The sequence below is a fragment of the Pinus tabuliformis genome, chromosome 4_2, assembly GCF_031772625.1.
Source record: "Pinus tabuliformis cultivar Carrire ecotype Pingquan chromosome 4_2, CPIR1, whole genome shotgun sequence".
Taxonomy (NCBI): domain Eukaryota; kingdom Viridiplantae; phylum Streptophyta; class Pinopsida; order Pinales; family Pinaceae; genus Pinus; species Pinus tabuliformis.
Genome location: NC_142304.1, coordinates 844,678,838 through 844,750,926, shown reverse-complemented (window position 1 = coordinate 844,750,926; position 72,089 = coordinate 844,678,838). Strand labels below are relative to the sequence as shown.

Here is a 72,089-nt window from a genome sequence, read left to right as displayed (position 1 = left end):
GCTACATCTCCTTGGTCCAGCGTCTAATGCTTGGGGCTCTCTATTATGATCAAAATTACAACAAAAGTGTGTTTACAACGCTAAAATTCCTATGAAACTTGTATCAATGAGTTCAAAATCCTAAAAAATGCCCATCTAGCCTCTTTTTGCATCCAATTTGGATAAGAACTGAAGAAATTATGACTTCTCCTAGTTCTCTCACTATTTGTTCCACAAATTGCTCCAAAACCGACATAATCCTATAAATTTGCTCCAAAATCCGCTAACTGAGCGATAATTTGGCCGTGCTGCGAGCCATAACCTATCAACCATATCGAAAATCACAATTTGACGTAAAAACCCGACAGATGGTGTTGTAAACAAAGCGGAATGTTGCGATAGTGATATCGCGAACCCGACGGGAGTATAAACTCCAACATATAAAATATCATGTCTGGGGTCTTATCGCTATCATAACTCATCGCATTTTGCTATCAGCGGATAATCCCTGTATCATATGTATATATCAGTGGGTACTATGTGCAATATGTGATTGCGATATATCGCATCGCAACCCTGACTGTGCCGGGGGCCGATTCTATAACTCCTCCTTTCCTGCGATTGCGATATACGATATCGCAAATCGCAATCGGCACTGCCTCGGGGTCAACTCTTAACTCGATTCACTTGCAACTTGTGATATGCGAGGGCCACTGGAATCCTGCCCTTGGCGCCCCCTCATTCGCTGGGACCTTTGCCACGTCATCCAATCCTACCATGTAGACAAGTCAAACTTGAACTTTGACTTGCTCTAACTTTTGCATACGAGCTCGGATTTGAGTGTTGTTCGCACCATTGGATTTAGAATGATGAGATCTTCAATCTGAAGCTAATTTTAAAAAGATTATGAAACTTTGATTTTTGAGCATAAACTTTAGCACCTGATCAGCGTTGAATCTTGAAATATTTACAGCAAGTGTTGAGTTATTAGCTTTAATATATGAAACCAACTTGAAAATATTGAGTTCGGTATTGCCAATCATTGTGTGGGAGTATGGAGCTCCGCACTCCCACATAATGAGCTTCCCTCACATTTGTCCGATATGTATTGTTAAAAAATCATTTTGAACGAGTGATGGGTGAAGAAATCAAATACTAATACCACTAACATTTATTTAATTAGACTAACGATGTTTTTAGAGACATCTATGATTATGTGCCCAATCTTGAAATATTTACAACGTGTTGAATTCTTATAGCTTTAATGTTAGTGCTATGACAATGATTGGATAGCGTGTATATATGGTGATTGACCATGAGAATAACATGTCTTCCATATCAATTTTATCACCATTTGTAGATGCTTGATAAGCAACTTGCAAGTTAAGCTCCCATTTATTCACTTGTCGTGCCTTGATTTCCAAACTGTTCCCATTAATTATGCCATTGATTCGATGGGTTTCAGTATCTGTACCTTGAATAACGTGAAGGTATTTTTTATTTTAAGTGTTTTTATTTTAGAAACACTTTATAATTTTTTATTTTAATTCACCTCGACACATAAATACCATTATCATTGTCTGGGTGGAGGAAGCACATTATCATTGTGTGGAGCGTAGAGGAAGCTTTCATTGCGTTTCCTCCACACCCCTGCACCTTCACACTCCTGTAATACATTTAGAAAGTACCGGTTATATATCAACTCCGCAAAACACTTATTTCGCACAATTATTGCCTCTAATCAGATGGCCAACCCTGTACACCCAGTTGCTGGTGAAGTCTCCCCTCACAATGGCTAGTGAGAATTATTGACTTAATGGCATAGTGCAACAACTTTGGTAATTCAAAAATAAGATTTATCTGTAAATACTTAGATCGTCATTGCTATAGTGAAAGTAGACATTCATGTCATTATCTTCCCTTCCAATGGGATCAACTTTAGAAAAATATTTTAAATATAAATTTGGTCGGCAATTTCCTGGAAGATGATTAAAGAGGCAAAATTGGGTTGATGGAATAGTGCAACAACTTCGACAATTCATGAATAATCCTTATTCTAAATGTTTATAAATTATTACTCAAAGATGACTTGATCAAGAGGGTTGTCATGTCGGCTTAAGTATGGGGAGGAACCCACAGTTCCAAGAGGCTTCATGTGTGTGTCCAACTCTCTCTGTTGTCATATCAACACAACATTATTGATATACCGAATGTGAGAATTCAGACCGCAAATTTCTTGGTGTGGTTGGAGAGTAATCTTCTTAATAGTGGGTTTCATAGGTGGGTGGCGGGAAAAAAAGGAATAGTGATGTTAAGGAATATCAAGTCAGTAAAAATATGGCTTCTCTATAGAATTGTTCTCTTAGTTCTTTTGCATCAAATATAACGACGACTAGTGATTTTCTTTTTTTCATGGAGTTTTGACTCATTGTGCCAGATTAAATTTGTAGATGTTAATGTCCTACAATGCATTCCGCACCAATCATGTGCTTCAATGTTCAATGAGAATTTTTGACCACTCTCTCTCCTGTCGCTATTTATGATTTATATTTAATGCTATGCATTTTATGTTTTATTCATTTGTTGAGGAAATGAAAGCGAAGGAAAAGCATTCGCATTTTCATTCCATGGGTTTCAAAAATAGAATTCAGTGTTAGTTTTTATTATTATTAGATTTATTATCTCCCCTAATTTATCAACATAAACAAAATGTTTCCCTTACCATCTTTATTATTCGGTATTCCCTCTTATAATAAAAATTGCATGCTTACATACACAACAAAACCAATGAAATAAATAAGCCACTTTAAAAAAAAAGAAAGTTGTGTTGATCACCGTATGGTCTAGATGCCATTGATTCTCTCCACCATGATGATAATGGAAAATGAGCGTCATTGAAATCATTGGCCTAGCCAAATCCCAGTCAGTACCAATGAAGGTGTGTATGCCTTGTTTTCATGGTTAAATTATGTGGATAGAGTTGAATTTGTATATTTTGAGATGGAGCATGCAAATTTTGGTAATTTCAAGGAGATATAGAATAAGTAGATAGTGATAATAGTTTGGAGTATCGTCACTTCCAAAGTTCACTTCTTGGCCTAAATTGATGTATGCATACATCTGCCAGCTCCTCTGAATTCCATGTATTTGTACATCTGTTAGATCGAAATCGTAGATGCATTTAATTAAGGTAGGCCTCTAGCGGTAGCAAGCAGGATGGTGTGGTGCATGAAAAATACGACATGTGATGTAGGGAAGCATAGTCTAAAGGTTTGAGTTGTTATAACCCGTTGTTCCTGTTAGAGAAACCTAGTTTCATACCCATTAGCAATCTTGGCTACAACATACCATAGTATTGTCAAACCTTGATTTGAATTCAATCCTAGGTTGAATTGTAAAGGACCACGCTAAGGAATTTGTATGGCTTAACTTGATCAAAATTAAAGGAGGGTCAGAGTATTCTAAAACAATGTAAAGGCTATTAACTTTCATATTGTTGAGACTAGACCAAGAGCCGTCAAGACTTGAAGAGTTTCCCAAGGCTGTAGACTGTAATACTAAATTGGATATTAGAACTTTTGTGCTCACAGTCCAAGTCCTAGGGTTTCTCTCTCTGAGGTCAATACACTCAACAATGACCTCTGTCCTATTCATATGCGATCATCACTATATTTCCTCAGACCTATGAGATTGATATAGATCTGATGCAAATTTTTGAGCAGTTGTATGATATGATCTTATTTACAAATTTATCTGAATTATAGGATAGTTTTTCAGTTGATTCATAATATTTGTAAGAATATTATACATACTATAAATTGTTGAGAATGCAATTATGTGTAGGCCTATGATTGCAAGTGTTGTGTGTGCAATTTGTTGAACATTGGTTCTTTTGAGTGCAAGCTCTAGTGCGAATAAATCTTTGGAAACCTAAAAACGTGATGTAGTCTTGTATATCTCTTTTGAATCTATTGAAAAAGTAAATTATTATTGGTAGAGTTTTGTATATGCCATTGCTTGGATCTATGACTAAACTAATCGATGGCATTGGTATGCTACCTTGATGAATTGATTGAGATCTTATTATAAACACATTGTTGATGAGTGAATGTATGATGATGTATGACACAACAGTAGTATGACCATGATGACAAGCAGAGGTAGTGGATTGACGTTGCAACCTTAGTATTTGGCAGTGAGGTATGGTGATTACGGTTTGACCTTGATTCATTTGAAACATTGAACAATGCTAATACACTCATCCTCAACAGATTTTCTTGCCACTGATCTAGTCAAGCAATTGCAGAAAATTCAATAACAAGGCAAGTTTCATAGAGCTAAAACGTCTTCTTCTAGAAGGGCCAAGGGTAGAGTCATCTCAAGGACAAGAGGTTTGTATCATCTTTAGATCGGATGCATATTGGAAGAAGATCAGTAATAGTGCATCATCATGTCAAGGTGAATATATGTTTCAGCATCTTCCAATAGTTGAGTTTGGACATGGGCATTGTTATTCTTCAGGTTGACTAATTCCTGGGATTATTATTTAATATAATGCTCAGTGATGTGTTTCCCTATGTGTTAGGGTTTCTTTTCTAACAAATGTTATAAGGGATAGATATATTTGATAGTACATTGCAGTGATAGTATGAGGAGTTAAGTTCTATTAATAAAACTTTCCATGGTTGATATATCATGATGACGTCAGTTGAAGAAGGTGATTTGTTGAAAGGTATCTACTATCTATTGAATTGAATGAGTAATTGAAATAAATGAATAACAGTAGAGACCCTGCCTCTGTTTGTAGAGGAGGTTAGGGTTTCCCACTAAAAATATCCTAACCCTAAGACTAGAGTACCTAGCTTATATGCATAATTCATGCTCCAGACTCCCAGAGAACTAAACTAGAGTAGGCTACAGATGAACCTCACCTTCACCCTATTATTGAGATCAATGCCCTATCTCTCTAAAACTAGAAGTCCATGTATCTAGTGCTCTTCTTCTACAACTAAAAAAGTAAATCATAAATAGAAAAGAAACTCAAAAATAGAGGATAGGTGATTACAATGGACTAGAGTAGTCTCATACTATCAACACGGTAGACTATAGATAGATTCACTATTTACATCTCTCTCCTAGATCGTCTTTTCATCTTTGTAGTTGGCTTTCTAGTGTTTAGATTAAACTTCTATTCTATATTTATTTCTTACTTCTTGCTTTTATATACGAGACACTTTAATGTTGTCACTTTGTATGAACATCATTGTACCTAACAGTCCCATTGACCCACTTCAGTGGTCATTAGTTGGATATTAATATATTTATGTTATCTTATCATGTCTTTACTTCCTTATTTTATAAGGGAGAGTTATGGCATACCACTGTGTTGGTTGGTGAGTTTTACTTTTGAGCCGTAGAAATGTAAATTTTATTCCTTCCATAAATATTAGATTCAGCTTTGAGTTTTTTGTGTTGTGTATTTCATCATTCCTAATTTCATGTTGTATGTGTTTGTAAATTAACATATTTAGAGATTGTTGTTTTGATTGAGGATTTCAGTTTTTAAGCCACTAAGGTTTAGGTTAATTTAGTTTAGTGCAAAATGTACTTAACATAGCTTATAATTTAAAATTTTTGTCAAATTATAGTGGAAATAAAATGTGCATGAATTTCAAGGAATGGGCGGTGTTATTTCCACTTGTGATGTAGGATCAAATCTATTTTTCTAGAATATATGAGAATAGATAAATTCTCAAAATATTAAATCTACTCGTATGCCTTCCAATTTTGGAATGTATATACTGTGAGCAAATGGGTGTGTAAGTATCCCAATCCATTTGAACAATTTCATTGCACTGAGAGGCACTCTACAACCCACTATAGGAGTGATGTGTAGGAGTAATGCAAGAAAGTTTGTCAACATTTTTTAAATGTGGAAAATGAAACAAAAAAAACATAAAAAAATTAAATGTTGGCTTGATATGTTCCATTTAAAACATATATAATATAAAAATTAAAATATAAACAAATTTCAAATAATTCCACCTTATAATGATCTATCTCAACCATCTTAATTTATAAAATAAAATTTAACAAACAAAAATCAATAAATTGGATAAATAAAAAGTACAAAACCATGGGAAAAAACTAATATCTCTCGGTCATTTTAATTTAATAAAACAAACTTAATGAAAAATAATAATAAATTAAATAAATGTCCATGGGGTCTTAGATAGACAGTGATAGGGTTCTCTGTTAAGGCACTCCTTAATGTCAAGTCACTAGTTCAATTCCCTACCATGATCAGTGAACATGACGAAGATGTAGTCCTTCCAAGCATACAAAAAAATAAAAATAAAAAAACAAATAAATATAAAATACAAAACCATGTTCTATAACAAAACTATTGGAAAAAACTAATAAATTAAATAATTATAAATTACAAAACTATGCACTATAATCAAACCATACCATGGGTGATAACATTTTTCTCAAAAGCTACTTTAACACAATCAAATCCAGCAAGAAAAAATAAATGGTTTGGTAAGTTATAAACTAAAGTGATATTCATATATAATATTTAATTTAATAAAAAATAAAAAAAAATTCATAATTTATTAATATGTTTAAAATCAATTAAAATTAATAAAAAATAACTAATATTAAAATAGAGTAATTAAATTTGACCATAAAAATTTAACATAGTAATAAATTTATTATATAAATTATGTGTATCGTACATTAAAATAATTGACATCAAATATAACTATATATTAATGATTTAGTAAATCCAAATACAAACTCCATATGGCTTGCAGAATAGGTACGTTTAGATGAGACTGCACACCATACAATTTGTCAATGACACGTGTATCTCATCCATTGGCTCTGTCAGCCCGTGCTCCTGTGACTATTGGATCACGTTCCTATCCAGTCATTCGATAGAAAATGGACCATAGGTCCCTGCTGGTGACAACAGTATTTCGTACACAAATGGTGGTAATGGCGGTGGTAAATTGACATATTGGAAAAGCACATGGGTTGGGAAAACTTGCTTGGATTTTTTATTTTTGTTTTTAGCCAGTTAAATTGAAGTTTAACTGTATAAGGTACGTACTTACACGAAAGTCAAGTGAAAGCACATGCTTTGCATCAATTGTGGGGAAAATTTTCCACGTGAACTCACAATTGTATGGCAAGAAATAGTTACCATGTTATAGGCTATTTAATACATTGTAAGGACCATGATAATACCCACCCATTGTCTCCTTTTGATATTGATGGCCATCTAAATGCAGCCGCATGCATCAGTCGTCATACCGAAGCACCATGGATGGGTAGACGATACAAGATATACAAAATACGACATTTAATGGGACGCTCATTTAAATTTGAATTTTGTGTTTCAACTTGAAAACCCACCAAAACGAAGTTTCTATAATAGTAACTGCTCAGCCCGATGTCTGAGGGGAAGAGACACCATTCTTCAATTGCTACGGCTGGTGAGCACCAGTATTGCAGCAATAATGCTGCAACCCCTTGGCTGCCTACTTCACTCTTATCAACCCGGTAGTTCGTAACAAACTTGTAAGCATCGGTGCTGTATGCACAAGTACTAGTTCTTACTGCTAGTTGTCACTTGGTCAGTCGGCGCAATATCACTAGGAGCTCAAGCCAACTTCTATGGATTCCAGAAGAAGCTTTATATGTGATGAAAGGAGAGAAAGATTACTTTATAGATGCTACTCTAACTGCAGAAAGGAGAAAGACTGAAATGTAAAGCGAACCTAGTAAACCCTACTTAACCAACTAATCATACTTTTGCAGAAAGCATTATGAAAACCATGAAAGGAATGCCATTACCTACTCAAGGAAGTAAACAACATCTAACTAAGCTATTTCTGGAAGTAAGCAAAAAACATCTTTTTGGATTTTTATGTATTTTTATGTGAATTTGACATGCACATAATTTATTGTGTGTGAATGTGGCAGCGAATAGGTGGCGTTGGAGGGTGGTTTTGGGACTCGAGAGGATGTAAGATGGTGTGGATGGGTCCTATAAGGTCTCAGGTGGCCTTCTGGAGGCTTTTCCCACACTCGGCCTTCAAAAGAAAGCCTATAGGAAAATCTACAGGAGGACACAGGAAATCTACAGGAGGAAAACGGGGAACTACAGGAGGCCTACAGGAGGGGGCCGAGAGTAGTTTTCATTGTTTTGAGGGTGTGAGAGAGGGTGGAAAAGGTGTATGAAGGTTGGAATGAGGTGTTAGGGCACCTAAGGTATACCAAGAATCACCAGGACAGAGAAAGATGATTGGGTTTGCTTAAGGAGAGAGGGAGAAGTTTTATGGAAAATGCAGGAAACTAAGGCAAAATTAAGGTGAGACTTGGGCGACCTGTACGGCATGCACCAGGTGAAGGATGGGATGGCTGATAAGATAGCCTACTGCAAGAAGAGATCTGCTACAAAGGAACTGACAATCAACTAATAAGATCAAGCAAGTAATGAAATAAGTGCATCTAGAAAAATAGAGTTTTGCATCAAAGTAGTCCAAACTATGATCTATGAAAGGAAATGCTGAGAAGTGCTGCAAGAAAGGAAAGCATGAAAGAAGACTACTACAAATAAAGAAGTGAGCATGATGAAGAAGATCTGAAGCAAAACAGAACTAGACTATTAACCTACTAAAAAGCTGCAAACACTAGAAGTCCTATGAATGAGGAAAATCTGTGTTTTTGGGGTAGCAAGAGGGTCTTTGCCTCAAATCATGGTCCCAAAGGGAGGAAGAGAGACCAAGGCATTGTTTCTAGCCTTTTGAATCTTCTTTTTATCACTGCTTAACCTGTTATAGAGAGCATAAATGGAAGCAAACTACTGAATCATCAAAAGCAACCTTTTCTTAACCATAAAAGAAATACATTTAACAGTGACCTAATCTACAAACTGAAATAAACATACAAATACAAGTAAAGAGGAGCTTGGCTGCTTGGATTGGGCCCTAACCCAAGAGCTTCAGCCCTCTGAGGTAACTCAGTGCTAGCTCAAAAAGGATTCCATCTTTATTTTCAAAACAATAGCAAGATTACATGAAACTATCACAAAAGTAATAAGCTCGAAGTTGAGCTGAGTTTACATAAGCAAAAATCCAACAAAAATCAGACCCTAGTGACGCCATAGGCCTCTCTACTTATACAAATGAAGCTACCAACAACTTCCTTAAAATCAAGGAGGCTTCGTTCCCAAAACTCGAGATAATCATCAGTCATCCTCCACTTGCTCGGCTACCTTCTAGTGAATGATTTGGCTGCTTGTACTCCGAGCTGAATGAAGGGAAATTCGAAGTAAGGAGTAATAAATGAGGGGTATTCCCTCCTATAAGTCCTCTCCTTTGTCCACTTCGAGTTCTTGTCAGGCCAGGGTAACTCCTCATTGAACGAGAGAAAACACTGATTGATTTATTCATTAGCTAGTACTTTATTTATACAAATACAAAACGGATCAGTTCATCTTCTAGATGACTGTCCGGCTTCACCTCATCCGTTTCGGATTAGGTGTCAACATTCCCCCCCTTAATCTGAAGGGATGTTGGTGAGTCCAAGCATCATTCTGAATCTTTCAAGCTTTTCTCTTCCAAGCGCTTTGGTGAAGATGTCTGCAATTTGCTCGTTTGTGGAACAATGACGGAGATGGATTGTTTTGGCCTCAACATGATGTCGGATCAGATGATATTTAGTATTGATGTGCTTAGTACGATCATGGAACTTTGGGTTCTTGGCCAACTTTATTGCAGATGTGTTATCAATCATGAGTGGAGTTGATTGTATTTGTTTTACTTGCAAATCTTCAAGAATTTTCCTGAGCCACACAATTTCTTTCGTTGCTTCAGCTGCTGCCACGTATTCTGCTTCTGTTGTGGAATCTGATGGTACTGATTGTTTGCGTGATCTCCAGGAGACAGCTCCTGATCCAAGACTCATAGCATATCCTGAAGTAGATACCCCAGTTTCTTTGTCTCCATCGAAGTCTGAATCAGAGTATCCAATCAAGTTGAAGTCGTCCACCTGTGTATACTTGATTCCAAGGTCTTGAGTTCCCTTCAAGTACCTTAGAACTCTTTTTGCAGCAGACCAATGTCCCTCAGAAGGCTTTTGCATAAACCTGGAGAGGATTCCAACAGCAAATGAAATGTCTGGTCTGGTAGTAGTGAGGTAGATGAGACTTCCTACAAGCTGTCTATACTTTGTTGCATCCTCAAATTCTTTTCCTTCAGTAGATGTGAGCTTCAAGTTTTGTTCCATTGGAGTAGAAAGGGGATTGCACTCTGTCATGCCAAATCTGTATAACAAATCTCCAATGTATTTCTTTTGAGAAAGAAATATGGACTTTGGATGTTGGGTTACTTCAATGCCAAGATAGTAATGAACATAGCCCAAATCAGTCATTTCAAAAAATTTTCCTAATTCTTTCTTTATGGATGCAATATAGCTTTCATTGTTCCCTGTCATTAAAAGATCATCTACATATACCACAAGATATACAACTGTTTTTCCAACTTTCTTGACAAATAAAGTTGCATCATCAAGATCAAAATGTTTGAAGTTGAGTTTCAGAAGATGCTCAGTTAGTTTTTCATACCAGGCTCGTGGTGCTTGTTTGAGGCCATACAAGGACTTCACAAGTTTGCATACTTTGTGTTCATGTCCTTTCACAGCAAATCCTTCAGGCTGGGACATAAAAACATTCTCTTTTAGATCTCCATTCAAGAATGCAGTTTTTACATCCATTTGATGGACTTTCCAACCGTTCTGCGCAGCTAGTGCAAAGAGTGTCCAGATGGTGGCCCATTTTGCTATGGGAGCAAAATTTTCCTCATAATCGACCCCTTCCTTCTGTGCAAATCCTTTTGCCACAAGCCTAGCTTTGTGCTTGTCAAGTGAGCCATCAGCTTTGTACTTGTTCTTGTAGACCCACTTGCAGCCAATTGGTTTGGTTCCAAATGGAGGATCAACCAGCTTCCAAGTGCCATTCTTTATGAGGGCATCATACTCCTTCTGCATCGCTTCTTTCCATTCATCATGAGAAGCAGCTTCTTTGAAGGAAGTTGGTTCAAAATCTGTAGACAAGTTCAGTTCACAAACATAAGTAACATCCATATCAACAGGTGAATTAGAGTTATCTACATCACCTCCATCTTGTCGGTTTGAATTTCTGGTTCCTGTTTTTCCAATTTCATCAGGATGAACACTTTCAAGTGTCTTTGTCAGCCACTTTGGGGGACCTTTCTGAGATGGTCCAGGCTGTTCTGTTGATTGAGTTGGGTCTGAATCAAGATTGAGTCTCCCAATTCTATCAATTACATCACTTAAAGCATCATCCGTTGTTGAAGTGTCATGCAGGGGAGATTGTTCTTCAGAAGAAGATTCCACATGTTGATCTAGTATAGGAATCCCCCCTTCAAGATGTGGAATCTGATTATCAAACTCTTGAAATGATTTCGGTTTTGTAAATCTATCCAAGTGATCAAGTTGCCGCTCAACAACACTGTCAGATTTGGATGATTCAAGAAAAATGACATCTCTAGATAAAACAAACTTTTTATTTACTTCATCATAAAGGCGGTATGCTTTAGATGTGTTTGAATACCCCAGGAAGATACACTTACGACTTCTAGCACCAAGTTTGTTTCTATGTACCTTTGGTATTAAAGCATAACAGGTGGAACCAAATATCCTGAGATGTTTTACCGAAGGAACATGTCCATACCACAATTCATAAGGAGTCTTGTTTCTTATAGCACTAGATGGACATCTATTCTTTATATATGCAGCACATAGAACAGCATCATCCCAAAACATTGTCTTTACATTTTTGAAGAAAAGCATGGATTGTACCATATTCAAAATTGTTCTGTTCATTCTTTCAGCTACACCATTCTGTTGAGGATTATAAGGCACAGTTGTTTGATGTTTAATCCCATGTTGGCGAAGATATTGTTCAAATTCATTTGATGTATATTCTTTTCCATTATCAGTGCGAATAGACCCAATATGAGATTGTGCATCATTTTCAATCCACTTATGAAAATTCTTGAATGTTGGAAAAGCATCAGATTTGTTCTTCAATAAATAAACCCAACACATTCTGGTGTAATCATCAATAAATGTCATGATATACTTATTTCCATTTGCAGAAGGAACAGGCATTGGACCACATAAATCTGAATGAATAAGTTCAAGCTTCCTATGTGCTCTTGAATGTGAATCATGAAAAGACTGTTTGCTATGCTTTCCTAGAATGCAAGCATCACATTGTTTATGTTTTCTAGGAATTGTAGGCAAACCAGCAACACCATTTTTCTTCAACAAGCGGAGACTATCATAGTTTAAATGTCCAAATCTAGCATGCCATAATAAACTTGATGGAAGTGTACCTTCATCATGATGAGAAATATATGAAAAATGCTGTGCATGAGCAGAGGTTCCTTGCAGTTTAAGAAGTCTTTCTTCTTCTATACCCCTCATGACAAGTGAATGGTCAGATGCCTTTCTTACCTCAAGCTTGCCATCAAACATGTGAATGGAGTGACCTTGCTGGCGGATGTGGACCAGGGACAGCAAGTTTCTCTTCAGCTGTGGGAGATATAGAACATGATCCAGAAGAAAGTCTGGAAGACCAGGCAGTTTAAGCCTGATTGTGCCAAGCCCTGATGGCTTGATTTTTGACTGATTTGCAAAGTATACTGCTCCATCAACATTATCAGTGAAATCTTCAAAAAAATCTTTCCTATGAGTCATATGACAGGTTGCTCCTGAATCAAGCAACCAGTCATTTTTCGAAGAAGTAAGTGAAGCATTAAACAGATCTTCATTTACTCCAATGTTACATTGTGCCTCAATATAGTGAGCGTATTCAGGTGCTTTACCTTTGTCTGAGTCATCAGTTTTACCTTTCTGCTGATTTCTTCTCTGCTCAATCTTTTCCCATGGTAGCTTGCATGTAGAAGCATCATGAGATCCTTTTTGTTTGCAGTGAATGCAATGTAAGTCTGCCTTTTCTTCTTGAGGGTGTCTGCCCCCCCTGCCTCTGAAGTATCTTCTTCTTTCTCTTGAATGCATATTGTAACAAAATATCTCTGCCAAAAACTTCTGTAAACAAAATCCTTCTGAAAAAATATCTCTGCCAAAAACTTCTGTAAAAATATCCTTATATGATTGCCTTATGCATTATATATTTTCCTTCTAACATTCCAACAGTATATATATATCACTGCTCACATATATATATCATTGTTCAACAAAACTAGGGCGCTCACTGCTTACATATATCAATATCTCAACAAAAAACCAAGGGCGCTCACTGCTTTACATATATCAATATATCACAAACGAGGGCGCTCACTGCTTCACATACATCAATATATCACTGTTTTGAAAAAAAAAGAGGGCGCTCACTGCTTCACATACATCAATATATCACTGTTTTGAAAAAAAAAAAGAGGGCGCTCACTGCTTCACATACATCAATATATCACTGTTTTGAAAAAAGAGGGCGCTCACATGACTTGACTATCAGTTTTCAAATCCCGTAATCTCAAAAATGATGCACAGATTACAAAAAAAATATATTGCAGGTACCACACCACCTCTTCGTTGCCACAAGTGTCTGGCAATGAATTGTTAGAATGAACGCTGGATTGCTGGAAGTTTACAGTCCTTTATACGTGATGTGCAATGAGATCGACCCTTGTGGGCTCGCACCAACATCCGGTTTCACGGTTTCAAGCGCTCTGATGCCACACTTAGACCAGAGCCTCGAATATTAGGTCATTTTGTTGTCACGGGATGACTAATCCCTTGCCTTTTAGATGGGGATAGAACGCACACCGCACTGGATACAATACTCACTGCAACAGGGAGAACTTGAACCCACTTATTGATTCTGCTTTGGGCTGACGGATACAAACACTGAACCACTGCGCAACTCAGTTCTTACCACAGTTTACAAATAATGCAGCATCAAATACATTAAACGCAGGCAAAAAAAACGATACCACTGTTTAGAACTGTATGCAATATTGTTTGGTTTACAAGTATCTTCCCAACATTATTTTGTGTCAGTCCATCAAATAAAAAACGCAGTCGCATACCACCATTAACAAAACAATACCAACAACGCAGTTTCACCAAAACAATACCGCAGTTTTCACCAAAACGATACCTCAGGCTTCAATATTAACGCAGTAAGGTGGTCATTCTGGGCGACTCCACATCTGGCAAAACAAGCCTTGTTTTGCGATTCATATACGATGAATTCGTGGAGGGGCGGCCTTCCTCGGTGGGAGCTTCGCTGTTGATCCGCAGCCTGTTCGTGAAGGAGGCGATGGTGGACGTAGAATTGGAGATATGGGACACCGCGGGACAGAAAAAAATATCCGAGCATCACACCATTGCATTATCGCGGAGCCGATGTCCCCATTGTCAGTGTACTCAAGAAAACTGATGCACAGATGCGTTGTCAGAGGGGCAGCTCAGACAAACGTTTATAAAAAATTAATGCGCAGTCTCTGGCAGTCTCAGGCCAGGCAGAGGCAGAGCAGCGCAGGACAGACAGGACAGAGGGGCGCAGGACAGAGCAGCACAGTGCTCACGGCAGGAGTTACAACCTATTTTGGGACCTGTGCTCTGATACCATGTCAGGCCAGGGTAACTCCTCATTGAACGAGAGAAAACACTGATTGATTTATTCATTAGCTAGTACTTTATTTATACAAATACAAAATGGATCAGTTCATCTTCTAGATGACTGTCCGGCTTCACCTCACCCGTTTCGGATTAGGTGTCAACAGTTATTGCTGCCATTTGTCCATTGGATCCTTGACTTTGACCTCGAAACTCATCAATAATTTGCATTAAATACATGTTAGACCACATGGCATAATAACTAACTCAACTCACTCTGTAAGCATAAATATAATCAGAAAATCATCTAATAAACTAAGAGAATGGTTGGTTTGACTAAGTTAGGAGGTAAAATGAGCCCATATAATTACCCATTTATGAGGCTCATCATCACCCCCCTACTGAAAGTGTTGCTCATCCTCTGAGCAACTTAGTCAATCTCCTCATCTTTTATGGCCCTGGTGGCCTCCCTAGCATCCCAAGCTTCTGATGTGATCTGTTCTTCTTTGCCATAGAATCCTGCCTTCTTGTCTATCTCCTTCCACTGCTCTTCCTTTTCTTCTTCCCTTCTGCCTTCCAGCAAGCCTAACAGTAGTGGGGGACTCAGTTTGAGGCCAATCCCATGATGTGGCAAAGTTTTGCATCTGCTTCACTCTTGGTGAAGCCCAACGCGGTGAAATAGTTGTTGATCTTGGTGTACTAAGCACGAGGTGCTTGCTTCAGCCCGTACAAAGCCCTCTTGAGTCGGAACACATGTGACTCATGATCAAAGGTCTCAAAACCTTTCGGCTGCTCAAGGTACACCTCTTCCTCAATCTTCCCATTAAGGAACGCAGTCTTTACATCCATATGATGGATCTTCCAACCCATTTGAGGTGATAGTGCCAACATTGATCTGATAGATGAGTACCTTGCTATAGGAGCAAAAGTCTCATCGTAGTCGATCCCCTCAACCTGTGAGAAACCATGGGCAACAAACCTTGCCTTATGTTTCTCAACACTTCCATTAGCTGCCTGCTTTTCCTTGTAAAGCCATCGCGAACTCACCACTGACTTGTCCCGAGTTCTTGGGACAACATCCCAAACACAATTCTGAACGATGGATTCGTACTCCTCCACGATAGCATCAACCCAAACTGGTTGCTGCACTGCTTCCTCGAATGAAGAAGGTTCGAACTCTACACACTCCGCAACCAGCGCCATGTAACCAGTGCACCACTTGGGTGACATCCTTTGTCTGTGCTAAGAAGATGGCTATCCCACAGTCTCTCGCACATCCAGCATCAACCTGTCAGCTTCCCTTGAGCGTTTCCGCCCATCTCTGGAAGACTTTGCATGAGTGGATGTCTCCACTCTCGGATCCTCTGCATGCGGCTACTCTGCATCAGTTTGAGATTCCTCCTCCTTAGGAACTGAAAGTTCCTCCTCCGCATGCAACTTGAGCTCCCTCTCAAGTGATACTTGCATGGCTTTCTGCTCATCGAACTTCAAATCTCTACGTACCACTGTCCTCTGACTGGTAGGCAGGAACACCTGATAGTTGTGGGGTGTATCAGTGTACCCCACAAGTATCCCCAACTCAGTTGTTGGATCTAGCTTCTTCCAGGGATATTTGGTCACATGGCAATAAACCGATGAATCAAAGATCCTGAAGTTGCTCACATTTGGTCTCTTCCTAGAAAAGGCTTCCATTGGTGTCTTCATTCCCAGTATACGGTGTAGGCTTCTGTTCTGCAAGTATACTGTTGTATTGCATGCCTCAACCCACAAATGAAGTGGTAGGCTTTGGTCATGCAACATCGCTCGAGCTGCTCCCACAATCGATATGTTCTTCCTTTCGGCCACCCCATTCTGTTGTGGGTTATGGGGTGTTGTCAACTGCCATTTAATTCCTTCTACAACGCAGAAATCCTTAAACTGTTGGGAGACATACTCTCCACCATTGTCGCTACGCAAGGCCCTTATTTTCTTTCCAGGTTCTTTCTCTACCAAGGCTTTAAACTCACAAAACATTGAGAAGGTCTGATCCTTCTTCTACATAAAGTAGATCCAACATCTACGAGAAAAATCATCAATAAAAATAACATAGTACCTTTGTTTAGCAGTGGAGGCTGTAGAGAATGGTCCACACACATCTGTGTGAACTCGCTCCAGGATTGCTCCAGCTCTACTGTCTCGATCCTGAAAGGAAGATTTCACATACTTACCCAAGGTACAACCTTTGCATGTATCCATCTGCTCCAGTTTTCCCTTGGGAAGTACGGTAGAAATCTGTTGCATGATCTTCAAGGCCCCATGGTGCAAGTGGCTCAATCTTCTATGCTATAGCTCGCCAACATCTTGGCTCTGCACCAACTCTGCTTTGGAACTTAATGAAGCACAGTCGTCTACCTCCATCTTGTAGAGATTCTTAACTCGAATCCCAATCCTCTTGGTCTGTCCAGAGCCGATATGCCTCAGGAATACCTTTCCTTTACTAAAGACTACAGCATAGCCTTTGTCTTCTAGCATAGCGACAGACACAAGATTCTTCTTCAAACCTGGTACATACTTTACATCAGTCATGGTGAGAGGAGCTCCATGCTCCCTCTGAAACACAACCGTACCTTCACCTGAAAAATGATACTTTCCATCATCGCCCATCTAGATCCGCATCTGGAGATCCTTCTCCTCCAAGGTACTGAAAAGATTCTTGTCGCCAATCATGTGGAATGAAGCTCCACTGTCTAGGTACCAAACACATCCCACCATGGATGAAACCATGCATGTGATGAGGGAGAAATCCAATTCCAATTGTGAGGCCAGTGCCTCACCATCTAATCCCTTCGAGGATCCCTTCTTGGATTTCTTCTGTGGACAATTCGTAGTATAATGGTCCACCTCATGACAATGAAAGCATCTCACTTTCGATTTGTCAATCTTCTTCCCACCATGGGAAGAATTGGATTTGGAATGGGATGCCTTCCCTTTCCCTTTCCTCGCCTTACTCGCTAAGGCTAGATTTTCTTCATCATATTTTTTTGATGAAGATCCATCTCTGGTGCTTCTTCTTATCTCCTCCTAAATCAGATCCGACCAAAGTGGTTCCCAATCTGGCAGTTTCTCTCTTCCATTTACCGAGTCTTGGTAGCTATGCCAGCTCTTAGGAAGACTGAGGAGAGAAAGACTCATAATGTCATCATTGGCTGTCGTGATCCCTACACTTCCAAGCTCATCCCTCCAGGTGGTGAGCTTGTTTAGAGATGTAGAGATTGTGTCGCCGTTTTCACACTTGATTTTCCGAAGCTTGTCTTTCAGCGCCAGCATCCTCTAATCGTTGTTGTTCTCATATAGATCTTTCAATGTTTTCCCAATTGAAAATGGTGTCTCCTTCCAATGGAGACTCGAGACTATGTGGTCTTGAACTCCCTCTAAAAGGATTCTCCTCGCTCTAGCCACACATTTCTTCCATTCTGTCAATTATGTAGCATTAGCTATTGCTGGCTTGGGGTCTTCTTGATCAATGAATTCCTTCAAACCGTTGTCCTCTAATACTGCTTCCATGCGATCCTTCCAGGCTATATAATTCGAGCTACCATCAAGGGCATACTCGAGTCTTAAACCGTTGAACGTCATTGGTGAAATTTGAGATGTGATAAGAATTCGATTTCTATAATCAGGAACTTCAAACTTCGAACTTCTCCCTTCTTTGTATACTGTTGTTTGTTTTGATCACCTTTGCTCTAATACCATGTAGAATTTCTCACTGTAGATCAACAGATTATGCAATATACTAAAGAAAAATACTAGATTCACTTCTACAACAAACTTGTGGAGGCTTAATCGATTTTGAGCAAGATCAAATAGAACACATAACTAAGAATGAGAAAGCTATCACACATGAACACAGAAGAATAATCTGGGGAAAGCCTCAGCTAAAAAACCCCGATCTCTATAATATTATACAAGTGGAAATATGTTCGGATTACACAAAGCTTTAGCTCACAAGCTATCCAGCTCTCAGTACAATCCTACAATGCTGCTCATAAACTGAATAAACACAACATATGCCTTCCCTCAGTCCTCCAAGCCTCTTATTTCCTTGCGCAGTTTCTCCTGGGGTCCAATGCTGCCACCTGTGTGAATTTACCTTTCACACAACTCATCAAACTCAAAAGTAACTGCACAATCTCCAAGGAATGAATTCCTTCTACATGCAAGAGATATCCTCAATGGAATATTCCTGCAACTGATAATACACTTTCCCATCATCTGATCTCAACTGGGTCTCTGACTCAACTGACATGCATGAGTTATTTATAAGAGAATATTCAATTATCTAAAGTGCAACAGTTACATGCATGCATGCATTAACTAACTGAACTCACAATCAGTTCCACAAATTGTTGGAACTAATCTAACTAGAATTAACTATGATTAATGAGCTAACTAATTAAAACTCAAAGTACAACTTATCTTGATCTCCTTAATCAAGGGATAACTTCCTTAATGAAAGGGGAAACTGTTGCATGTCTTCACATAGACTTAATGTTTGATTTTCTACAACTAATTAACTCAAGATGAATTAATTAATCATTTTACAAACAACTGCTAAGATAAAATTCGAATTTTAATTCTCAATTTTAGTTCAAGGACTTCACTAAAATTGGAACGTATCCCAAAATGCTATTTATAGCAGTGTTATTTTTAGCACTTCTATTTTTAGCATTTCTTGTTGCTATTTTCAACATAATGCACTCAACTAGTGCTACTCCAGTTAACTGAATATTCCCTCATCAGAATCTCATGCATGTCGATTTTGAGAAAGACCCAGTTGATAATAAAGTGCATGGACAATGTACTATTTGTTTTAGATTTTTCTGAGTTGCAGTGATAGTGCATGCAATCAGGAACTGATCCTTGAAAGGATTGCGTAGTGAGGATTTCCCTTTAAATATGGGTTAATTCTCTAAGGAATTGTGCAAATAATTATAAGCTTGGAGGCTTGGAAATTTGGTTAAGCATTGAGCAAAGGAAGTCATCAGGTGGAGGATAGGAAATACTTGTGCAGGTTAAGCTCAAGGTTGAGCAGAGCATATTGTATTCATCCAAATTATTTGACCAAGGGCGCAAGGAAATAGGGACTTGGAGAGCAAGAGAATTGGCTAAGTGTTGGCCAAGAGCTTTCTCGTGAGTTAGAGATTGATTTTAATGAGTGCTGGGATTTTTCTTGTGAGAAAAAACATTGTATTATCATCTTAGATTTTTGATTAATGCAATATAGATAGTGGGGTTTTGCGCTGTGGCTTTTCCTAGATATTTATTGTGTTATGTGCCATTGTTATTCTTCCTCTTGTTGATTATTGTTTTGCTCAATGTTTATGTGCTTCCACTGTAAAGAGTAGAAGTAGATTCTTGTCTCTTGTTTTAGTACATTACATGAGCTTATGAATCTACATGATTTTCTACAATTATTCCTTTGTTCCATATGCCAAAGTCATCCATATAGCTCTGTTGACGGTGCTGGACCCGCCAACATTCAGGGGATCATCCTAGTATGAAGTCCAAATTAGACCTCACACCTTTTGGTGTGGGAGTCCCATTCGATATGATGGCTCGGTTGCTAATATCTTAAAGGTTTGCCTCAACTCTTGCTTGTCAGCACAGGAGAGGTATGCTTTTTCTTCGAGTAGTGAGGTTTGCGTACCTGGTGATTACTAGTGTTACTTGTGTCAACGATTCTTTCACTGCAGAGGGAGAAGGTGGGAGTGATTCCCAAGTTAGATGGGAGGAAGTCCCAACTCTGTTAAGGACACACAACACAACAGGACATGCACAACTTCCGGAGGAGTAGTCCACACGGATGCGGTAGTCACAACACACAAGGAAACGTACAACACACAATAGAGGAGTCCGCGCGAGTGCAACAATTGCTATAGCACATGAAAGGTTTGTCTGATCTCCGGGGAGGTAACCAACATGGGCAGGACATCGTTAACAAATCATACAACACACTTTCATTAATATATATGTATTACAACAATTGATGAGTTCAAGTGTTAAACATAGGTTAAAGCAACATGTATTACAAGTGTTCAATATTAGATGTACAACAATTACAACATGTGTGAAAATGTGCTGGCCTGTTAGCAGGATTCTGAATTAAGCGAAAGTTCCAAGACACATCGTTACACTATACATCACTAACCCTGTGTGGGGGGCGTTGGAGCCACTACTTACTCCTCAGAGAAAATATTACAGACTCTCAAGGCTATGTGGGAGGAGTCGAGGTGAAAAGTCCATTGCATGTACAAATGAGGGGGTATTTATATCCAAGGGTGACACTAACCCTTGTCGTTGTTCAACTTCCCTCGTGACTGTTTGACTTATATAACCTTTCAACTTTACATGACTCTTGATATGACGAGTGGGTATCTTGGACTTCCACGTTACATTACATTGATTGATAGTATGGCCCACAGTAGAGATGTGGACGACATGATTCATGATAAGACTCCACATGGTAGTGATGGAATGTTCGTGCTACTACTGCGGCATGTCAAACTATGGTGTTGTTGAGTGATGGATGTCCTCATGGTGTGTCACAGTTTCACCTCCACATGGCATGGTGCATGGAGTCTTCGATGGTCATTGTTTTTCTTGATGTCTGTTGGCACATTGCTTCCTTTCTCGTACTTGGTCATGCCAAACATGTTCATTCGTTTGCGAAAATGTGCGAACGAACGAACAATTATACGTTATTATTGCCTATCATGTATGTCAATGGCATATTTTGTAGGGTATGGTAGAAGTTCAAATATTATTGGATTGATTGGTTGTTTCACACAAGTTTTGTGGTGCAGTATCACAATGGCTTCTTCCATTGAATTTATCCATTGCTCTAATTGAACAAAAAAGGTGTCCTTTTTGCAGCCGAAGAACAAAGTTTCTTTTTGAGTCCACTAGAAAATATAAGTAAGGTATATACAAATCTTTCATATCATTCTTAAAAATAGGAAACAAAATCTTTCATCTCATGTCTAAAAATGATTAAAAAAAATGAAGGGAACATAATATTTCATCTCATGCTAGCCTTGAGGGTTAGCTCAATTAGTTGAGTCCTTGTCGTTAAAGCACCTTTGCTACCAAGAGGGCACATATTCAATTCTCTTGACGCTCTCGAGGTGAGGCTCTGTGGTTGAGTCGACAAGAAATGATCCCTTCGGGTGGATCTGCTTGGTAAAAATATTTTGTGGACGTGGCGAGCATTGATCTTAGAGGTTGATGAACCACGATGAAAAAGAAAAACTTCTAATTCTTAAAAATGAAAAAATTAAAAGATAATGACACTTAGTCCTTAGGTAAGAGATTACCCCAATTAATCAAGTTCGAGATTAGCTCGATTACCTCAATTAATAGTTATTTCTCTTGTTTCTCTCTCGATTCTAATGTCCATTCCTATTCACAAATTTAACCTTAGATTACCTCAATCTATGTCACAAGGTTCATCGAACTTTAACCTTGAGGTTCGATTTTTGGAGAACCTTGAAAAAAATTGAGGTTTGACGAACTTCATTGAACCTCATAGCCATTGGCCAATTCCATAGATCAAAACTCATAACTTCATGTCAAAACTCAAGCTTGTAATTTATCCTTGCAGTTTCCATGTTTGTGATAGCATTTTTTATGTTTACTGATGTTGATTTCTTATTATTTTATCTTATAATTTGTTTATATATATATATATATATATATATATATATATATATATATATATATATATATATATATAGATATATATATATATATCTTATGGTGAACCTTATTAAAAAATTCGAACTCAAACTGAACCTAATCATTACTAAATCCAAACTCAAACCCTGTGACATTGAACTCAATCCATAATTAGTTCTCGTTCATGTCTCTCCTTTAATTGTTAGTTCTCAATTATGATGACCATCATTATTCACAATTTTAAAGTCATTCATCGAATAAATTATATGTACAAAACTAAGAAGAAGTTATGTCCCTACAAGGGAAAGGTGTGGTGTCACCCTGACATGTAGAGCACATGTGGTGTCAAAGAAGTATCACCCTTGACCGGTGTGGTGTCACCTTGACATGTAGACTGCATATGGTGTCAAAAAAGTATCACCCTTGACATGTGGCTTCAGAAGAAGAGTGCTTGTAATGGGGTTGGCAAACTTTACATATGTAATAGAAATTAAATTGTGCCTTAAAGCGAAATGTGCTTGCAATGGGGGTGGTAAATATTGGATAGGCAAATTTTGCGTATGTAATAGAATTTGAATTTAAAAACATGTAATAAGGAACGAAGAATATGTAATTTGAATTTAAAAACATATTCAATAAAGAAAGAAGAATATTTATTGAGAAAAGTGAAGAAAAATATAAAATTAATATGAAATCTTGGAAAAATATAGATTAAACATCTTAAAAAAATATAAAACTCACAATAATATTTACATTTAAAAAATAAATAAATATTGATTTTATATACATTTATTGATATATTGATCACTATATACTTGTGCCTTTTAAAAGTAAATGCCTTCCCGAAAGTATAATAATGTGATGCTAATCCAATGATACAGTTGTTAATCTAACGAAGACTATTGATTGCTAGATACCTGTGCCTTTTAAAAGTATATGACTTCTCGAAAGTATAATAAATACTTTGAAAAACTTAATGTGATGCTAATCCAACAAAAGAGTTGTTAATCTAACGAAGAGTCGCTAGTGTTGTAAGTTATAAATTTGTAAATTTGCACCATAAATTTGTGTAAGCTTTATTTTTACCACCTTTAACTTAAGGTAATCCAATTTCGGTAGGAGTGGACAAAAAATTAGATAAGCTTCCAATTACATCACATCCCTAGCTACAAAAACAATGGTTCATTGAGTTGGGTATGAAACATTTGTATTAGACCACAATGTTAATTGTAAATGTTAAAATGAAAATTTTAATTAAAAAAATATATTATTATATTGTATGGTGAGAGGTGTTTTGCAAATGAAGATATTGTCATTGTTATATTTAAAATTAATAAATAATATTTAATATGAGAAGTATATATATGTAATTTCTTCATTAATCAATATGGATTTGACACATAGTATTTAAATTAATATTAATATTACAACTTTATTTGAAGAAGATATATAATCTCTTCTATATTTAATATAAAGTTGACAAGTGGTATATATAAAATAAAAAATTATTTCAAACACCTATAGATAGATTTAACCCCCAACATGACTTACTAATATCCCGATGAAATCCTTACCATGCCATCACTACATACCTATATAATACCCAACACACACACAAACCTTGTAATTTCAAACCCTTATCAAATATCCCCACATACATAAACCTAATAATTTATAACCCCTATCAAATATCAACCCCAAATCATTAGAACCTCGAACTTCTAATTGACCTTTAATAACACTACCATAATATGGGATAGCAAAGCATCACTATAATGCTCAAACCCAGAAACTAATTTTGGGCTTAGGCATGTCTATTTTTTCCATTATATTTTTCTCCTGTAAGTTTACATCGTCTTTGCATCATAACCCTAAACCCAACCAAGTTTACATCCTCTTTACATTGTAATCCTAAACCGAATCCATGTCAAGTTTAAACCCTATAACTGCTAGTCCCTTATACATAAGTCATTGTTGTCATTACCCAATTATGAGCAAGCCTCAAAGACACATACAAGTAATTGTTATCATTACCCCAATTATGAATAATTCTCAAATACAAGTTACCACGCTGTAATCTCAAGTCATCACCATCAACATCCTATAGTTATGAGAAAGCTTAATATAAATTTAGAATCTTAAGTCATTGCTATTTATCAACCCATGAAACCTAACCTTCACATCTTTTAACCCTAAACCTTGACTACTCTCAATGTTATGATTGATTGCTACAAGTATCACTGAAAACTCATCAATTTATATCTCCAAAACACTATCGGCTACTATCAAATGTAAATACAATTCTCAAACTTTCACACCATAATTCATCCCTAACCTCGATCCCCTAACTGCCAATATTATAATTGATTGCTACAAGTATCACCAAAAACTCATCAATTTATATCCCCAAAACACTCTCCGCTACTATCAAACATAACCACAATTCTCAAACTTTAACACCATAATTCATCCTTGACCTTGAACTTGTAACTCACAAACCTTTAATTTCTAATCACCCCTAAATACTTCAACCCAATTTTACAAAGCCTAACTATCCTTTTATCCTAATCCAGCAAATAAATCCCTACTCATATAATAATCTTATTTATAATCCTTTTATCATAATCCAGAAAATAAAACCCTACTCATATAATAATCTTATTTTATTATTTTAATTATATTGTATAAACAATTGTGAAATCATAAAATTCATCATTTTCATTTAATTTAAATTTAAAAACATATAAAACAATAATATAAATTTGATACAATTTCTTAATTGAAAAAAAAAAAATATTTTAATAATAATATAATTCATTTTACTATTTTAATTAAGTAGTGTTGTTACCATATTGTTCCGTATGAACAATAATGATTTCATAAAATTCTTTATCTTCATTTAGTTCAAATTTTAAAACAAATTAAACACTAATATAAATTTTATTAAATTTTTTAATCCAAAATGAAAAAATATTTCAATAATAATATAGATTTAAATTTTATCACAAATAAAACAATAATATGAATTTCATAAACTTTCTTAACGCGAAAGAAAACAATTATTTAATAATAATATAAAAATAATTAATTCCACAATACGAGCAACAACAAAAGCACTTTGGAGAAAAGGTAACACGAGAGTTTGTATTAACGAGCACGAATTAAAACAAATATCTTTTGACAGCTTGAAACAAATCTTCGTTACTAAAGTGGGTTCTCAAACTAGCCATCTCAAGATCATGGAAAACATGATCATCAAATTTAACAATACAATAAAGTATTTAACCCTAACACATAACAGGGGCACATAAAAACGAAAACCCATGATCTTGGCCTTGACAAGCCTTGGTAACAACCATGTCAAGGATGTAACAAACACCGTGGTGTAAGGATATCGACTTTGGCTGTAAGCAATGTCAGAGCTTATTTAGAAGTCGATAGGATATTTAACTCAGTTTATTGAATTAAGTTTAGTGAAATTAGTTCCAAATTGTTTGAAGAACTAATAGTGAGTTAACAGTCAGTTGATGCATTAGTGCACTCAACTAGTGCTACTCCAGTTAACTGAATATTCCCTCATCAGAATCTCATGCATGTCGATTTTGAGAAAGACCCAGATGAGAATAGAGTGCATAGACAGTGTACCATTTGTTTTAGATTTTTCTGAGTTGCACTGATAGCGCATGCAATAAGGAACTGATCCTTGAAAGGATTGCACAGTGAGGATTTCCCTTTAAATACGGGTTAATTCTCTTAGGAATTGTGCAAATAATTAGAAGCTTGGAGGCTTGGAAATTTGGCTAAGCATTGGGCAAAGGAAGTCATCAGGTGGAGGATAGGAAATGCTTTTGCAGGTTAAGCTCAAGGTTGAGCAGAGCATATTGTATTCATCCAAATTATTTGACCAAGGGCGCAAGGAAATAGGGACTTGGAGAGCAGGAGAATTGGCTAAGTGTTGGCCAAGAGCTTGCTCGTGAGTTAGAGATTGATTTTGCTGAGTGTTGGGATTGTTCTTGTGAGAAAAAACATTGTATTATCATCTTAGGTTTCTGATTAATACAATATAGATAATGGGGTTTTGAGCTGTGGCTTTCCCCAAATATTTATTGTGTTATGTGCCATTGTTATTCTTCCTGTTGTCAATTATTGTTTTTCTCGATCTTTATGTGTTTCCACTATAAAGAGTAGAAGTAGATTCTTGTCTCTTGTTTTAGTAGATTACATGAGCTTGTGAATCTATAGGATTTTCTACAATTATTCCTTTGGTCCATATGCCAAAGTCATCCATATAGCTCTGTTGACAGTGCTCAACCCGCCAACATTGAGGGGATCACCCCAGTATGAAGTCCCAACTAGACCTCACACCGTTTGGTGTGGGAGTCCCATCTGATATGATGGCTCGGTTGCCAATATCTTAAAGGTTTGCCTCAACTCTTGCTTGTCAGCACAAGAGAGTGGTATGCTTTGTCTTCGAGTAGTGAGGTTTGCGTACCTAGTGATTGCTAGTGGTGCTTGTGTCAACGATTCTTTCACCGCAGAGGGAGAAGGTGGGAGTGATTCCCAAGTTAGTTGGGAGGAAGTCCCAACTCTGTTAAGAACACAAAACACAACAGGACGTGCACAAATTTCGGAGGAACAATCCACATGCATGCGCAGTCACAACACACAATGAAAGATAACACATATAACACACGACGGAGAAGTCCGCGCGAGTGCGGCAATTGTTATAGCAAGTTTACATGAAAGGTTTGTCTAATGTTCGGGGAGGTAACCAACATAGGCAGGACATCATTAACAACTCATACAACACACTTTCATTAATATATATGTATTACAACAATTGAATGAGTTTAAGTGTTAAACACCGGTTAAAGAAACACGTATTACAAGTGTTCAATATTAGTCTTACAACAATTACAACACGTGTGAAAACATGTTGGCTTGTTAGCAGGATTATGAATTAAGCGAAAGTTCCAAGACACATCGTTACAACATACATCACTAACCCCATGTGCGGGGCGTTGGAGCCACTACTTACTCCTCGAAGAATATATTACAGACTCTTAAGGCTATGTGGGAGGAGCCTACGTGAAAATTCCATTGCATGTGCAAATGAGGGGGTATTTATAGCCAAGGGTGAAACTGACCCTTGTGGCCGTTCAACTTCCCTCGTGATTGTTTGACTTCTATGACCTTTCAAATTTACATGACTCTTGATATGACAAGTGGGTCTCTTGGACTTCCATGCTACATTACATTGATTGACAATATAGCCCACAATAGAGATGTGGATGACATGACTCATGACAATACTCCACATGATAGTGTTGGGACGTTCGTTCTATTGTTGCTGCATGTCGAACTGCAGCGTTGCTGTGTGATGGATGTCCTCATTGTGTCTCACAGTTTCACCTCCGCATGGCATGGTGCACAAAGTCTTTGATGGTTGTTGTTTCGCTTGATGTCGTGTTGGCATCTTGCTTCCTTTCTCGTATTTGGTCATGCCAAACATGTTCGTTCGTTCGCAAAAATGTGCGAACAGACGAACAATTCTAGGTTATTATTGCTTATCATGTATGTTAATGCCATATTTTGTAGAGTATGGTAGAAGTTCAAATATTATTGGATTGATTGGTTGTTTCACACAAGTTTTGTGGTGCGATATCACAATGGCTTCTTCCATTCAATTTATCCATTGCTCCAATTGAACAAAAAGGGTGTCCTTTTTGCAGCCAAAGAACAACGTTTCTTTTAGATTCCACTAGAAACTATAAGTAAGGTATATATAAATCTTTCATTTCATTCTTAAAAATAGGAAACAAAATCTTTCATCTCATATCTAAAAATGATTAAAAAAATGAAGGGAATATAATATGTCATCTCATGCTAGCCTCGAGGGTTAGCTCAATTAGTCGAGTCCTTGTTGTTAAAGCACCTTTGCTACTAAGAGGGCACATATTCAATTCTCTTGACGCTCTCGAGGTGAGGCTTTGTGGTTGAGTCGACAAGAAATGATCCTTTCGGGTGGATCTTCCTGGTAAAAATATTTTGTGGACGTGGTGAGCATTGATCTTCGAGGTCGATGAACCACAATGAAAAAGAAAACTTCTCATTCTTAAAAATGAAAAAATTAAAAGATAATGACACTTAGTCCTTAGGTAAGAGATTACCCCAATTAATCAAGTTCAAGATTACCTCGATTACCTCAATTAATAGTTAGTTCTCCTGTTTCTATCTCGATTCTAATGTCCATTCCTATTCACAAATTTAACCTTAGATTACCTCAATCTATGTCACAAGGTTCATCGAACTTTAACCTTGAGGTTTGATTTTTGGAGAACCTTAAAAAAATTGAGGTTCGACGAACTTTATTGAACCTCATAGCCATTGGACAAGTCCATAGATCAAAACTCATAACTTCATGTCACAACTCAAGCTTGTAATTTATCCTTGCAGTTTCCATGTTCGTGATAGCATTTTTTATATTTACTGATATCGATTTCTTATTATTTTATCTTATAATTTGTTTATATATATATAAACGAATCTTATAGCGAACTTTATTAAAAAATTCGAACTCAAACTGAACTTAATCATTAATAAATCCAAACTCGAACCCAAACCATGTGACATTAAACTCAATCAATAATTAGTTCTTGTTCATGTCTCTCCTTCTCTCCTTTAATTGTTAGTTCTCAATTATGATGACCATCATTATTCACAATTTTAATGTCATTCATTGAATAAATTATATGTACAAAACTAAGAAGAAGTTGTGTCCCTAAAGGGAAAGGTGTGGTGTGACGCTGACATGTAGAGCGCATGTGGTGTTAAAGAAGTATCACCCTGACTAGTGTGGTGCCACCGTGACATGTAGAGCGCATATGGTGTCAAAGAAGTATCACCCTTGACATGTGGCTTCAGAAGAAGTGTGCTTGCAATGGGGTTGGCAAACTTTACGTATGTAATAGAATTCGAATTTAAAAACATGTAATAAGGAACGAAGAATATGTAATTTGAATTTAAAAATATATGCCATAAAAAAGGGAATATTTATCGAGAGAAGTGAAGAAAAATATAAAATTAATATGAAATCTTGAATATCTAGTATAAAATTTTGAAAAAATATAAATTAAATATCTTAAAGAAAAATATAAAACTCAGTAATATTTACATTTAAAAAATAAATAAACATTGATCTTATATACATTAATTGATATATTGATCATTATATACTTGTGCCTTTTAAAAGTAAATGCCTTCTCGAAAGTATAATAAAGAACTTGAAAAACTTAATGTGATGCTAATCCAATGGTACAGTGGTTAATCTAACGAAAACTATTTATTGTTAATCTAACGAAGAATATAAAACTCACAGTAATATTTACATTTAAAAATAAATAAACATTGATCTTATATACATTTATTGATATATATTTTTTTTTTGTAAGCTTAGGTGGGATCTTCTCATTTTTCGAGATTTTACATGTCCGTTATTCACCCCATTTCCAGGGAGGGTAGCACAAGAATCGAACCCAAGATCTCCGGTTCGGTGAGACTTCATTTCCACGGCCATTGCCACTTGAGCTACCCCATGTGGACTACATTTATTGATATATTGATCACTATATACTTCTGCCTTTTAAAAGTATATGACTTCTCGAAAGTATAATAAATACTTTGAAAAACTTGATGGGATGCTAATCCAACAAAAGAGTTGTTAATCTAAAAAGAGTTGTTAATCTAATGAACAAAAGAGTTGTTAATCTAACGAAGAGTAAGTTAAAAATTTGTAAATTTTCACCATAAATTTGTGTAAGTTTTATTTTTATCACCGTTAACTTAAAATAATCCAATTTCGGCAAGAGTGGACAAAAAAATTAGATAAGCTTCCAATGACATCACATCCCTAGACTACAAAAACAATGGTTCTTTTGAGTTGGGTATGAAACATTTGTATTAGACAACAATGTTAATTGTAAATGCTAAAATGAAAATTTTAATTAAAATTATATTATTATAATTTATTATAATTTGTATGGTGATGTGTTTTGCACATGAAGATATCGTCAATGTTATATTTAAAATTAATAAATAATATTTAATATCAAGAGTAAAAATTAATTATAGTATTAAAATATATATCTATATATATATATATATATATATATAAATTAACATTAATTTTAATTAGATAAAATAATAGGAAAAAAATAAAATTTCAATTTCTTTATAGGATTATATAAAGAGATAGAATATATATAGTCATCCATCCCACTCCATTGGTTGATGACTTGGACTACACATTAGATTGCGGATGTATATATATAAGTAAGGGAGATATATAATTTCTTCATTAATCAATATGGATTTGACACATAGTATTTAAATTAATATTAATATTACAACTTTATTTGAAGAAGATATATAATCTCTTCTATATTTGATATAAAGTTGACAAGTGGTATATATAAAATAAAAAATTATTTCAAGCACCTATAGATAGCTTTAACCCCCAACATGACTTACTAATATCCCCATGAAATCTTTACCATCCCATCACTACATACCTATATAATACCCAACACACACACAAACCTTGTAATTTCAAACCCTTATCAAATATCCCCACATACATAAACCTAACAATTTATAACCCCTATCAAATATCAACCCCAAATCATTAGAACCCCGAACTTCTAATTGACCTTTAATAACACTACCATAATATGGGATAGCAAAGCATCACTATAATGCTCAAACCCAGTAACTATTTTTGGGCTTAGGCATGTCAATTTTTTACATTATATTTTTCTCCTTTAAGTTTACATCCTCTTTGAATCATAACCCTAAACCCAACCAAGTTTACATCCTCTTTACATTGTAATCCTAAACCGAATCCTTGTCAAGTTTAAACCCTATAACTGCTAGTCCCTTATACATAAGTCATTGTTGTCATTACCCAATTATGAGCAAGCCTCAAAGACACATACAAGTAATTGTTATCATTACCCCAATTATGAATAATTCTCAAATACAAGTTACACGCTATAATCTCAAGTCATCACCATCAACATCCTATAGTTATGAGAAAGCTTAATATAAATTGAGAATCTTAAGTCATTGCTATTTATCAACCCATGAAACCTAACCTTCACATCTTCTAACCCTAAACCTTGACTACTATCAATGTTATGATTGATTGCTACAAGTATCACTGAAAACTCATCAATTTATATCTCCAAAACACTATCCACTACTATCAAATGTAAATACAATTCTCAAACTTTCACACCATAATTCATCCCTAACCTCGATCCCCTAACTGCGAATATTATAGTTGATTGCTACAAGTATCACCAAAAACTCATCAATTTATATCGCCAAAACACTATCCGCTACTATCAAATCGTAACCACAATTCTCAAACTTTAACACCATAATTCATCCTTGACCTTGATCCTGTAACTCACAAACCTTTAATATCTAATCACCCCTAAATACTTCAACCCAATTCTACAAAGCCTAACTATCCTTTTATCCTAATCCAGCAAATAAATCCCTACTCATATAATAATCTTATTTTATTATTTTAATTATATTGTATAAACAATTGTGAAATCATAAAATTCATGATTTTCATTTAATTTAAATTTAAAAACAAATAAAACAATAATATAAATTTGATACAATTTCTTAATTGAAAAAAATATATTTTAATAATAATATAATTCATTTTACTATTTTAATTAAGTAGTGTTGTTACCATATTGTTCCGTATGAACAATAATGATTTCATAAAATTCTTTATCTTCATTTAGTTCAAATTTTAAAACAAATTAAACACTAATATGAATATTATTAAATTTTTTAATCCAAAATAAAAAATTATTTTAATAATAATATAAATTTGAAATTTTATCACAAATAAAACAATAATATGAATTTCATAAACTTTCTTAACGCAGAAGAAAAAATCATTTAATAATAATATAAAATTTCTTATTAAACTATTTTTATTTTTATTAAAATAAAAGAATTATCACTTTCACTTGCACTTGTAATGTAATAATTGTTTAAAAGCGAGTATTACAATTATATTATAATGGTTTGTAAAGTTTTTTAATATTCTCATTGTATTGTAATTGTTTGTAAAAAAAGATATCTCCACTAATAAGTATTACCATTATATTGTAATTTTGTATGCAAACGAATAGTTCCTCCCTTAAATAGATCCGAAGGAGTCTACCCATTAATTACTCAATAACTTATTAAATCTGTCCTGTTTACCCTTTCATTACAATTAATTCCACAATACGAGCAACAACAAAAGCACTCGGGAGAAAAGGTAACACGAGAGTTTGTATTAACGAGCTCGAATTAAAACAAATCTCTTTTGACAGCTGGAAACAAATCTTCGTTACTAAAGTGGGTTCTCAAACTAGCTCAAATTTAACCCTAACACATAACAGTGGCACATAAAAACGAAAACCCATGATCTTGGCCTTGACAAGCCTTGGTAACAACCATGTCAAGGATGTAACAAACACCGTGGTGTAAGGATATCGACTTTGGCTGTAAGCAATGTCAGAGCTTATTTATTTAGAAGTCGATAGGATATTTACTAATTAAATGCGGTCAGGCTGTCTATCTTCACTGTTAAATTTATATATATCCTCACTGTTAAATGTAAATCTATACATATATCCCAACTGTGTTAAATGTAAATCTATACATATATCCCAACTGTATCAATTTAACAGTGAGGATATATATAAATTTAACAGTGAAGATAGACAGCCTGACCGTATTTCCTCAGGCTGGACTGCTATGCAGATCTTCGTTGAATCCTTTGCTGCAACCAGAAAACCAGAGATCAGACATAAATGATGATGTGAAGGCTTAAGAACCGTATTGAGGCGTGTATCCCACCTGTCCAGACGAGCATTTCCTGGAAAACAGATGCACACTGGCCGACCACAATATCCAGAAAAGTCTATTCTGGTTGTGTCGCTCCGTCTGAGTGGTAGCCTGCAGATCTTTGTCAAAACCCGCGTGGCAAGACGATGTCAAAACCCGCATGACTTCAGAAGTTGAGAGCTTAGATACATTGGAAGTAGTGACATAATCCCGGGATCTGATGGACAGGATGCGTCAGATTTTTAGAAATATTCCAAAATCTTATCAACCAAATTTCTTAAATCAAATTCCAGAAATATTCAAATATTCAAAAATCTGAAATAGAGAGAAAAGTGACAGGCTAACAGACATATGCTTACCCCAATTAAACGCAGCACCAACTGTGTAGAACACAGAATGGACTTTATGGACATTGTGGTCCGCCAGAGTACACCCATCTTTAAAAACGGTGTACCGGACCGCTGCAAACCAACAATTAACATTGTAACAATGGAAATACCATAAAGTAACAGTAATAAAAGAGTCAAAACGAAAGAGTAATCCAAATCAACAATTATCATTACACTAAAACTACCATCAACAGAGAGACACGCGTCTGAAAGTCAAAAACAAGGGGCTTTAGAAGACCAGAACAGAGAGGTAACCCTCAGAAAATTGCACATATATTAAAAGCACACAATTTTAGAGACCCCGAGATATACCTCCGGGATAATGCCGATCTTGACCTTACAATTCCCATTGTAATTAAATGGAAATCACAGAGTTACAGGAGTAAAAGAGTCACATTTCAAAAAACAGAGCGAGAAAACTATAGACAAAACAACATAATTAAGATAAATTTTACAGACTGCAAGAGCAACCTCGACGCTAGTCAGGGGGATATATAGCACTAGATGTGCTCTTTTCATCCATCACACTGTCGGCTGAGTTATCATCAAAATATTCATGGAATCTTAGATTCCAGTAGTGTACCTCAAATTATAGAATCACTGAGATGTATCAATAAGTAGTTGTCCAATATATGAGGCTCATCCATAAATTGGCTTCAGAGTTTTTATAGCGACACATATGACTGATAGAGCGTTGATCAAGAACACCAAGGATACCACAACATATGCATATGCAGAACATCATCTTTTCCATCAGTTCTTAAGTGTAGGGATAATGCATCAAGGCTAGGTCTTCCATCTTGACTTCAAAAGTCAACTACCTCTTATGTTGATAAAAGCGAGTGTCATTAATTAGATATCATTAATCGCTGCATCCTTACAATCAAATCATCATGGCTTGTCCATAACTGCCTCTAAATATAAGGAAAGTGACCTTGCCAAAATCATAGTCATAGAGCTATATGCAACTTACTACGTGTCCTGTGATTATTGTTGAAAATAACAACAAGAAATGATAAAAATAGAATCCAAAAAATTCTAGTTTAATTTGTCCTTAAATTAAACTGAGAATTAAAATCAAATTCTTTTCTCATAACAACTTGCAAATAATTAAGTTTAATTAACTTTATTAGCTTAGGAATTTCGAGTTTGAAGTCTTTCTGAAGTCATGTATATGTTCTCCCTATATTATAGGGGTCGATGATGAGTTAAGTATGAGTTATAATTAGTTAACTCGGTTTATTGAGTTAAGTCCAATTAAACTAGTTCCAAACTGTTTGAGGAAGTAATAGTAAGTTAACATTCAGTTGATGCTTTAGTGCTCTCAACTAGTGCTACTCCACTTAACTGAAGATTCCCTTATCAGAAACTCATGCATGTCGATTATGAGAAAGACATAATTGAAACTAGAGTGCAGGGACAGTGTCCTATTTGTTTTATATTTTTCTAAGTTGCAATGATAGTGCATATAATCAGGAACTGATCCTTGAAAGGATTGCGCAGTGAGGATTTCCCTTTAAATACAGACTAATTCTCTCAGGAATTGTGCAAACAGTTAGAAGCTTGGAGGCTTGGAAATTTCGCTAAGAATTGGATAAAAGAAGTCATTAGGGGGAGGATAGGAAATACTTGTTCAAGTTAAGTTTAAGGTTGAGCAGAGCTTATTGTATTCATCCAAATTCTTTGACCAAGGGCACAAGGAAATAGGGACTTGAAGAGTAGGAAAATTGGCTAAGTGTTGGCCAAAATCTTGCTTGTGAGTTGGAGTTGATTTTACTGAGCGCTAGGATTGTTCTTGTTAGAACAAGCATTGTATTATCATCGTGGATTTCTGATTAATGCAATATAGAGAGTGGGGTTTTGAGTTGTGGCGTTCCCCAGATATTTATTGTGTTATGTGCCATTGATATTCTTCCTCTTGTCGAGGATTGTTTTGCTCAATCTTTATGGGCTTCCGCTATAAAGAGTAGAAGTAGGTTCTTGTCTCTTGTTTTGGTAGATTACATGAGCTTGTGAATCTACAGGATTTTCTACATGGTATCGGAGCTGAGAACAATATACTAGAGGAGATTTCGAAGTTTTGAGTTTTGGGTCGCGAGTTTGCAGAGAAGATATGATTTTTTTTTGCAAAATTTTCAGAAATAAATAACATATTTGGATTCTTTGTGAAAAAAACCAAATTAAAAAAATAAAAATCAGCCGAATCGAAGTTCAAATGAGGGAGATATCGTTGATTTAAAATCACTTATTTTTCTAGAAGATTCTGTGACGGTGAGACAGAGGAAGATATGGTGACCCTTTCTCTTCTTGGACTCCCAAAGAGTTGGAATAGTTATCAAGACTCTATCAATGGTCAGAAGAAGTTTCCAAATTGGGAACGATTGTGGTTGGACTTGATGCAGGATGAGATCAGGAGGAACACCAAAGATGGGACCTCTTCAAAGGAAGTGGAAGAGGATTGTGTTTTAACAAGTAAGGAAAAATGGGCCAAGGGAAAGAAGTCCCAAGGCGAGGAGGGCGGAAAGAAGATGGGATTGAAGAAAGTCAAGTGTTTTCACTGTCACGAGCGCGGGCACTATGCCAAGAACTGCACACAGAAGAAAGCAAGTAAGAAGGAGCCGACAGTAGCGGCAGTAGGTGAGGCTCTAACTTCACAATTTTAACTTTATTTCACTCTCATTGCATGCATGGTCGGCACTGCCATGGGAGGCGTGTGGTATCTTGACAGCAGTGCCTCATTCCATATGACGGGGAATAGAGATCTCTTTAGTGATTTTGAGGAGAAAGACCTCAAGCAGAGCATAGATTTTGGAGATGACGATAGGTATAGAGCTACTGAGATTGGTACAGTTACCTTTAAAAGGGAGTCTGACTCCCCTCTCATGATCATAGATGTGATGTATGTTCTAGGACTAAAGAAGAATCTTGTTTCAGTCGCAGTATTGGAAGACCGTGGCTATGATGTGGTTTTTTGTAAGGGAAAGGTTTTCCTTAGACACAACACCACGGGACAGGTAAAACAGATCAGTGCACTGGTCAAGAACCTATATCCTCTTGAGTTTCAAGATGCATGCAAAACCTTGAGGAGCAAGGCGAAGGTTAGAGACTTGGTGGTTGAAAGGGAGAGTAAATTACCTCTCAACATGCAGCCCCAGAAGAAGCCTCTGAAGCAGCTTCAGGAAGTTGTGAAGCAACCACAACTAGAGAAGTTGAGAGGAGACTGTGTGGAGAGATCCACTCAAGCAGAGAAGAAGCAGTCTCAGACAATTGTGGAGCAGCCACAATTGGATAAGTCGAGAGGAGACCGAGTGGAGGCATCCAGTCATGCAGAGACCTCCAGTAGGGGGGAATTTCAAGCCAAGTGGGCGGAGGGATCACATGCAGTCATACCTCCAGTGAGAGGTGGGGTGATTTGATGTGATAGTCCGAATAGGGTTGAAATTGGGTAGGGTCCATTGAGCAATTTTATCTCATGGATCGTACCTTGCTATGGGATCCCAAAGTACATAGTAGTGGGAGGAATCAGTAGGATTGATGCAGTCAGAGATCAAAGTGACATAGGCTAGAGCAGTAAGATACTGAAGGAGCGTAGAGAGGGTTGAAAACAAGTGCAAAAAGGAAGAGTCAACAGAAGTGTAGAGCTTTCAGTCAACAGAGGAAATAGCAGTCAAAGACTTTGATGACAGAAGCATCAGTCTAATTCAGGTTGGATTTTTTGTTTTGTTTCTGGAGTTGTTGGAGCAACAACACTAGAGAGAGGTGTTGCATACAAAGAATTCCAAAGGTTTAGGATCGGGGTCGAGTTGAAATCCTTTCTTGTTGAGAGGGAGTGTTGAAAATAGCAACAAGAAATGATAAAAATAGAATCCAGAAATTCCAGTTTAATTTGTCCTTGAATTAAACTGAGAATTAAAATCGAATTCTATTCTCATATCAACTTGTAAATAGTTAATTAAGTTTAATTAACTTAATTAGCTTAGGAATTTCAATTTGGAAGTCTTTTTGAAGTCATGTATATGTTCTCCCCATATTATATGGGTCCAGGATTTGTTTAGTATGAGTTGTAATTAGTTAACTCAGTTTATTGAATTAAGTTCAGTGAAATTAGTTTCAAATTGTTTGAAGAACTAATAGTGAGTTAATAGTCAATTGATGCATTAGTGCACTCAACTAGTGCTACTCCAGTTAACTGAATATTCCCTCATCAGAATCTCATGCATGTCGATTTTGAGAAAGACCTAGTTGAGAATAGAGTGCATGGGAGTGTACTATTTGTTTTAGATTTTTCTGAGTTGCACTGATAGTGCATGCAATCAGGAACTGATCCTTGAAAGGATTGCGCAATGAGGATTTCCCTTGAAATACAGGTTAATTCTCTTAGGAATTGTGCAAATAATTAGAAGCTTGGAGGCTTGGAATTTTGGCTAAGCATTGGGCAAAGGAAGTCATCAGGTGGAGGATAGGAAATGCTTGTGCAAGTTAAGCTCAAGGTTGAGTAGAGCATATTGTATTCATCCAAATTATTTGACCAAGGGCGCAAGGAAATAGGGACTTGGAGAGCAGGAGAATTGGCTAAGTGTTGGCCAAGAGATTGCTCATGAGTTAGAGATTGATTTTACTGAATGTTGGGATTGTTCTTGTCAGAAAAAACATTGTATTATCATCTTAGATTTTTTATTAGATTTTGTATTATCATATTATATTTTTTCATCTTAGGGTGACACTAACCCTTGTCATTGTTCAACTTCCCTCGTGACTATTTGACTTCTATAACCTTTCAACTTTACATGACTCTTGATATGACAAGTGGGTATCTTGGACTTCCACGTTACATTACATTGATTGACAGTATGGCCCACAGTAGAGATGTGGACGACATGATTCATGATAAGACTCCACATGATAGTGATGGAACATTCGTGCTACTGCTGCTGCATGTCCAACTATAGTGTTGCTGAGTGATGGATGTCCTCATGGTGTGTCACAGTTTCACCTCCGCATGGCATGGTGCAGAGTCTTATATGGTCGTTGTTTCGCTTGATGTCGTGTTGTCACATTGCTTCCTTTCTCGTACTTGGCCATGCCAAACATGTTCGTTCGTTCGCAAAAATGTGCGAATAGATGAACAATTCTAGGTTATTATTGCCTATCATGTATGTTAATGCCATATTTTGTAGAGTATGGTAGAAGTTCAAAAATTATTGGATTAATTGGTTGTTTCACGCAAGTTTTGTGGTGCAGTATCACAATGGCTTCTTCCATTCAATATATCCATTGCTCCAATTGAACAAAAAGGGTGTCCTTTTTGCAGCCGAAGAACAAAGTTTCTTTTGGAGTCCACTAGAAAATATAAGTAAGGTATATATAAATCTTTCATTCCATTATTAAAAATAGGAAACAAAATCTTTCATCTCATGTCTAAAAATGATTAAAAAAATGAAGGGAACATAATATTTCATCTCATGCTAGCCTCGAGGGTTAGCTCAATTAGTCGAGTCCTTGTCGTTAAAGCACCTTTGCTACTAAGAGGGCACATATTCAATTCCCTTGATGCTCTCGAGGTGAGGCTCCGTGGTCAAGTCGACAAGAAATGATCCTTTCGGGTGGATCTGCCTGGTAAAAATATTTTGTGGATGTGGCAAGCATTGATCTTTGAGGTCGATGAACCACAATGAAAAAGAAAAACTTCTCATTCTTAAAAAATGAAAAAATTAAAAGATAATGACATTTAATCCTTAGGTAAGAGATTACCCCAATTAATCAAGTTCAAGATTACCTCGATTACCTCAATTAATAGTTAGTTCTCTTGTTTCTATCTCGATTCTAATGGCCATTCCTATTCACAAATTTAACCTTAGATTACCTCAATCTATGTCACAAGGTTCATTGAACTTTAACCTTGAGGTTCGAGTTTTGGAGAACCTTAAAAAAAATTGAGGTTCGACGAACTTCCTTGAACCTCATAGCCATTGGACAAGTCCATAGATCAAAACTCATAACTTCATGTCACAACTCAAGCTTGTAATTTATCCTTGCAGTTTCCATGTTCGTGATAGCATTTTTGATGTTTACTGATATCGATTTCTTATTATTTTATCTTATAATTTGTTTATATATATATATATATATATATATATATATATATATATATAAACGAATCTTATAGCGAACCTTATTAAAAAATTCGAACTCAAACTGAACCTAATCATTACTAAATCCAAACTCGAACCCAAACCATGTGACATTAAACTCAATCAATAATTAGTTCTTGTTCATGTCTCTCCTTTAATTGTTAGTTATGAATTCTGATGACCATCATTATTTAGAATTTTAATGTCATTCATTGAGTAATTTCTATGTACAAAACTAAGAAGAAGTTGTGTCCCTAAAGGGAAAGGTGTGGTGTGACCCTGACATGTAGAGCGCATGTGGTGTCAAAGAAGTATCACCCTTGACTAGTGTGGTGTCACCCTAACATGCAGAGCGCATATGGTGTCAAAGAAGTATCACCCTTGACATGTGGCTTCAGAAGAAGTGTGCTTGCAATGGGGTTGGCAAACTTTACGTATGTAATAGAACTTAAATTGTGCCTTAAAGCGAAATGTGCTTACAATGGGGGTGGCAAACATGGGATAGGAAAACTTTACATATGTAATAGAATTTGAATTTAAAAACATGTAATAACGAATGAAGAATATGTAATTTGAATTTAAAAATATATGCAATAAAAAAATAATATTTATCGAAATAAGTGAAGAAAAATATAAAATTAATATGAAATCTTGAATATCTAATATAAAATCTTGAAAATATAAATTAAATATCTTAAAGAAAAAATTTAAAACTCACAGTAATATTTACATTTAAAAAATAAATAAACATTGATTTTATATACGTTTATTGATATATTGATCACTATATACGTGTGCCTTTTAAAAGTAAATGCCTTCTCGAAAGTATAATAAAGAACTAGAAAACTTAATGCGATGCTAATCCAATGATACAGTTGTTAATCTAACGAAGACTATTGATTGTTAATCTAACGAAGAATATAAAACTCACAGTAATATTTACATTTAAAAAATAAATAAACATTGATCTTATATACATTTATTGATATATTGATCACTATATACTTTGTGCCTTTTAAAAGTATATGACTTCTCGAAAGTATAATAAATACTTTGAACATTTATTGATATATTGATCACTATATACTTTGTGCCTTTTAAAAGTATATGACTTCTCGAAAGTATAATAAATACTTTGAAAAACTTAATGTGATGCTAATCCAACAAAAGAGTTGTTAATCTAACGAAGAGTCGCTAGTGTTGTAAGTTAAAAATTTGTAAATTTTCACCATAAATTTGTGTAAGCTTTATTTTTACCACCATTAACTTAAAATAATCCAATTTCCGTAGGAGTGGACAAAAAATTAGATAAGCTTCCAATGACATCACATCGCTAGACTACAAAAACAATGGTTCATTGAGTTGGGTATGAAACATTTGTATTAGACAACCATGTTAATTGTAAATGCTAAAATGAAAATTTTAATTAAAATTATATTATTATATTTTATTATAATTTGTACAGTGAGAGGTGTTTAAATCAAGATATTGTCAATGTTATATTTAAAATTAATAAATAATATTCAATATCAATAGTAAAAATTAATTATAGTATTTATATATATATATATATATATATATATATATATATATGATGATGATGATGATGATGGTTGTTAACGTCCACTGAGACCAAATAATGATCTATCGGACCTAAAAAGACGAATTATTTATTTTGATTTATGATTTTATTCCGATGCTCAAAAAGCTTGGAGAGAAGCCTCCCGAGTTCACTATAATTTTGGCATTGTAAAAGGCTAGAAAGGTCAGTATTATAACAAAGGTTGTGAAATTGAGATCTAATGTGGTTGTATGCAAGGCACTCTAAGAGGAAGTGGTTTTCATCCTCGATGCTCTTATTCTCACAAATATGGCAGATCCTTTCCATCCATGGCGTTTTAGGAACTACCCAGCGGCCAGTCTCACTATGGAGCTCATGAGAATTCGTTCTAATCTTTGCTATATTAATTTTCTTTTTTGAGCTAGTTAGAATAGAGAGATACTTTTGATCCTCAAGGGTGGGGTTGATGACCTTCTTATAATAACTTAATTTTCTTTTAGACGCTAAATCTTTCTCACACCACAATTTTTCTTTGAACTTAGAAGTAACAATATCTTTAATGTTATTTATGTTTTGCAAAGCATCATTCTCATTGATCTCCCAATAGTTTAACCAGGCCCTTGTGTCCTTATGCCATCCTCGGTTAAGCCTCAGGTGATTTTGGCTGGAAGTTAAAGCTAGCTTAGGAAGTCTATGATTGTCTATGTTATTGAGCTTGTGCTTGTACATCAGAAACCTGAGCATAGCTAGGCTCTCAATAGAAGAAAGACCTGCTTCTATAAGGAGAATAGGATAGGGTGTATTACTTTTAATTTTCAGGTTATAAGTTATAAAACGCTTCTGGATTTGCTCAATCTTCCTCCATGATTCTCTGGAGATGCTGCAGCCCCAAATTAATATATATATATATATATATTAATTTTAATTATTTTATGTTAATTTTAATTAGATAAAATAAAAATAAAATAAAAATCAATTTTTTTAATAAGATTATATAAAAAGATAAAGTAAATATATATAAATATTTTATTTTTTTAATATGAGGGAGATATGTAATTTCTTCATTAATCAATATGGATTTCACACATAGTATTTAAATTAATATTAATATTACAACTTAATTTGAAGAAGATATATAATCTCTTCTATATTTAATATAAAGTTGACAAGTGGTATATATAAAATAAAAAATTTATTTCAAACACCTATAGATAGCTTTAACCCCCAACATGACTTACTAATATCCCCATGAAATCCTTACCATCCCATCACTACATACCTATATAATACCCAACACAGACACAAACCTTGTAATTTCAAACCCTTATCAAATATCCCCACATACATAAACCTAACAATTTATAACCCCTATCAAATATCAACCCCAAATCATTAGAACCCCGAACTTCTAATTGACCTTTAATAACAGTACCATAATATGGGATCGCAAAGCATCACTATAATGCTCAAACCCAATAACTGTTTTTGGGCTTAGGCATGTCAATTTTTTACATTATATTTTTCTCCTTTAAGTTTACATCCTCTTTGCATCATAACCCTAAACCCAACCAAGTTTACATCCTCTTTACATTGTAATCCTAAACAGAATCCTTGTCCAGTTTAAACCCTATAACCGCTAGTCCCTTATACATAAGTCATTGTTATCATTACCCAATTATGAGCAAGCCTCAAAGACACATACAAGTAATTGTTATCATTATCCCAATTATGAATAATTTTCAAATACAAGTTACCAAGCTGTAATCTCAAGTCATCACCATCAACATCCTATAGTTATGAGAAAGCTTAATATAAATTGAGAATATTAAGTCATTGCTATTTATCAGCCCATGAAACCTAACCTTCACATCTTCTAACCCTAAACCTTGACTACTATCAATGTTATGATTGATTGCTACAAGTATCACTGAAAACTCATCAATTAATATCTCCAAAACACTATCCGCTACTATCAAATGTAAATACAATTCTCAAACTTTAGACCATAATTCATCCCTAACCTCGATCCCCTAACTTGGCCAATATTATAATTGATTGCTACAAGTATCACCAAAAACTCATCAATTTATATCGCCAAAACACTATCCGCTACTATCAAACATCACCACAATTCTCAAACTTTAACAACATAATTCATCCCCGACCTTGATCCTGTAACTCACAAACCTTTAATGTCTAATCACCTCTAAATACTTGAACCCAACTCTACAAAGCCTAACTATCCTTTTATCCTAATCTAGCAAATAAATCCCTACTCATATAATAATCTTATTTATAATCCTTTTATCCTAATCGGGCAAATAAAACCCTACTCATATAAGAATCTTATTTTATTATTTTAATTATATTGTATAAACAATTGTGAAATCATAAAATTCATCATTTTTATTTAATTTAAATTTAAAAACAAATAAAACAATAATATAAATTTGATACAATTTCTTAATTGGAAATAAAAATTATTTTAATAATAATATAATTCATTTTACTATTTTAATTAAGTAGTGTTGTTTTTCAGCATGAAAAAAGCTTTATATTGATATTATATAATCAACAAAATGCCTTTACATAGACAGCTGTGCGATATTTTTTCACATCTATAAGTATGGCGGAAGTTATGAAGAAAGTTCTGTTTGTATACAGAATAATGATGGAGATTGGAAGCATATTATCTTCAGCTGTTAAACAAAACTGTATTCCATGCCAGCAGAGAAGTTACGTTCATACCTTTTGCTATGTATAGTACCGATGTAAGATCCTAGCATAAGAAAAGACATAACATGAGAACAAAAACATAGATGTGAGTTATATGTTAGGGAGACAGAAATCCTGGATCTGGAAGCATTTGTTTGCCATTTTAATCTGCATCCTCCATAATGATGTCATAAAATTCTTTATCTTCATTTAGTTCAAATTTTAAAACAAATTAAACACTAATATGAATTTTATTAAACTTTTTAATCCAAAATAAAAAATTATTTTAATAATAATATAAATTTGAAATTTTATCACAAATAAAACAATAATATGAATTTCATAAACTTTCTTAACGCGGAAGAAAAAAATTATTTAATAATAATATAAAATTTCTTATTAAACTATTTTTATTTTTATTAAAATAAAAGAATTATCACTTGCACTTGTATTGTAATAATTGTTTACAAGCGAGTGTTACAATTATATTATAATGGTTTGTAAAGTTTTTTAATATTCTCATTGTATTGTAATTGTTTGTAAAAAAAATATCTCCACTAATAAGTATTACCATTCTCTTGTTATTTTGTATGCAAACGAATAGTTCCTCCCTTGTATAGATCCGAACGAGTCTACTAATTAATTACTCAATAGCTTATTAAATCTGCCCTGTTTACCCTTTCATTACAATTAATTCCACAATACGAGCAACAACAAAACCACTTGGGAGAAAAGGTAACACGAGAGTTTGTATTAACGAGCACGAATTAAAACAAATCTCTTTTCACAGCTTGAAACAAATCTTCGTTACTAAAGTGGGTTCTCAAACTAGCTCAAATTTAACCATACAATACAGTATTTAAGCCTAACACATAACAGTGGCACATAAAAACGAAAACCCATGATCTTGGCCTTGACAAGCCTTGTAAATAAGCAATGTCAGAGCTTATTTAGGATATTTATTAATTAAATGCGGTCAGGCTGTGTATCTTCACTGTTAAATTTATATATATCCTCACTGTATCAATTTAACAGTGAGGATATATATAAATTTAACAGTGAAGATAGACAGCCTGACCGTATTTAATTAATAAATATCCTCACTGGACTGCTAAACCACCTACCCTCCATTGCTTACAGCCAAAGCATTGCTGGGCGCCGGACATCTGCCGATAACAGAATCGGAATCGACCTCGCACCGTGTGCTTCGTCGAAGCGGTTGGCATGTCGAGAACTTGTTCTGAGAGATGGCATGCTGCAACCAGAAAACCAGATATCAGACACAATTGATGATGTGAAGACTTAAGAACCGTATGAGGCGTGTATCCCACCTGACCAGCAGAGGTTGTAGAGTATAAAATCCCAGGTAAGGCATTTAAAAACAGATGCACACTGGCCGACTACAACATCCAGAAAGTGGATTCCGGATGTGTCGCTCCGTCTGATAGGGAGCATGCAGATCTTTGTCAAAACCCGCGTGGCAAGACGATAACTTCAGAAGTTGAGAGCTTAGATACATTGGAAGTAATGTCATATTCCCGGGATCTGATGGACAGGATGCATCAGATTTTTAGAAATATTCCAAAATCTTATAAAGCAGATTTCTTAAATCAAATTCCAGAAATATTCAAAAATCTGAAATAGAGAGAAAAGTGGCAGGCTAACAAACATATGCTTGTCCCCAATTAGACGCAGCACCAACTGCGTAGAATGAACGCTCTGGACATTGGTGCCCGCCGGAGTACACACATCTTTAAAAACGGTGTACCGGACCGCTGCAAACCAACAATTATCATTGTAACAATGGAAATACCATAAAGTAACAGTAATAAAAGAGTCAAAAGAAAGAGTAATGCAAATCAACAATTATCATTACACTAAAAATACCATAAAGTAACAGAGAGACACGCGTCTGAAAGTCAAAATACAAGGGGCTTTAGAAGACCAGAACAGAGAGGTAACCCTCAGAAAATTGCACATAGATTAAAAGCACACAATTTTAGAGACCCCGAGATATGCCTCCGGGATAATGCCGATCTTGACATTACAATTCCCATTGTAATTAAACTGAAATCACAGAGTTACAGGAGTAAAAGAGTCACTTTAGAAAACTATAGACAAAACAACATAATTAAGATAAATTTTACAGACTGCAAGAGCAACCTCGACGCTAGTCAGGGGGTAATGCTTACCAAAGGCCAATCTATACTTAAATATAAGTACCATTAAGGCTCAAATGTTATACCTCTGGTCAAGTCCGCCGCTGAAACCCATGGTAAATTGCGATGGTTAAAAAGAGCCTCGGAACAGGCGGACGATAGAGGTGCCATACCTTCGGACGGATGCACAAAATCCTCTGTGAAAGTCTGTGAATGAACCACCTCCGCATCAAACCCCAAAGCACAAAAGATACACAAAATCTAATAAACGCCAGACATCACTGTTGGTGTACATGCACTAGCTGTAGACTAGCCGTAGACTTAGACTAGCTGTAGTTAACTCATTGCTTGCATGCATGCGGCACAGCACACTTAGCTTTAGTTAGCTTCAGTTATTGCATGCACAACTAAGCTTAACATTAGTTGCTTTTGTATTTATTCTCAACCTCATAATGTAGAATTCACTTTTCATTCTTTCTCAATTCTTGCTCGCTTTCTTCTTTGCCTTGCAAGCTTGTTATTGTTTTACAGATCTAGATCTATCTGTGTTTCTCAAAATCTTACATGGTATCAGAGCACAGGGATTTGTAAATCAGTGCACAAGCAATTTATTTGCAGGTTCAGAAGATTGAAGCAACAACAAAGAATGGAGTCTAAATTGGAGTTTCCACAATCGGCAATTCTCACTCCATATAACTATTTTGAATGGAAGCCAAAGATTCAACTTCATCTCAGAAGTAGAGGCTTATTTCGAATAACCATGGAAACGGAAGTTGAACCAACATCGGCAGTGGAGAAATCAAGATATTACAATCGCATGGACGAGGCCTTCGGCATCCTATGTTTTTCTATTTCTCCGGAACTGCTATTTTATGTTGAATCATGTTCAACTCCAAATCAGGTATGGAAAATTTTGGAAGAATTGTTTGGAAAACAAAATGAAATGCTTAAAATGGTAGAGGATTCAATTGCAATCTATAGAAATTGTCATGAAAGCTTTAGCTTAGAACCGGAGGACCCTCATGTCGCCAGCCTGTACGCCACCAACTACGTCCAAGGTCTCCAAGAAACCGACGATGGTGACCCTAACCAGTCGGAGGGCACCATCAGAGGCACTAGCTGTGCAAACGTTGCATGCACGGGAAATGAGCCAAAGAAGGATAATGTAGCAGCCATGGCCGCGTCCCTCGCAACAGGATCTGGTCAGGCCCAAGCTATGACTCCGGCTTTGACCTCCATGGGTTCTTTAAATTCTCCACTGCAAACCCTCAATCCTCCCCTAAACCCTGGATTGAGTTCGGCTTTGAACCCTGCTCAGAGCAAACCACTATTGGGTGCAGCACCGCCTCTTCATCATTCTGGGCCGTTTCCTGCATTCTATGATCAGCATCCGCAGCCGCCGCCGCAGCATTCTTGGCCCCTTTACTCTCAATCTCGCTCGGATTACGAGCCCGTGACAAGGTCATTCAAAGGGCTTTCTGGACCACTTCCTTCTGATGTTGCGGCCGAGCTTTATAACGTGCTCACAATCTTACGCCCACACCGGCTCCTGGTCTACGGGTTCATGAACCGTGGCTCGCTGGACCAGTCTCTCTGTGGCAAGGTGGGGGCTCCCGCAATATCGAAAAAGCCTGTGCTGATGGGTATGTTTATGAATCCCTCCATTGTTCATCGCCAGTATTGGACTGATACGGCCAAGCGGAAATCCGGAAAACGGGAGATGTCTGCTTCTATTTCTCCGACCCGACCTCCTCACACCCCGCATCGGACTTCGTCTGACGAACGACTTGGGAAAGGAAAGGAGTCATCGCTGGTGGTGTACAAGCTGGACTGGGGAGTCTTTGGGGCGGTGATTTCTCCATCTCCACCACCGTTCTTTCGCAGTTTAAGAATGGGCGATTCGAACGTGGCTGCTGCGATGGCATTTGGACAATGCCCGGGTCCTCACGTTTGCAAAGAATTGTCCAAACGGAGCTTTAATTTTTCAGTCCAGCGATCCGCTAGTGTTAGGGTTTGGTTCATGTCCCTCATCTGCGGCGGCCTTCGCTCGGCCGAGGCCATTTTCGCGGGCATGTTGACGGTGGACGTGACGGCACCGCCTCCGTCCCGAGTTGCAGCGCCTCGATCCTTTACCCTCGCGAGCAGGAGGGTTCGTCGGAAAACTTCCAAGGTTTGGACGTCGCAGCAGCATACCATTTGGTGGCAACGGACTGGGAATCTGAAATCAAGACTACTCCGCCGGGATCGATCCTCCGACTTCTCCACCGTCGGTTGTGACACCGCCGTCTGCAGTAAGCTCAACGCTTACGATTGTCAAGGTGGGGACTGCGTCTATGAAGTGCACACTGAGCCTGTCGAACCTCAGGAAATTTACGGCCGTTCCGTGGAGCTTCTTCTGGAGATCTCCGTAGATCGAAAGCAAACCGTATTTGCCAATGAGTTTTCGAAAAGGTCTCAGATAGCTGGATTGAACCAGCCTGCCTTCGTGTTGCAGAATATACTTGTTGAATTGCAATTGTTTTGCCATCAAGTTCAGAACAAACTGGCGGCACTCATGATGAAGATGGATATGCCCCTTGACTTGCCACTGGGAGAAGGTGCTGGGACGCTTTCCATCACTACCCAACTCGGCACGCAGACGGGCCGCCGCTCCTCCCACTGCATGGTGGACCGCCCGTCGGAATTCTCCGGGACGCTCGAATTCGGGCCGGAATCCGTTCCCGTCGAGATCGACTCGGGGTGAAGAACACAACTGCCTAGGCAGTTGTCGTTTCTCTATTTTTGCATTATATTTTGAGGGGGGTTTTCTTCCCACTGGGTTTTCCTTCTTTCCTCATTTTTTATGCATTGTATATGGGTACCTAAAATGGCCGTGTTGCCGGGACCCATCCATTATTGCATCACACTCACCTAAGTTATGCTTAAGGGGGGGTGTTGGTGTACATGCACTAGCTGTAGACTAGCCGTAGACTTAGACTAGCTGTAGTTAACTCATTGCTTGCATGCATGCGGCACAGCACACTTAGCTTTAGTTAGCTTCAGTTATTGCATGCACAACTAAGCTTAACATTAGTTGCTTTTGTATTTATTCTCAACCTCATAATGTAGAATTCACTTTTCATTCTTTCTCAATTCTTGCTCGCTTTCTTCTTTGCCTTGCAAGCTTGTTATTGTTTTACAGATCTAGATCTATCTGTGTTTCTCAAAATCTTACAATCACTATATTTAACACCCAAAAGCCAACAGATACTTGAATAAACGACCACTAACAATTTCCAGACTCAAATTCCAGAGAAATGGTAGGTTGCCAACCTTTAGACTGAGCGGCTCTCTGAAAATGTCCTCGTAAAGTAATTGAATAACTTCGGTGTGACCTTCTTCGTGTAGGCGTTTCGTGATGCGTTTCGTGATGGACCTACCATTTTGGTCCATTATTTCGTGATTTTTGTCTATGCGTTTCGAACCAGTAAGTATGGCTCATCCTTAAAGGCCCTGGGTATATATAAGAAGCTTTCTCCGGGATGGTGTTTCGGGATGGATGGTGTTTTGGGACGGATGGTGTTTCGGGACTTTTGTCTATCCGTCTAACCAGCAAGTATGACTCCTTCGAACCAACAAGTATGGCTCATCCTCAGAGACCCTGAGTATATATAAGAAGCTTTCTCCTTGATGGTTGCGCCCGTAAAATCCGTCAATGGCACGTGTATCTCATCCGCTGGCCCGGTTAAAGCACATTCTCATCCGCCGGTCAAGTGAAAGCACATGCGTCGCATCAATGTCAGGTGTATCGCATTAATGTTGTTGAATCTTTTAACATATATTCCCTTTTATATGTATTCCATCATTGATACAACCACGCAGCACCCACCTATCGTTGTTGATGGGTTACATTTTTGTTTCTTCCGCTCTGTTTCGTTCCTTATTCAAAGATTCCTTTTCCAATAAATACTTTTATATGTATTCCATCATTGATACAACCACACCGCATCCACCTATATTAGATAAAAAGTTCATTGTATTTATTAATGTTTTTGAATATTTTAAAAATTAATAATAAATTTAGTTACTAATGTTTTTGAATATTTCAAAAAATTTATTACAGTAATATTTTAAAAAGTAAGATGTTAATGTATTATCGAAATTTTGTTTAATATTTTTATTTATTATAATTTTATGAAAGATTAATTTAATATTATTATTAATACAATTATATGGTTAATAAATTTTGATAGGCAACAATAAATTATAAGTAAAAAATTGATTTACATTCTCAAAAATTAACTAAATTATAATTTTATTTTAAATTTTTATTAATTATAAAAATAAGTAAATATATTTACATTTAAACAAAAAAACATGTAACAAGATTCTTAATCTTGGAGATTTATCCTCACTTTATCATGGAGATTCTTAACTTGTAAATCAAGTTTGTTCCAATGGCCAATACCATGGCTTATCAACACTATATTTCCAAAAAAACCATAACTCATTTCATATGACATTTTTTAATTAATCAATTTTATTAAAAAAGTGAAAATGAAAATGAAAGCTTCTTCAGTACCCGCACATCCTCACAATGAAAGCTAAACCCTGAGATATGCACACTTTGCAATCATACCTATGCTCAAAACAAGAAAACGTGGAAAGATGCTTATGTTGCCAAAATAAGTGACATATGGCAATACAATACACTAGTGACATGAGGCTTAGTTATTTATTTTCGACATGAATTCATAATGTATCTTTTAGAGTTGGTGAACAGGATGGCAAGATGCTTATGTTGCCAAAATAAGTGACATATGGCAATACAATACACTAGTGACATGAGGCTTAGTTATTTATTTTCGACATGAATTCATAATGTATCTTTTAGAGTTGGTGAACAGCATGGTGTAACATAAACGTTTTCGCAAGACGTAATTCCGTACTGCTCACAATGAAAGCTTCTTTCGTACCTCTGCACCTCTACACACTGAAAACTAAACTCTGAGATATGCACATTTTGCGATCATTATAACAATTTCCCCAAATCGTTAAAGATATAGAGAATTAAGCAGCCGGATAAAATGGTGGGGCAAACACTTAGAAATATGATATATGAAGTAAGTGCATAGCCAGACATTTAAGTCGCACAAAATTAATATATCAATTTCGTTGTGCTTCCTCCACACAACGAAATCTTCCTCCACACCTCCGCACTCTGCATATTGAAATTAACTCAATTAAAAAAATTAAAGCATATAACTACAAAGTTTTGATAATCAAAATAATAAAAGTTGTCGTACATTATGTGTTTTTATTCAATTTTTTTATTATTATTGCTGGAAACTACAACGATTGATATTAATTGCGATGCAGAGGGCTCCACACCTGACATTAAAAAATTAATTATGGCTTAGTTAAACTATTAACATCTATTCTATGCTTAGTAGCATTTGTTCTAACTATTGCGTAATGATTACTCATTGTAAACCTCTCAAGTTCGACATTTATTGGGAGAAATTGTTGAAAATTGGTAGTTGCAGTCAGTATTTTCATTAGCAAAACAAAGGAGAAAAATTATATTTTGTATGATGACCAAGTTGATGTAAAGTGTACAAGTCAACCCCACTTGATTAATGGTTTTGACCCCAAGGTCAAACCCTCCTCCAAGATCACATATAAATAAGAGCTCATTGACCCTCATTTGGCGTCATATCATCTAATCTATTCATCACACATGATCTGAAACATGAAGGTGATTCATCCACATGTGCGAAGAAGGAAAGGAGAAATTTTGATCTATGTTGACCGTTTGTTTGACTGCATTTTGACCTACGTTGATTTGAGAGTATTTTCTTTTGTTTGATCTTGACTTTGAATGTATGTGGAGGCGGAAATATGCTAAGGTTCGTTAACTCTAGTTCGACCAAAGTTATATTCTATTTTTGGGTCCTTGACTACAAGTTTTTAATGCGGGTCAAACTCAGCCCTTTAACCGAAAATTACAGTGGTTCATTTTACTGAACTTTGACCAAATTTTTGCCCTGTGTTTCACTACCTCAAGTTGAAATTCTACCCTTCTATTGCAAACTTGTCTTTGACTAATGTTGTATTATGAATAAAATAATCCATACAATATTAATTAAATAAATAATAAAAATTATAATAATAATAATAATAACTTAATTAATTAGTTAATTATTTAACAAACAATTATTAGTTATGAAATTTTAAAGATTCAAATGACATGACCATTCACTTCCGTGGCTAGTCAATGCCTATATAGGTAACTTCCACAAAGGCAATGTAAATATCATTCATTCATTCTCAATAATAAAAAAATACTTATATACACTTATTTACATACAAGTATTCTGCATACTGGAGTTTTTCTCTAACAATGGTATCAGAGCCTTCAGTCCCTCGAAGAGTCATCTTCTACCATTTCTGCACTCGAGATTTCAACTATGTTGTTGTCAATTTTCCCCTGTCATTGCATTATCAACAAGTCCTCGAACACCATCCTGCAACTTTCGTTCTGTTTGATCTTCCACTACTCACCGGCCTACCCCCGGTCTTTTGCTACCTTGTCATTATGCTTCTCTTCAATTACCCAACCACCTGCCTTGTCATCATATGCTCCCAGTCTGCCACTCCTTTTTGTCTGACAACAACTAGCATACATTACTCGTTGACCTTCCCAACCATCAAACCTTCTATATGTAGAAATTCTCACTGTAAATTAAACTGATTATGCAATGTACTAAAGCAAAATACTTAATCTATTTCTACAATCAAACTTGTGGAAGCTTAATCAATTTGAGCAAGATCAAACATAACACATATAGCAGAGAAGAAGAATCAATCACACATGAAACACAGAAGAATACTATGGGGAAAGCCTCAGCTAAAAACCCCGCTATCTGTATTATCATACAAGTGGAAATATCTCAGGATTACACAAAGCTTTAGCTCTCAAGCTATCCAGCTCTTAGTACAATTCCTCTCTGAATGCTCATAGGCAAACAAGGCTTCTCACAAGCCTTCTCCTCTGCCCTCCAAGCTCCTATTTCCTTGCGTTGTTTCTCCTAGGTGATCCTACTGTTACCAAGTGTAACACTGATCACTCACACTGATCTCACACACTATAAATCTGTGCAATCCTCAAGGAAATATTCTTCCTTCTGCATGAATGATTTTCCTTTATAGGAAAACTCATGCAACTCATAGTACAATGTCCCTGTCTTTAATCTCAACTGGGTCTTTCTCTGAACTGACATGCATGAGTTATTAATGAGAGAATCTTCAGTTATCTGGAGTACATTAGTTTGATGCATGCATGCATTAACTAACTGAACTCACAATTAGTTCCTCAAACTGTTTGGAACTAATTTAACTAGACTTAACTCAGTTAACTGAGCTAACTAATTACAACTCAAATACAACTCCTCCTTATCTCCTTAATTAAGGGATAACTTCCTTAATTTAAGGGATAATTGTTGCATGACTTCACAAAGACTTCTAGCTTGAATTTCTCCAACTAATTAACTCAATATGAATTAATTAATTATTTTTCAAATAGCTGGTGAGACTAAATTCGAATTTTAATTCTCAATTTTAATTCAAGGAAAAATTAAAATTAGAATATCCTGAAATGCTATCTTTAGCAATGCTATCTTTAGCAATGTTATTTTTAGCATTTCTTGTTGCTATTTTCAACACTCCCTCTCAACAAGAAAGGGATTATCAGCCACCCCGATCCTGTCTCTATTGAACTCGAATTTACACTTTGAAAATGCCTTAGTCAAAATGTTAGCATCTTGCTCCTCGGTCGAAATATACTGCAACAACATGATCCTCCTCGCCACACAGTCTCTGAGATGATGATACCGAATGTTGATGTGCTTGGACCTGTCATGAGATACTAGATTCTCAGAGAGGTTGATACAACTCTGATTATCACAATAGATCATAGTTGGATCCATCCTCTAATCAAACAAGCCAACTAGAATTTTCCGCATCCAAATGGCTTCACATGCTGCCTGACTTGCAGCCATGTATTCAGCCTCTGCTGATTTGAGTGCAACTGACCTTTGTTTCCTGTTATAGCAAGTTTACATGAAAGGTTTGTCTAATGTCCGAGGAGGTAACCAACACAGGCAGGACATCGTTAACAACTCATACAACACACTTTTATTAATATATATATATGTATTACAACAATTGAATGAGTTCAAGTTTTAAACACAGGTTAAAGCAACATGTATTACAAGTGTTCAATATTAGTCGTACAATAATTACAACACGTGTGAAAACATGTTGGCCTATTAGCAGGATTCTGAATTAAGCGAAAGTTCCAAGACAGATTGTTACACCATACATCACTAACCCCATGTGCGGGGCATTGGAGCCACTACTTACTCCTAAAAGAAAATATTACAGACTCTCAAGGCTATGTGGGAGGATCCAAGGTGAAAAGTCCATTGCATGTACAAATGAGGGGGTATTTATATCCAAGGGTGACACTGACCCTTGTCGATGTTCAACTTCCCTCGTCACTGTTTGACTTGTATAACCTTTCAACTTTACATGACTCTTGATATAACAAGTGGGTCTCTTGGACTTCCACATTACATTACATTGATTGACAGTATGGCCCACAGTAGAGATGTGGACGTCATGATTCATGATAAGACTCCACATGATAGTGATGGGACATTCGTGCTGCTGCTGCTGCATGTCGAACTACAGTGCTGCTAAGTGATGGATGTCCTCATGGTGTGTCACAGTTTCACCTCCGCATGGCATGGTGCATGGAGTCTTCGATGGTCGTTGTTTTGCTTGATGTCGTGTTGGCACGTTGCTTCCTTGCTCGTACTTGGTCATGCCAAACATGTTTGTTCGTTCGCGAAAATGTGCGAACAGACGAACAATTCTAGGTTATTATTCACTATCATGTATGTTAATGGCATATTTTGTAGAGTATGGTAGAAGTTCAAATATTATTGGATTGATTGGTTGTTTCACACAAGTTTTGTGGTGCAGTATCACAATGGCTTCTTCCATTCAATTTATCCATTGCTCCAATTGAACAAAAAGGGTGTCCTTTTTGTAGCCAAAGAACAAAGTTTCTTTTGGAGTCCACTAGAAAATATAAGTAAGGTATATATAAATCTTTCATATCATTCTTAAAAATAGGAAACAAAATCTTTCATCTCATGTCTAAAAATGATTAAAAAAAATGAAGGGAACATAATATTTCATCTCATGCTAGCCTCGAGGGTTAGCTCAATTAGTCGAGTCCTTGTCGTTAAAGCATCTTTGCTACCAAGAGGGCACATATTCAATTCTCTTGACGCTCTCGAGGTGAGGCTCTGTGGTTGAGTTGACACGAAATGATCCCTTCGGGTGGATCTGCCTGGTAAAAATATTTTGTGGACGTGGCGAGCATTGATCTTCGAGGTCGATGAACCATAGTGAAAAAGAAAAACTTCTCATTCTTAAAAATGAAAAAATTAAAAGATAATGACACTTAGTCCTTAGGTAAGAGATTACCCCAATTAATCAAGTTTGAGATTACCTCAATTAATAGTTAGTTCTCTTGTTTCTATCTCAATTCTAATGTCCATTCCTATTCACAAATTTAACCTTAGATTACCTCAATCTATGTCACAAGGTTCATCAAGCTTTAACCTTGAGGTTCGATTTTTGGAGAACCTTAAAAAAAATTGAGGTTCGACGAACTTCATTGAACCTCATAGCCATTGGCCAATTCCATAGATCAAAACTCATAACTTCATGTCACAACTCAAGCTTGTAATTTATCCTTGCAGTTTCCATGTTTGTGATAACATTTTTGATCTTTACTGATGTTGATTTCTTATTATTTTATCTTATAATTTGTTTATATATATATATATATAAACGAATCTTATGGCGAACCTTATTAAAAAATTCGAACTCAAACTAAACCTAATCATTACTAAATCCAAACTCAAACCCAAACCATGTGACATTGAACTCAATCAATAATTAGTTCTCGTTCATGTCTCTCCTTTAATTGTTAGTTCTCAATTCTGATGACCATCATTATTCACAATTTTAATGTCATTCATCGAATAAATTATATGTACAAAACTAAGAAGAAGTTGTGTCCCTACAAGGGAAAGGTGTGGTGTCACCCTGACATGTAGAGTGCATGTGGTGTCAAAGAAGTATCACCCTTTACCGGTGTGGTGTCACCCTGACATGTAGAGCGCATATGGTGTCCAAAAAGTATCACCCTTGACATGTGGCTTCAGAAGAAGTGTGCTTGCAATGGGGTTGGCAAAAAATTTACATATGTAATAGAACTTAAATTGTGCCTTAAAGCGAAATGTGCTTGCAATGGGGGTGGTAAACATTGGATAGGCAAACTTTACGTATGTAATAGAATTTGAATTTAAAAACATGTAGTAAGGAACGAAGAATGTGTATTTTGAATTTAAAAACATATGCAATAAAGAAAGAAGAATATTTATTGAGAAAAGTAAAGAAAAATATAAAATTAATATGAAATCTTCAATATCTAATATAAAATCTTGAAAAAATATAAATTAAATATCTTAAAGAAAAAATATAAAGCTCACAGTAATATTTACATTTAAAAAATAAATAAACATTGACTTTATATACATTTATTGATATATTGTGTCTTTTAAAAGTAAATGCTTTCTCGAAAGTATAATAAATAACTTGAAAAACTAAATGCGATGCTAATCCAATGATACAGTTGTTAATCTAACGAAGACTATTGATTGTTAATCTAACGAAGAATATAAAACTCACAGTAATATTTATATTCAAAAAATAAATAAAGAACTTGAAAAATTGAATGTGATGCTAATCCAATGATACAGTTAATCTAACGAAGACTATTGATTGCTAATCTAACGAAGAATATAAAACTCACAGTAATATTTACATTTAAAAAATAAATAAACATTGATCTTATATACATTTATTGATATAGATCACTATATACTTTGTGCCTTTTAAAGGTATATGACTTCTCGAAAGTATAATAAATACTTTGAAAAACTTAATGTGATGCTAATTCAACAAAAGAGTTGTTAATCTAACCAACAAAAGAGTTGTTAGTCTAACGAAGAGTCACTAGTGTTGTAAGTTAAAAATTTGTAAATTTTCACCATAAATTTGTGTAAGCTTTCTTTTTACCATCGTTAACTTAAAATAATCCAATTTCGATAGGAGTGGACAAAAAATTAGATAAACTTCCAATGACATCACATCCCTAGCCTACAAAAACAATGGTTCATTCAATTGGGTTTGAAACATTTGTATTACACAACAATGTTAATTGTAAATAAAAAAATGAAAATTTTAATTAAAATTATATTATTATATTTTATTATAATTTGTACGGTGAAAGGTGTTTTGCAAATGAAGATATTGTCAATTTTATATTTAAAATTAATAAATAATATTTAATATTGATAGTAAAAATTAATTATAGTAATAAAGCGAAGTAGTGAGATGCTTCTAGAGAGTAGTTTGGCAGTGGTCGAGTCATGCCCTCCCCAAAAGAGAGTTGTTCCTAACCATATAAATGGTTAGCGTTAGCACCCTATCCTCACACGTTACCTATCCTTTTAGTCGAGAATGGTTAGCGTTAGCTCACGCTCACCCTCACCCTGGAACGAGAGAGAGTTTAGCTGGACCCTTCTTACCAGTGTTACACGCACCAGATTCGGTCGGTTGGTCAGTGGACAAGTTGTAGTATTTAATAATGACATTGAATCCTTCAACGTACTCGTTGAGAAGTAAATAAATCATCGTTGAATTTCCAACCCACTGACTGAGTTAGTGGAGTGGGTGGGAAGTAGTCAGATGCTTCTAGAGAGTAGCAAAAAGTCTCGCTACGGGAGACTTTTTAAATAATATTAGAATAGGTTTTAGGTTTCATGGGTAACCATGTCAGGAGAGTTGATATATCGTACTCATTAATAACTATTAAGTATATTTTATTAAAAGCTAATTATTATTATATTATTTATTATTTATTATTTATTATATTAATATAATATTAGTAATTATATGTAAAACTATAATATAATTCATTTTTAACCATATTAATTTTTAGTTAATAATATGTATTTATTTATATTATTAGGCTATCATTAATAATTACTAGCAATTGCTTAAAAGGTGAAAAAAATCGCTGATAAATTTGTTAAATTAGAAAAATTGTATTTAGATTTTTATAATTAAACAAATAATAATTTTTATATTAAATTTAAGATTTTTAGTGTATATTATATATATATATATATATCAAAATTCCATTAAACATGTATGTTATATGTTTTCATTTAGTGAATTTCAGAATGTGAGGGTTTGATTTATAGAATTATGACAATGAAAAGAGTTTGTACTACCAACTGAAGTGCCTTAAACAAGTCATGAAACAAATTGTCAACATTTTAAATAAGCTCTGGTACAAATTGTTTGCATTTTAGGAGTCAATGTATTTTCAATATGTAATGTCCTTATTTGTATTATGCTTTGGATCACATTGACAAATTTTGAATTTAATTTAACTTTTGAATAATATATTTTGTTATAGCTTTCCAAAATTTAGAACTTTGGCTTAGTTACTACTAGCCCATAAAAATCAATATATACTCATCTTATTGCAAAATAAGGTCAAGGCGCTTTGGATCACATTGACAAATTTTGAATTTAATTTAACTTTTGAATAATATATTTTGTTATAGCTTTCCAAAATTTAGAACTTTGGCTTAGTTACTACTAGCCCATAAAAATCAATATATACTCATCTTATTGCAAAATAAGGTCAAGGCCAACAACGCAAGAGGTATATCATAAAATATAATGAATAGCAACATGAAGAGTAGAATGTGTATCACAAGATTAAACAACTAGACAAATTTGCCTAAAATCTATGATATTGTTCTATGAGTTACCCATTATACAAGCAAAACAAAACATGGAAAATAGAATACAATCATTGCAACAATTAGATGTTGCATTACCCATGGTGTGAGACAAAAAGAACACTAAACTACATGTATGAAGCCCTTCCTCCTCATCATCAAAATCTTTGTCTCCCTCTTCATACTCAAGACGAAGGCCATCCTTGTAATGTACCCAAGCTAGTAGTGTGAAACAATTACCTAATAATTACTTATTGAACTAATGTAATAAAGCGAATGACTAGATATTTGCAACACCACTCGTTCTATGGTAACACAAAGAAGTTGTGATTAGTGGCCGTTGATGTTAATGAGATTCGTGTGGATGAAGTCGTGTAACTCTTTAGTGACTACTAATATATACCACTCAAGTAACTCTTTAGTGACTACAAATATATACCACTCACTTAGCCTCATAGCCAAGGGTTTTCTGGTAATAAAACTCCTATAGTATAGAGTTTGGCACCCTCTTCAATAAGAAAAAGGTGTATCTCACTTTAAAAATAATATAATATAAAATTTCAATGTTGGTTAACTTTGTGTAAATGAAAGGATATAAACCATATCATTGTAATTGCTTCCAAAACTAAGTAGATCACTCACTTTGTAATTGCTTGTATCCTCCTAACATTATTTTACCAATTAGTAACAACTTAATCCATGAAGTAAATTGTTTCTTTATTTTCACGTGTTTGGCAAATTTTTTCCTTCCACTTTACTAACTAAAAATGACTAAATTTGAAATTATGATATATGCATAAACAATGTGTTTTCAAATTATGACATATGTAGAAGCAATGTGTTTTTCCTGTAATTCTTGTGCAGCAGAACCCATGAGAGGTCAACCAATTCGGTTAAAGCAAGGTGATGCTACAAACCCCAGTAAGGTTCGATTTCTCGAAAGTGGCCAATGTGCGAGAGACTTGAACCTTGCAATTCTCCCATGAAATAACAATTAAACAAGTTGTAGTATTTAATAATGACATTGATACTTTCCATCATCGCCCATCTCAATCTGCATCTGGAGATCCTTCTCCTCTAAGGTACTAAAAAGATTCTTGTCACCGATTATGTGGAATGAAGCTCCACTGTCTATGTACCAAATGCATCCCACCATGGATGAAACCATGCATGTGATGAGGGAGAAATCCAATTCCAATTGTGAGGCCAGCTCCTCACCATCTGATCCCATTGAAGATCCCTTCTTGGATTTCTTCTGTGTACAATTCGTAGCATAATGGCCCACCTCATGACAATGAAAGCATCTCACTTTCGATTTGTCAATCTTCTTCCCACCATGGGAAGAATTGGATTTGGAATGGGATGCCTTCCCTTTCCCTTTCCTCGCGTTACTTGCTAAGGCTAGATTTTCTTCATCATCTTGTTTTGATGAAGATCCATCTCTGATGCTTCTTCTTATCTCCTCCTACATCAGATCCGACCAAATTCGTTCCCAATCTGACAGTTTCTCTCTTCCATCTACCGAGTCTTGGTAGCTATGCCAACTCTTACGAAGACCGAGGAGAGCAAGACTCATAATGTCATCATCGGCTGTCATGATCCCCACACTTCCAAGCTCATCCCTGTAGGTGGTGAGCATGTTCAGATATGTAGAGATTGTGTCGCCCTTTTCACACTTGATTTTCTGAAGCTTGTCTTTTAGCGCCAGCTTCCTCTTATCGTTGTTGTTTTGATATAGATCTTTCAATGTTTTCCACATTGAAAATGGTGTCTCCTTCCCATGGAGACTCGGGACTATGTGGTCTCGAAATCCCTCAAGAAGGATTCTCCTCGCTCTAGCCACACATTTCTTCCATTCTGCCAATTCTGTAGCATTAGCTGCTGCTGGCTTGGGGACTTCTTGATCAATGAAGTCCTTCAAACCGTTGTCCTCTAATACTGCTTCCATGCGATCCTTCCAGGCTATATAATTCGAGCTACCATCAAGGGCATACTCGAGTCTTAAATCGTTGAACGCCATTGGTGAAATTTGAGATGTGATAAGAATTCGATTTCTATAATCAGGGACTTCAAACTTCTAGCTTCTCCCTTCTTTGTATACTGTTATTCGCTTTGATCACCTTTGCTCTGATACCATGTAGAATTTCTCATTGTAGATCAACAGATTATGCAATATACTAAAGCAAAATACTAGATCTACTTCTATAACAAACTTGCGGAAGCTTAATTGATTTTGAGCAAGATCAAATAGAACACATATAATTGAGAATGAGAAAGTTATCACACATGAACACAGAAGAATACTCTGGGGAAAGCCTCAACTAAAAATCCCTGATCTTTATAATATCATACAAGTGGAAATATGTTCGGATTACACAAAGCTTTTGCTCACAAGCTATCCAGCTCTCAGTACAATCCTACAATGTTGCTGATAGACTGAATAAACACAACATATGCCTTCCCTCAGTCCTCCAAGCCTCCTATTTCCTTTTGCAGTTTCTCCTGGGGTCCAATGCTGCCACCTGTGTGAATTTATCTTTCACACAACTCATCAAACTCAAAAGTAACTGCACAATCTCCAAGGAATGAATTCCTTCTACATGCAAGAGATATCCTCAATGGAATATTCCTGCAACTGATAGTACACTTTCCCATCATCTGATCTCAACTGGGTCTCTGACTGAACTGACATGCATGAGTTATTTATGAGAGAATATTCAATTATCTGACGTGCAGCAGTTACATGCATGCATGCATTAACTAACTAAACTCACAATTGTTAGGATATTCCGACACATAGGATATAGTTAAGTTCAACTTGGTCTAGTATAGAGTTAGGTTAGAGTTAGGTAAAGTGTGTTTCTTTACCGTTGTACATTTTGTAACTTACAATCCGACGGTCACGATATGTAGTGATCCGACGGTTCACTCTCACCTCGGTATTACCGACACTTGATCCGTGGCTTGACACCCGATTGGTCCATGAGTTCTATTTAAAGCGCATGGAGGGTCATTGTTCGGGTAATCCGTGCATGAGAGAAGCTTATGTAAATTTTCATTCTTTGATTAATAAATTGCCTGTAGTACCCACGTTGGGACAGGCCGTGGACTGTTTCCCTCCTTGCACTCTGAGGGTTTTAACCACGTCAAAAATACTGGTGTATTGATTTGAGATCGGTTGTGAGCGGTGTCCTTTTGGTATTCTTTCTGTGGAACTTACCCTGTAAATTCCTACATGGTATCGGAGCTATTTGAGGGCCGCGTTCGTTGGTGATCCAAATCTGAAGCCGGTAGAACTGCATGCGGCTGTCGTTTCCTAGATCTGTTGTTTCTGACTGCTTTCGGGCCGAGAGGACTGCTCTGTTGCGTTCGGAGCATCTGTTCCAGTGAGGAACCCCTTTCGTTTCATGCGAAAAGGTTTCTGGTAGCCCTAGCTGCGTCATTTTTCAGATCGGGAGGTATACAGTGTTTTTTTGCAGTTTACTGTTAATTTCTCTCTGCTTATTTCGGTCTCAGTTTATTTAGCCTTTTTTTTTAACCGGATCTATACCTTTCATTTCTGCGTATGCTCTTTGCCCTGCGACTCTGTGCGATCTGGGCAAATCAGAAACAGAAAGGAAGGATTTTTCTCATGCGTATGCTCTTTTCCCTGCACCTTAGTGTGATCTCGGAAAATCAGAAACATTGAGAAAAATATTTAGTTTTTCGGCTAAAGCTAACCTTGAGATTTTTTTTTAAAATTTCTAGTTTTTTGGCTAAAGCTAACTTCGAGCCGCAAGGTTCGTTTTTCTTTGCATATTCGTGTTGGGTTTTGTGTTTTGTGTTTTGTGTTTTGTAGGGAAAAAGAGCTTTCTCAAGGCAAGCACGCAAACCGAGGCCCCCCCCCCCCCCCTCTCTCTCTCTCTCTCTCTCTCTCAAATTTTTTGTATAGATCAATTGGTTCAAAGCTATTTTTAGAGAGTAGAGGTCTTGGGTTCAAGTCTCCATTTTGTGGGGGCGGATTTTTTCATTCCCGCACATTCGCGCACTTTGCCGGCAACGTCAACAAGTTGTTTTTCAAAAAGCCATAACTTCTTCATCCGGAAGCCTTTTTCAGAGCCGTTTTTTTTAAAACCGCCTATTTTTTCGAGATCTATCCGTTGGTACACTTACTTTCAGCATCTTCAGCTTCAGTTTTTTTTAAAATGGAAAGTCCATGCCAAGTCATTCTTGACAGCACTAACTACTTCCAATGGGTAGAATACATGGAAGATTTACTTAGAAGTAAAGGTCTCTTCAGAATAGCCACAAACCAAGAGAAGAAACCAACAGATGAAGACAAGGCGGCAAAATGGGAAAATAGACAAGATCAAGCACGTGGTTTGATAGGGATGTCTATTTCTCCTGATCTTAGATTCCACATTGCAGGACTTGAGACTCCTCATGAAGCATTAGAAAAACTTGCTAAAGTTTTTGGGATTAAAAATGAAATTAGATCCCATCAACTTGAAAATGAGCTGCTTACTTTGGATCCTAATAATTTTTCTTGCATTGAAGATTTCTTGTCCAAATTCAAGACCCTTAGATATCTCTTGGAAGGTGTTAAAGTTAAGAAAGATGATGGTAACCTTATTTATTCCATCCTTACTAAGTTAGGACCAGCCTACTCTGTATTTGTTTCCACTTTCCATTCTACAAGGGAAGCTTTCATTTGTCAAGGACAAGACTATAAGGCCCCTTCCTTTGACTCCTTTTGTGATTCCTTAATAAGAGAACAAGAAAAACTCTTACACCTTGGTCTTCTTAATCTTGGAAACTCTTCCACGAAAGCGTTAGCCGCCCAGCAGCACCCAAATTCAAAGAATCCTAAGAAGTCATATCCTCAAAAGAATGGTCCTAAACCATCTCAGCCTCAAAATGAAAGATCATTTCAGCAAAATGATAAGACCAATAAAAACAAATGGAAGAAGACTGATAGACATTGTAACTTTTGTAATCGAGATGGCCACTTAGAATCTAAATGCTTTAAGAAGATGGAAGCCTTGGAAGCCGCAATGAAGAAACATAACATCCATCTGGAGCCTACTTCAACTTCAACTTCCGGAACGGCACTTTCTGCATGTCATCGTCAATCATCTCAGTCTGGTTATGCATTAAATGTATCTTCTTCTTCTTCTCATTCTCATGAGTGGCTCATTGATTCTGGAGCCTCTTGTCACATGGCCAAAAACCAAGCCATGTTTTCTTCTTTAAATGATTGTAACACCAAAAATATATATATTGGTGATGATAGATCTCTTAATGTTGTAGGGACTGGAACTGTTCATCTAGACAATGGTCAGTTCAATGATGTATTATGTGTTCCAAACTTATCCTGCAACCTTCTATCTGTCTATCAGATAACTCATTCAGGTGAAGGTAAAATTGTTGAATTTTCACCTCATGATGTTGTAATCAAGGATCTAAAAGATCCTAAACAGATTCTAGCTACTGGTCTTGCTGATGATTCCAAAAGGTTGTATAAGTTTCACAACTTTGGGTCATCCCATCTTCCCTCAGTATTTGTTGCTCATAATGATGAAGTGAGCAAACTTTGGCATGAGCGGTTTGGTCACTTAAACTATCGCTCCCTTCAGCATCTATGTAAAGAAAATATGGTGACAGGTCTTCCTATGGTATCTTGCAAAGATGGTGTTTGTTCCGGATGTGTACTCGGAAAACATCATCGGGACAGTTTTGACAAACGTGCCTCTTGGCACGCCTCAGCCCCTTTACAGCTTGTGCACAGTGATTTATGTGGTCCTCTTCCTGTTGCTTCATTCTCTGGCTGCAAGTACTTCTTAACTTTCATTGATGATTTCTCCAGACGCACTTGGGTATACTTCTTAAAACTCAAGAGCGAAGTATTTACCACTTTTTTGGCCTTCAAAGCATTTGTTGAAAAACAATCTGGACATCAAATTCTTAAGCTAAGAACTGATAATGGTGGAGAATATGTTAAAAACGCATTCATCAACTTTTGCACCGAAAATGGAATTCAAATGCAACATACTGTTCCATACACTCCACAACAAAATGGTGTAGCTGAAAGGAAAAATCGCACCTTAAAGGAAATGGCTAATTGTATGCTGCAATCTAAAGGACTCAGTCTTAGTTTTTGGGCCGAAGCAATTAATTGTGCAAATTATATAATCAATCGCACTCCTACTAAGGTTCTAGAGAATATCACTCCAGAAGAAGCTTGGAGTTCCATTAAACCAGATGTAAGTCACTTTCGTGTGTTTGGAAGTGAAGCATGGGCCCATATTCCAGATGAAAAGCATAAAGCTTTAGAACCTAAGAGTGAGAAATGTACTTTTGTTGGATATTCTGAAGATGTAAAAGGTTATAGACTTATTCCATTTAAGTCCAAAAATGTTATCATTAGAAGAGATGTAAAATTTGATGAAAATAAATCGGCCTGCGAGCCTAGTCCGGCGGATGTGCCACCTCTTCCTATCTCTTCTATCTTTGAAAACATTTCTTCTTCTGATGATGAAAGCGAGGATGATAATCCTCCCCCACCTTCTCAGGATCCTCAACTTCCAAGATGGGTCCGTGCTACTCGGGATGCAGCAGGTGATCTTGCCGGTGATCCTACAGATCAGCGACGTACACGTTCTCAGTTTGAAAGAGCCTCTTCTTTACTGGCTCAAGCTCCAGTAAATCATGATCCTGACACTTTTGCAGAAGCTTCAGGCCATCCACATTGGGAAGCAGCTATGAATGAAGAATATCATTCATTGATGACAAATGATACATGGGATCTTGTTCCTCTACCAAAGGGACGCAAACTTGTTAGATGCAAATGGGTTTACAGAACCAAGTATGGACCAGATGGGAAAGTTGATAAACATAAAGCTCGTCTAGTTGCTAAGGGCTTTTCACAGGTTGAAGGCATTGACTACACTGAAACCTTCTCTCCAGTTGCCAAAATGAACTCTATCCGCCTTGTTCTTTCCCTTGCTGCCTCTTTAAAATGGGAAGTCCATCAAATGGATGTTAAATCTGCCTTCTTGCATGGGGACTTGCAGGAAGAAATCTATATGGAACAACCCATTGGCTTCATACAAACAGACTCCAGCCTTGTTTGTCGACTTAAGAAATCCCTTTATGGCCTCAAGCAAGCTCCTCGAGCTTGGTATGCCAAAATGGATAGCTTTCTTTTAGAATCTGGCTTTTCTAGGTGTCATTCTGACAATACTGTCTACACCAAGAAAGTGGGCAACTCTCTTATCATCCTTGTTCTTTATGTTGATGATCTTATTCTTACTGGTAGTGATCCCAACCTTATAAACCATGTGAAGTCTAGCCTTAAAAAGAAATTTGAAATGACAGACTTAGGACATTTACACTATTTTCTCGGTCTTCAAGTCTTGCAAACCCAAGAGGGTATTTTCCTTTCCCAGTCCAAGTATGCTTGTGATATTCTTCGTCATTTTCACATGGAAGACTGTAAGCCAGCCCCTTCTCCCTTTCAGTCTGGAGTCAAACTTTCAGTCTCTTGTACTTCTCCTGAAGTTGATGCTACCTTATACCGTCAACTTGTCGGAAAACTCTTGTATTTAACCCATACTCGTCCTGATCTTTCCTTTGCTGTTGGCCTTGTTGCTCGTTTTATGCAAAACCCCCGTGAAAGTCATTGGAAAGCAGCTAAAAGAATACTTCGTTATGTTCGAGGTACAGTACAGTTTGGGATTCATTACAGTGCCAAAGCAGCTCCTCTGTTAGTTGGTTTCACTGATTCTGATTGGGCTGGTGACCCTGATGATCGGAAGTCTACTGCCGGTTATGTCTTCACTCTTGGTTCAGGACCTATTACATGGGCTTGTAAGAAACAGGCTGCCATTTCTCTTTCGTCAGCAGAAGCAGAGTATCGTGGTGCCGTGGAAGCTAGTAAGGAAGCCTTGTGGCTTCGTCAGATCCTATCAGAGTTTGGCTTTGAGCAGCAGCATTCAACCACACTTTGGTGTGATAATCAAAGTGCCATTCAGCTATGCAAAGATCCAGTCCAGCATCAGCGCAGCAAACACATTGAACTACACATGCACTTCATCAGAAAGCTCATTCATGACCATGTTCTTGAAGTGCAATATTGTCCAACAGATGATCAGGTTGCAGACATCTTCACAAAGGCTCTCACAGAGGCGAAGTTCACTAAACTTCGATATATGCTTGGAGTTCAGGAAGTTGTCACTAAGGGGGGATAGGCTCTAGTGCCTCCTTCCTTCTCCTATTGTGTCATATTTGTAAATCCTTCAATTCTATCCCAAGTTGTTCTTAAGGGGGGATGTTAGGATATTCCGACACATAGGATATAGTTAAGTTCAACTTGGTCTAGTATAGAGTTAGGTTAGAGTTAGGTAAAGTGTGTTTCTTTACCGTTGTACATTTTGTAACTTACAATCCGACGGTCACGATATGTAGTGATCCGACGGTTCACTCTCACCTCGGTATTACCGACACTTGATCCGTGGCTTGACACCCGATTGGTCCATGAGTTCTATTTAAAGCGCATGGAGGGTCATTGTTCGGGTAATCCGTGCATGAGAGAAGCTTATGTAAATTTTCATTCTTTGATTAATAAATTGCCTGTAGTACCCACGTTGGGACAGGCCGTGGACTGTTTCCCTCCTTGCACTCTGAGGGTTTTAACCACGTCAAAAATACTGGTGTATTGATTTGAGATCGGTTGTGAGCGGTGTCCTTTTGGTATTCTTTCTGTGGAACTTACCCTGTAAATTCCTACAACAATTAGTTCCACAAACTGTTGGAACTAATCTAACTGGACTTAACTATGATAAATGAGTTAACTAATTACAACTCAAAATACAACTCATTCTGATCTCCTTAATCAAGGGATAACTTCCTTAATCAAAGGGGAAACTGTTGCATGTATTCACATAGACTTCATGTTTGATTTTCTACAACTAATTAACTCAAGATGAATTAATTAATTATTTTACAAACAACTGGTAAGATCAAATTCGAATTTTAATTCTCAATTTTAATTCAGGGACTAACTAAAATTGGAATGTATCCCAAAATGCTATTTATAGCAGTGTTATTTTTAGCACTTCTATTTTTAGGTTTTCTTGTTGCTATTTTCAACATAGTGCACTCAACTAGTGCTACTCCAGTTAACTGAATATTCCCTCATCAGAATCTCATGCATGTCGATTTTGAGAAAGACTAAGTTGAGAATAGAGTGCATGGACAGTGTACTATTTGTTTTAGATTTTTCTGAGTTGCACTGATAGTACATGCAATCAAGAACTGATCCTTGAAAGGATTGCGCAGTGAGTATTTCCCTTTAAATATGGGCTAATTCTCTTAAGAATTGTGCAAATAATTATAAACTTGGAGGCTTGGAAATTTGGCTAAACATTGAGCAAAGGAAGTCATCAAGTGGAGGATAGGAAATACTTGTGCAAGTTAAGCTCAAGGTTGAGCAGAGCATATTGTATTCATCCAAATTATTTGACCAAGGGCGCAAGGAAATAGGGACTTGGAGAGCAGGAGAATTGGCTAAGTGTTGGCCAAGAGCTTTCTCGTGAGTTAGAGATTGATTTTACTGAGTGCTGGGATTGTTCTTGTGAGAAAAAACAATGTATTATCATCTTAGATTTTTGATTAATGCAATACAGATAGTGGGGTTTTGAGCTGTGGCTTTCCCTAGATATTTATTGTGTTATGTGCCATTGTTATTCTTCCTCTTGTTGATTATTGTTTTGCTCAATTTTTATGTTCTTCCACTGTGAAGAGTAGAATTAGATTCTTGTCTCTTGTTTTAGTAGATTACATGAGCTTGTGAATCTACAGGATTTTCTACAATTATTCCTTTGGTCCATATGCCAAAGTCATCCATATAGCTCTATTGACGGTGCTGGACCCGCCAACATTTAGGGGATCACCCCAGTATGAAGTTCCAATTAGACCTCACACTATTTGGTGTGGGAGTCCCATCCGATATGATGCCTTGGTTGCCAATATATTAAAGATTTTCCTCAACTCTTGCTTGTCAGCACATGAGAGTGGTATGCTTTGTCTTCGAGTAGTGAGGTTTGCGTACCTGGTGATTGCTAGTGTTACTTGTGTCAACGATTCTTTCACTGCAGAGGGAGAAGGTGGGAGTGATTCCCAAGTCAGATGGGAGGAAGTCCCAACTCTGTTAAGGACACACAACACAACAAGGCGTGCACGACTTCCGAAGGAGCAGTCCACACAGATGCGACAGTCACAACACACAAGGAAAGATAACATGTACAACACACAACAAAGGAGTCCGCGTGAGTGCAACAATTGTTATAGCAAGTTTACATGAAAGGTTTGTTTGATGTCCAAGGAGGTAGCCAACATATGCAGGACATCGTTAACAACTCATACAACACATTTTCATTAATATATATGTATTACAACAATTGAATGAGTTCAAGTGTTAAACACAAGTTAAAGCAACATGTATTACAAGTGTTCAATATTAGTCTTACAACAATTACAACACGTGTGAAAACGTGCTGGCCTGTTAGCAGGATTCTGAATTAAGCGAAAGTTCCAAGACACATCGTTACACCATACATCACTAACCCCATGTGCAGGGCATTGGAGCCACTACTTACTCCTCAAAGAAAATATTACAAACTCTCAAGGCTATGTGGGAGGAGCCGAGGTGAAAATTCCATTGCATGTACAAATGAGGGGGTATTTATATCCAAGGGTGACACTGACCCTTGTCTCTGTTCAACTTCCCTCGTCACTGTTTGACTTCTATAACCTTTCAACTTTACATGACTCTTGATATGACAAGTGGGTCTCTTGGACTTCCACGTTGCATTACATTGATCGACAGTATGGCCCACAGTAGAGATGTGGACGACATGATTCATGATAAGACTCCACATGATAGTGATGGGACGTTCGTGCTGCTGCTGCTGCATGTCGAACTACAGTGTTGTTGAGTGATGGATGTCCTCATGATGTGTCACAGTTTCACCTCCGCATGGCATGGTGCACGGAGTGTTCGATGGTCGTTGTTTTGCTTGATGTCGTGTTGGCACATTGCTTCCTTTCTCGTATTTGGTCATGCCAAACATGTTCGTTTGCGAAAATGTGTGAACAGACGAACAATTCTAGGTTATTATTCACTATCATGTATGTTAATGGCATATTTTGTAGAGTATGGTAGAAGTTCAAATATTATTGGATTGATTGGTTGTTTCACACAAGTTTTGTGGTGCAGTATCACAATGGCTTCTTCCATTCAATTTATCCATTGCTACAATTGAACAAAAAGGGTGTCCTTTTTGCAGCTGAAGAACAAAGTTTCTTTTGGAGTCCACTAGAAAATATAAGTAAGGTATATATAAATCTTTCATATCATTCTTAAAAATAGGAAACCAAATCTTTCATCTCATGTCTAAAAATGATTAAAAAAATGAAGGGAACATAATATTTCATCTCATGCTAGCCTCGAGAGTTAGCTCAATTAGTCGAGTCCTTGTCGTTAAAGCACCTTTGCTACCAAGAGGGCACATATTCAATTCTCTTGATGCTCTCGAGGTGAGGCTCTGTGGTTGAGTCAACAAGAAATGATCCCTTCGGGTGGATCTGCCCGGTAAAAATATTTTGTTGACGTGGCAAGCATTGATCTTCAAGGTCGATGAACCACAGTGAAAAAGAAAAACTTCTCATTCTTAAAAATGAAAAAATTAAAAGATAATGACACTTATTCCTTAGGTAAGAGATTACCCCAATTAATCAAGTTCGAGATTACCTCGATTACCTCAATTAATAGTTAGTTCTCTTGTTTCTATCTCGATTCTAATGTCCATTCCTATTCACAAATTTAACCTTAGATTACCTCAATCTATGTCACAAGGTTCATCGAACTTTAACCTTGAGGTTCGATTTTTGGAGAACCTTAAAAAAAATTGAGGTTTGATGAACTTCATTGAACCTCATAGCCATTGGCCAATTCCATAGATCAAAACTCATAACTTCATGTCACAACTCAAGCTTGTAATTTATCCTTGCAGTTTCCATGTTTGTGATAGCATTTTTGATGTTTACTGATGTTGATTTCTTATTATTTTATCTTATAATTTGCTTATATATATATATATATATATATATATATATATATATATATATATATATATATATATATATATATATATAGATAAACGAATCTTATGGCGAACCTTATTAAAAAATTTGAACTCGAACTAAACCTAATCATTACTAAATCCAAACTCAAACCCAAACCATGTGACATTGAACTCAATCAATAATTAGTTCTCGTTCATGTCTCTCCTTTAATTGTTAGTTCTCAATTCTGATGACCATCATTATTCACAATTTTAATGTCATTCATCGAATAAATTATATGTACAAAACTAAGAAGAAGTTGTGTCCCTACAAGGGAAAGGTGTGGTGTCACCTTGACATGTAGAGCGCATGTGGTGTCAAAGAAGTATCACCCTTTACTGGTATGGTGTCACCCTGACATGTAGAGCACATATGGTGTCAAAAAAGTATCACCCTTGACATGTGGCTTCAGAAGAAGTGTGCTTGCAATGGGGTTGGCAAACTTTACATATGTAATAGAACTTAAATTGTGCCTTAAAGCCAAATGTGTTTGCAAGGGGGGTGGTAAACATTGGATAGGCAAACTTTACATATGTAATAGAATTTGAATTTAGAAACATGTAGTAAGGAACGTAGAATGTGTATTTTGAATTTAAAAACATATGCAATAAAGAAAGAAGAATATTTATTGAGAAATGTGAAGAAAAATATAAAATTAATATGAAATCTTCAATATCTAATATAAAATCTTGAAAAAATATAAATTAAATATTTTAAAGAAAAAATATAAAGCTCACAGT

At 36.2% G+C, this 72,089-nt stretch overlaps 1 protein-coding gene and 1 long non-coding RNA gene across 4 annotated transcripts; both read right to left on the bottom strand.

Annotated features, from left to right (window-relative positions):
* Positions 1 to 25,491: 25,491 nt before the first annotated feature.
* LOC149172314 (uncharacterized) lies at positions 25,492 to 33,058 on the bottom strand. The gene is made up of 2 exons (XR_016259081.1): positions 32,997 to 33,058; positions 25,492 to 25,821 (listed from the first exon to the last, which is right to left on the bottom strand). It is a non-coding gene; the product is annotated as an uncharacterized LOC149172314 (long non-coding RNA).
* Positions 33,059 to 44,810: 11,752 nt separating this feature from the next.
* On the bottom strand, positions 44,811 to 49,847 carry LOC149172313 (uncharacterized). 3 transcript variants are annotated; one of them, XM_089424304.1, is made up of 5 exons: positions 49,559 to 49,847; positions 46,333 to 46,453; positions 45,753 to 45,862; positions 45,419 to 45,632; positions 44,811 to 45,342 (listed from the first exon to the last, which is right to left on the bottom strand). In XM_089424304.1, exons 1-4 carry the CDS (start codon positions 49,676 to 49,678, stop codon positions 45,618 to 45,620), a joined length of 366 nt encoding a protein of 121 aa, XP_089280430.1. In that variant the 5' UTR covers positions 49,679 to 49,847; the 3' UTR covers positions 44,811 to 45,342; positions 45,419 to 45,617. The 3 variants fall into 3 exon arrangements, with proteins under 3 accessions (XP_089280430.1, XP_089280428.1, XP_089280429.1); XM_089424302.1 differs by having other exon boundaries at positions 45,757 to 45,862; XM_089424303.1 differs by lacking the exon at positions 45,753 to 45,862.
* Positions 49,848 to 72,089: the final 22,242 nt, after the last annotated feature.

Bases quoted from the DNA above. Each gene is read 5' to 3' on its own strand.
- LOC149172313 (XM_089424302.1), bottom strand. From the start codon at position 49,678: ATGGACCAAAATGGTAGGTCCATCACGAAACGCATCACGAAACGCCTA. The intron at 46,454-49,558 runs GTTGGCAACCTA...GTTCATTCACAG, and splicing joins GAGAGCCGCTCAGTCTAAAG to ACTTTCACAGAGGATTTTGT. The intron at 45,633-45,756 runs GTTTGTTAGCCT...CCTGTCCATCAG, and splicing joins CTAATTGGGGACAAGCATAT to ATCCCGGGAATATGACATTA.